The 72089-nt window shown below is 37.5% G+C and overlaps 5 protein-coding genes and 2 long non-coding RNA genes across 8 annotated transcripts; 3 read left to right on the forward strand and 4 right to left on the reverse strand.

The window, feature by feature from the left end:
• Positions 1-7481: 7481 nt before the first annotated feature.
• On the forward strand, positions 7482-9362 carry LOC139191328 (uncharacterized). Its single transcript, XM_070812016.1, has 4 exons — positions 7482-7751; positions 7968-8753; positions 8892-9019; positions 9140-9362. Exons 1-4 carry the CDS (start codon positions 7482-7484, stop codon positions 9360-9362), a joined length of 1407 nt encoding a protein of 468 aa, XP_070668117.1.
• A 5030-nt stretch (positions 9363-14392) lies between these two features.
• Positions 14393-24843, forward strand: LOC139193441 (uncharacterized). The gene is made up of 3 exons (XR_011577697.1): positions 14393-15711; positions 16237-16838; positions 24441-24843. It is a non-coding gene; the product is annotated as an uncharacterized lncRNA (long non-coding RNA).
• A 12037-nt stretch (positions 24844-36880) lies between these two features.
• Positions 36881-37504, reverse strand: LOC108172312 (secreted RxLR effector protein 161-like). Its single transcript, XM_017329724.1, has one exon. It carries the CDS (start codon positions 37502-37504, stop codon positions 36881-36883), a length of 624 nt encoding a protein of 207 aa, XP_017185213.1.
• Positions 37505-39421: 1917 nt separating this feature from the next.
• On the reverse strand, positions 39422-40728 carry LOC114823093 (uncharacterized). The gene is made up of 3 exons (XM_070812022.1): positions 40626-40728; positions 39539-40526; positions 39422-39482 (listed from the first exon to the last, which is right to left on the reverse strand). Exons 1-3 carry the CDS (start codon positions 40726-40728, stop codon positions 39422-39424), a joined length of 1152 nt encoding a protein of 383 aa, XP_070668123.1.
• A 10463-nt stretch (positions 40729-51191) lies between these two features.
• LOC103419982 (copper-transporting ATPase HMA4-like) lies at positions 51192-53138 on the reverse strand. The gene is made up of 4 exons (XM_070812030.1): positions 52546-53138; positions 52349-52427; positions 52060-52266; positions 51192-51248 (listed from the first exon to the last, which is right to left on the reverse strand). The coding sequence occupies exons 1-4, from the start codon at positions 53136-53138 to the stop codon at positions 51192-51194; spliced, it is 936 nt and encodes a 311-aa protein (XP_070668131.1).
• On the reverse strand, positions 53139-54757 carry LOC103419983 (nuclear transcription factor Y subunit B-9-like). Its single transcript, XM_070812042.1, has 3 exons — positions 54030-54757; positions 53841-53893; positions 53139-53279 (listed from the first exon to the last, which is right to left on the reverse strand). Exons 1-3 carry the CDS (start codon positions 54748-54750, stop codon positions 53139-53141), a joined length of 915 nt encoding a protein of 304 aa, XP_070668143.1. The 5' UTR covers positions 54751-54757.
• A 5069-nt stretch (positions 54758-59826) lies between these two features.
• LOC114823764 (uncharacterized) lies at positions 59827-62269 on the forward strand. 2 transcript variants are annotated; one of them, XR_003771713.2, is made up of 5 exons: positions 59827-60149; positions 60257-60349; positions 60488-60636; positions 61661-61708; positions 61868-62269. It is a non-coding gene; the product is annotated as an uncharacterized lncRNA (long non-coding RNA). The 2 variants fall into 2 exon arrangements; XR_011574684.1 differs by having other exon boundaries at positions 61874-62269.
• Positions 62270-72089: the final 9820 nt, after the last annotated feature.

Raw genomic sequence — 72089 nt, forward strand, 5'->3', positions numbered from 1 at the left:
CATTTGCATCACAAGAGAATAATGGTGAATTATTTGGTCTCAAAGCAAACTTTAATCACAAAGTATAATAGGCTACTACCTATTATGCGTCTGTTCTGTGAAAAAAATGATCAACTAAGATGTTCAGGCAAACTGAGTACATATCACCAACTCTTATTCCCCTTACATAAATATAGCCATTTTTCCCAACAGTAACAACACCATTCCTGAATCTTGTTTCAACACCTTTCTTTTCTAGGACAGAGATAGAGACAAGATTCCTCCTAATATTTGGTGCAAATAGAACATTTTAAGCACAATGATAGATTTACTATTGTTGATCTTGCAATCTCCTTACCCAAAACATCGACATAAGTATTGTTGCCTATGTAGAGACAGTGTTCTCCTAGTGCTTTCTCCTTGAAGTTGATGAAGCAACTTTTGTCTTTGTATACATGACAAGTTGCTCATGAGTCTATCTATCATTGTCCTTGATCTTCAGCAATGAGTGCTTCTGTTTGGACCCAAATTTACACTATCGGCCCGTGCAGTCAAGGCCGTTAGATGAGTAAAGTTCTAGACCGTGGGATGATAAAGTGGTTGAGATAATTTTCAATTATTATTAAGAACCGTGTGGAGAAATTCTACAAGGTTGGAATGGGATGATCAGTATGATGAGATGCTGTGCGTGCGAAAGTCTCTCAGATATCTACTATATATATATATATGTATATATATATATATATATATATATATATTAGGCCTGCATGCCTATGCGGCTATGCCGTGCGTACGAAAAGCTCCCAACTCCTAAAATATCTATTATATATATATATATATATATATATAATAGTGGTTATTACTATTTGGTCAGATGATGTGATAAGTCTTGATAGACTTTTGGTTTGTTTGAGAAGGCACGACAGTTTGAAAGGATAGCCCTCTGATATATCAAATTTCTTTTCACAAGTTTGAGTTACAAATGAACTCTATGAAGTTACCAGGCCGTGCCCAGCAAGAACTGATCACTATAAGTACAAGGCGCTCTGCATCAGAAAAAGACCCACAAAATCAATACAAAATTGCCCTGCGCAAACTCTCACAACTTGAGATCTTTTTCTTTTCCTTTTTCGCTGACACATCTTCCGTTGGCATCAACAGCACTGTGGAAGCAACCGGTGATATCTTAAGTCGGCATAGATAGCTCTGTCACCGTAGAGTCGGTCGGTCTCGCAGTATCTTCCGTTGGCATCAACAGCACTGCGGCGAGAACGGTCGATTACCTATCCAAGTCTCGGTCGAGAAGGGTTTTCGAATCCTTGTTGGTCGAGGTCATCTCATTAGTCTTCTCGGCGAGGTGAGGTGTCACAGTTATTACATTCGGCACATTGCAAGCCGAATTCGGTTCGTGAACTTTGTAAGAAATAGCAGCCTTGTCTTCAGGCTCGAGAACCCAAGAGGCCGAGACGTGTTCCTTTCTCGGCCGCAATCGCAAGACGCAGAAGTCAGTAGCGCGACCCAACGCAGCATCATCAAATTTACTCCTCGGCCGAGCCTCGGCCGACGAGTTGGCACGCCCGCAATCACCGAAGGACGTAGTTAGCTTAGAATATACTTGGCCTGCGCGCCACGTAGGCTTTGTAATTTCTAGGGTCAACATTTTGGCACGCCCGGTGGGATACAGTGCTATACTACGAAGTTCATATGATATATCAAGATTCCAATCTGGCTCAACGTAGCCGATTGTACGAGCTCCTGGAGGAATTGAAAAAACATAATGAGGAATGTAAAAAATCTTTGGAAGCAGAAAAAGTTCTTCGTGGCCATAGAGAGATGCAAAAGTCATTCGCTTGCATGTTGAAAATAAAAGCTCATGTTATCCTACAAGGGCAATGGGTAAATGAAGACAGGGCTCGATTTAATGCCTGGCTAGATGAAGAAAATTTTCCTTACGTTTCTGACTACAGATCAATTCCATTTGAAAAATGGTTAGGCCCAAAGGCCGGGGGGCAATTTTTCGCTTCGGCCGTAATCAGACATCGGCCTAAGAAAATTGTTAATTTGGCCGAAGAACAAAAGCCACCTATTTTTTCGGTCGAGATTGAAAGTGTGGTAGGCCTAGAAGAAAAAATTCAAGTTCTTGAGCTAGATACAAAAATTGACTTGGAAAATGATTCGTCAGAGGAATGCTCCAATGACGAACGAGGCCAAGATATTGGCCTAGCCCAAGAAACTACGCCAATTGATATGATTATTGGCAATAAAGCCGATATGGAGAAATCATGTTCGGCTAAGTTGTTTGAATTAAAAGTTGAAATTATGCCTGGGGGGCATAATAATTGTTCAACACATTCGGCGGCCGAGAATGAAAAATATTTCACCAAGTCAAAAATATTTTGGAAAAATTCTTTATTCGGCCTAAAGCGAAATCAATTTGAAAATTTTGATGTGAAAAGATTTCGGCTCGGAATAAAACATCGTTGGCCTCCTCCTGTTGATAGCTCGGCCACTTTTGTTTTCTGTTATTAAAAAATATTGAATAAATTATTTTCTCAACCCATTCGGCTTTTTAGGCCGATGCATAAGAAAATAAGGGGGCAACACAGATATAATCGGCGGTTTAAAGGTTTAAATTTTTTTTAAAAAATCTCGCCGAGGATGAGCCTATATAAAGAGGCTGACAAAAGAAAGCATTTCGGCCGTCTAGGCCGAGGCCGAATAAAAATTTGGTCAAATACACTCGTTTGATTATTTTGGCCGAATACATTTATTTGTGGACTTTGCTTACAAAAGCCTCGGCCTCGGTCAAAACATATATATATATATATATTATATATGTAACTACTTTTTGGCCGAATTGTCATGAATATATATACAAGTATGGGGCTTTGAAAGGTCCAAACTGAAGACAGGCTTTAAGCCTAAAGCCTAGACCTAAGGGTGGCAGGTATTTTGGCAAAAGTGGTTGACTAAAAGAGAGAGAAGAAAAGATGTGATGGAGCTTTACAGCTTGCTTTGGGGTGCTATTATCAAGAAGGAAAGATATATATATATATATATATATATATATATATATATGCCAACTACATGGCTGGCCGATCACATCAGACATCAGGCTACTTATATATATATATATATATATATACGCGGTATCCTTTTCTTCTCGGTAGTGAAAGCTGTGGTAATTTTCTCTTATTTTCTGCTAATCTGGTGCTCTCGGCTCTGCTCTCTGCTCTCTGTTGCAGCCTTTCTGCTATCTCATAGATGGTGCACACTTTTTCTCACCTTCGGCTGCTATCCTTCGACGATAAATATATGATTTGATCAGTGGCATTCAGTCAAGGAATGGTGACCGAGGGTTGTTGGTCGAGCGCGACGAAAATTTTCTCGGTCTTATATTTTCCCACTAATAAGTTGGTCGACTAGTCAAAGAAAGGTGGATTTAAAATTTTTATTCCACTTTCCCTGACATGATGTGGTGAAGTAGAAAGATTTGATGTGACTCAAATATGGTGATATTATTCGTTTCAAGCTTCTTGACCTCGGCTCTATATATATATTTATAGGCAGGCCGAGCTGCTATGGAAAATTCTGCTCAACCTCGGCCCCAGTTTTTTAACAGTCGAGAGCTGCGGTAGTTCACGACACTGACAGAGGAAGATCATGACATTGGCAGAACAGAGGTGATGATAAATATTTTAGCTTCTGCCGAGTAAATTTGTATTCGGCGGTGGTTCCTCAATAGTTCTCGGTAATATATTTTTCCTAGTCACTCGGCGGAGTTGTGAGTTTCAAAGCTATCTAGCCGAAGTTGAGTAAGATTTTGATATGCGTTGACAAATAATTTCCATGATCATTCGGCTTACAAGCCGAAGCTCAAGGAAACTGGGGGGCAATGTTTGGACCCAAATTTACACTATCGGCCCGTGCAGTCAAGGCCGTTAGATGAGTAAAGTTCTAGACCGTGGGATGATAAAGTGGTTGAGATAATTTTCAATTATTATTAAGAACCGTGTGGAGAAATTCTACAAGGTTGGAATGGGATGATCAGTATGATGAGATGCTGTGCGTGCGAAAGTCTCTCAGATATCTACTATATATATATATATGTATATATATATATATATATTAGGCCTGCATGCCTATGCGGCTATGCCGTGCGTACGAAAAGCTCCCAACTCCTAAAATATCTATTATATATATATATATATATATATAATAGTGGTTATTACTATTTGGTCAGATGATGTGATAAGTCTTGATAGACTTTTGGTTTGTTTGAGAAGGCACGACAGTTTGAAAGGATAGCCCTCTGATATATCAAATTTCTTTTCACAAGTTTGAGTTACAAATGAACTCTATGAAGTTACCAGGCCGTGCCCAGCAAGAACTGATCACTATAAGTACAAGGCGCTCTGCATCAGAAAAAGACCCACAAAATCAATACAAAATTGCCCTGCGCAAACTCTCACAACTTGAGATCTTTTTCTTTTCCTTTTTCGCTGACACATCTTCCGTTGGCATCAACAGCACTGTGGAAGCAACCGGTGATATCTTAAGTCGGCATAGATAGCTCTGTCACCGTAGAGTCGGTCGGTCTCGCAGTATCTTCCGTTGGCATCAACAGCACTGCGGCGAGAACGGTCGATTACCTATCCAAGTCTCGGTCGAGAAGGGTTTTCGAATCCTTGTTGGTCGAGGTCATCTCATTAGCCTTCTCGGCGAGGTGAGGTGTCACAGTTATTACATTCGGCACATTGCAAGCCGAATTCGGTTCGTGAACTTTGTAAGAAATAGCAGCCTTGTCTTCAGGCTCGAGAACCCAAGAGGCCGAGACGTGTTCCTTTCTCGGCCGCAATCGCAAGACGCAGAAGTCAGTAGCGCGACCCAACGCAGCATCATCAAATTTACTCCTCGGCCGAGCCTCGGCCGACGAGTTGGCACGCCCGCAATCACCGAAGGACGTAGTTAGCTTAGAATATACTTGGCCTGCGCGCCACGTAGGCTTTGTAATTTCTAGGGTCAACAGCTTCAGAGACGGTCAAAATCAGCTCTTTAGGATTTTTGTTGTTCTTGCGTCGTTTTGGGCACTTGCATCTATAGTGACAAGTCTTTCAAGATGATTGTGTCAAAATTTTAGATTTTTCTACTAGCTGTTTGACCGTGGCAATGAAATAAAGACCTAGTGCACAACTTTCCCATATTGACATTTTTGAACGTTTTGGACATTTTGGAGGTCAAGATGGTATATTTTGAGGAAGATTCCTTTTGAGGATTAGTTGGGGACGACTTCAGCTTTCAAAAGTGACATTTTGGGACCAAATCAAAGTTGATTTGGTCAGTCAAAAGTCTGATTTTCTGAGAAGTCCGAATTTTAGTTGAAATAGGAAACCTTTTATTTCCTAGTTATCTTATTCTATTATGTTTTCTAGTTTTTAGAAGACATTTTCTACGTAGGATTTTATTTTGTAGTAGTATTAATAAGGCTATTTAGCCATTGGGGAGGGGAGAACGAAGGCATCAATTTGAAGAACTTAGATAGGCTTTGACGATTTGTATATCAAGGTGTTTTCTATCCTTTTCTATTTCAATAAAATTCCTTTTGTTTTATAGTTGTTCGTAACTAATTTCCGTTTGCCAGGCGATGCCTTGAGCCTTAACATGAATATGTAGTTTTTTTTAATTGCTTATGATATTATGCATGCATACTTTGAATTATTAATCACTATGTTTAAAGTGTCTCTATATCTTAATGCTTAGCTACCATTAGGATGTTTAGATAAGTAATAAGATGCAATTCGGTCAGAATGCCACTGGAGGATTGAGTATTGCTTCTTGTGATTGATAGTTGTAAGTTCATCTAGGGCGAATGCAACGTCTTAGGGGTTGCATGGGTTTTCAAAGAGTTTTCACAAAGCGTAATGAGTCATGCATGTTTATATTTGATCTAAATGTCATAGACGGATTGCATGTTTGATATACGTTCTACCTTGAATGCCACAAGTAGAATATGCATAAGGAAAACCTAACCTTCAAAGTTGCATGTGTAATTCATAAATAATTGGTAAAACTACATAAGATTGTTAAGGTGATGGCGGAGCCCTAGTGTCCTTCCTTATTTTCTAAGATTGTTCCCTTTTAGATTGGTTTCTTTAATTGTTTTAATCTAAAATTCGTTTTTAATATTCTAGGTCATAAAATCAACATTTTCGAAACTTTGTTTTAAATAGTTAATTAAGAATTAGTTTAAATACAAATTATTCAATCAATCCCTGTGGAAACGACCTTGCTTGAATTGCTATACTATGATAACCTTGTACTCTTTCAAGAATTTTAAAATGTTTTTATCCCTACTTTTGCAAGTGGTAAATTCCTATCAACTACTATGTGGCTTGTGCATGTGTTGCTTGTTTTTTCTGAGAATCTTCCGCTATGAGGAGGTTGGCTCTGCCTTGTCCAATTTCCTTTTTCCTATAATTTTAACGAAATTCTTCTATAGCCAACATTGCAGGCAATGTATCCATTGTTAATTCCACTAGACACTAAGTCATGGAAGTACTATATTTTCCCAAGAATTTGGGATGCTACCAAGAAGAATACTAACTTGCATTTTATCGAAAACTGGATGGCCAGCATTGACTAGGTCTTTTTCCATTAACTCTATTTTAGTAATATGATCGACCATAGAATCAGTTTCCTCCCTTTTTTGTCCCATTGTATTTCTCAAGCAATAACTGAATGTATGTTTGGGATTTATGGCCAAACTTCTTTTCAAGTACAACCATGATTTCTTTGGACGAATCATATTCTTCATAGAGAGGTGTTAATTTATCTTCCATGTAATTGAGAATTGTGGCCTTAGCCAACTCAATATCTTCCACCCATTTAATATAAACTTGAGAGGGCCCAAGGGGTCTCTTGTCCTTAATAGTGTACAAAGTCTTGTTATGGGTTAAAAGATAAGTGATCCTACACTTCCATATTCGATGATTAACGTTGTTCAACCTATAAACGTGAGTTATTTAAATAAGTATGTAAATATATTGTAAATACTAGGAGTCCTTTATTAGGAAGGATTTATTGTTGTGTCCTTTATTGATTAGTGTTTCCTTATAGAACAAGGATTGTTTATGTATATATTTCAAGAAAGTAATACATTGGAAAATTACCCCGTGAAATTCTATTTGGTATCAGAGCCTAGGTTACCGTAACCCTAGAATATTTTTCCGCTGCTGTTCACGGCCGACTGTTTCTTTTTTGCAAATTCCCTTACAGAACGTCAGGGTGTGTGTGTGTGTGTGATAGTGCCGTGTGTGAGTAGGAGTATTGTGGTGCTGTTCTGTTGTGCGAGGTCGAGTATTGTTGTGCTGTTCTCAACATATTTTTGCATTCTTGCAGTAATAAGTCAGGCTGCACCGTGTGTGATTTGGCTATGCTACGTGGATTACTACATCCAGAACCATGTGGATTGCTGCATCAAGAGCTGTGCACTGTAAGATAGGATGACCTCTTTGGAAGATAGTGCGGTTTTGAAATTGGAGGGTAGCTCTCGTACACCAACCAATAAACCAATATTGAATCCTGTTATTATTCAGAACGATACGCCTGCTGTACCAAACACAGTGAAGCTGAATGGATCAAATTATCCTCTTTGGTCTAAAGTTTTGGAGAAGCACGCTGGACGCGATATGAAGGGCTTTGTGACAGGGAGTACCAAGGAACCTGCTGAGAATAGTGTTAAGTATGAGATGTGGGAGACAGGGAATGCAATCGTAAAAAGGTGGTTGATCAATTCCATGGAACCTACTATCATGAGATTTTTTATTCACCTACGTACTGCTAAAGAAGTTTGGGAAGAGGTGGCTCAGACCTATTATGATGGTTCGAATATTTCTCAAATTAATGAATTAAAGGTTAAATATTTTAGACTCCGTCAAAAGGGTCGTCCGGTTGGTGTGTACTAGGCTGATCTCAAGTCTATTTGGTAGGAGTTAGATCAAAGGAGACCAATTAAGATGGAGTGTGCAATGGATCTCAAGACCCTTCAAGAAGAGATTCAAATTGATCGTGTGTATGCCTTTTTGGAGGGTTTGGATGATATCTTTCATAAAGTACGTAGTGATATTCTACGTACTCAACCCTTACCATTTGTTGAGGAAGTGTTTTATGTTGTTTGGTGTGAAGCACAAAGACATGCCACCATGATGGATGGGAGTAACAACCAAGAAGGGCTGACGTCCATGGCCATGGTTTCTCGGCCTACTACTGCCTTTCGTTCTTGTAATCGTTCTAATCAATCTTTAAAATCTCGTTCCTTTACCCGAGAAAAGAAAGATGATTTTAAGTGTACTTTTTGTGGACAAACTCATCATACTAAGGATATGTGTTTTGCCAAGCATGGGGTACCTGATTGGTTCCCAAAATTGAAGAAGAAGCTACGTGCAAATGAGCGTGGGAGTGTGGGAAATAATGGAGGTTGTGTCTCCCTGGATACTACTCAACTAAAAGCTAAGGAGGCCGAGACTATCTCCAATGACCCGAGTCAAACTTTGTTGACTCGTTCTACCTATGGTGACCCATCATCCACTGTAGGTATTGTAGGGCATGTTCTTTTGGCCTCCGACCCTGAGCATCATATAGGTTGGATTCTGGATTTTGGTGCAACAGATCATATGACATACGATAAGAATGTGTTTCAATATATGACAACATCTCACAGGGAATATATTACGACTGCTGATGGTACCCATGCATCTGTTGTTGGTGCTGGTACCGTGTATCTCATGACCTCTCTCCTTTTACACTGATGTTTGCTTGTTCCATCTTTATCACATCATTTACTTTCTATACCATATATTACTGAACAATTGGATCGTGTTGTTATAATGTATCCGTCCTTTTGTCTACTTCAGGATATTCAGACCAAGGAGATAATTGAGTGTGGCACTAAGAGAGAAGGGTTGTACTATGTGGATGATGTCTTTCCTGACAGAGCTCATGCAGTCCGAGTGCTCCGTGATAGTAATTTACAAGAAGTATGGTTATTGCATCGTCGATTAGGCCATGCATCCTTTAGCTATTTAAGGCGTATGTTGCCTAGTTTATTTAGTGGAATAAATGAATCAAACTTACATTGTGAAGTATGTATTCTTGTTAAAAGCCATCGTGCTTCGTTTCCTCCTAGTATGAGTAAAAGACCTTTTCCATTTGATCTTGTGCATTCCAATGTTTGGGGGCCTTCTCCAGTTGTTACTTCTTCTGGACTTTGGTGGTTTGTTACATTTGTTGATGATTGCACTCGTATAACATGGCTTTATATGTTGAAAAATAAAAGTGATGTTGGTGCTATATTTCGGTCCTTTGCTCAGATGGTTCAGGCGTAATATTCTTTCGTTATTAAAGTTCTACGTTCTAATAATGGAGGAGAATACATTAATTTTGAGTTGTCAGAGTTTCTCTGTGGTCAAGAAATTCTCCATGAAACCATGTGTCCACATACCCCACAACAAAATAGGGTTGCGGAGCGTAAAAATAACCACATTTTAGAGACAGCTTGTGTCTTGCTCCTTAGGGCCTCGGTTCCTCAGCGTTTTTGGCTTGAAGATGTTACTTATGTCGTGTATGTCATTAATCGTATGCCCTCTCGGGTGGTTGGATTTCAAACAACTCTTCAGGTCTTCACTCAACATGCTTCCGTGGTGTCAAGTAATAGTCTTACTCCTCGAGTGTTTGGTTGTGTGGCTTGTGTTCATATTCAGAAAATACATCGTAGTAAATTGGATCCGTGTGCACTACGGTGTGTCTTTGTGGGTTTCTTGTGTCACCAAAAAGGGTATAAGTGTTACCATCCTCAGACCCGGCATATGTATGTAACTATGGATGTGACCTTATCTGAAACGGAATATTTCTACACTTATGTACCTTCAACTTCAGATCACCAAGGGGATACCACTGATGGTAATTTGAGTTGGTTGGATCTAGAGGGAGATGTGGCTGTTGAACAGCGTGTAGAACTTGGAACTGTTGATGTCGTAGCTGATATTGATCATGTTCGACAAGTTTTGACCGAGCCCATACTAGGAGAGTTTCGACCAGCTACTGTAGAGGATAACCCTGTTGTTGAATAGCCTTGTGCCGAGCCCAATACACCCCTCATTGCCGAGCCTAATACACCTTCTCTCTCTAGTTCCGAAGTGCCGCCCAATACATCATCTCTGAATATGCCTGAGGCAAGTATCGTAATTGATTGTGTAACTAATCCAAGTAATATAGTGAGTACTTATAAATTGCCACCAAGACAAAATCGATGTGTGCCTCCTGATAGGTTTTCTCCTGAAGGAAATGTGAAGTATCCGATAGCCAACCATGTATCATGTAATAATCTTGCACTATAGCGTCATACGTTGGTAAGTAATATGGACTCTATCCAGGTACCAACTCGAGTGGAAGAAGCTCTAAAAGATCCAAAGTGGGCAAACGCAATGGATGAGGAAATGTTGGCATTGTAGAGAAATAATACTTGGGAGGTGATGATGCTACCCGCAGGGAAGAAGACAGTGGGATGCCGGTGGGTATTTACAGTTAAATATAAAGTTGATGGAACAGTAGACAGATACAAAGAAAGGTTGGTGGCTAAAGGATATACTCAAACATATGGGGTAGATTACCGGGAGACTTTCTCCCCAGTTGCCAAGATGAATACGGTACGTGTTCTTATCTCTTTAGCTGCAAACATGGACTGGCCATTAAAACAATTTGATGTGAAGCATGCATTTCTCCATGGGAATTTGGAAGAAAAAGTGTATATGGATTTTCCTCCTGGATATAGCAATGGTGGGAACACCGAAGTATGTCGGTGTGTAAGTCACTCTATGGACTTAAGCAATCGCCTCGTGCATGGCTCGGTAGATTTACTCAAGTCATGAGAAAGAATAGATATTGTCAGAGTCATTCTGATCATACTTTATTTGTGAAGCGTAGACAAAATAAAGTAACAGCCTTGATTATCTATGTAGACGACATGATTATAATAGGAGACGATGTTGATGAGATGTCCAAGTTGCAAGGAAATCTGCAGCCGAATTCGACATGAAGGACTTAGGGCATTTGAAGTATTTTTTGGGAGCTGAAGTTGCTCGCTCGTCGAAAGGTATCTTCTTGTCTCAACGTAAGTATGTACTGAATTTATTAAAAGAAACTGGTATGTTACACCGGTAGAGACTCCTATTGTTGGGAAACATCATTTGTGTTTGGATCCGAAGCAGAAACAGGTTGATAAGGGTAGATATCAGAGACTTGTAGGGAGACTGATTTATTTGGCTCATACTCGTCCTAATATTGCCTATGCTGTGAGTGTTGTGAGTCACTTCATGCATTCACCGAGTGTGGATCATATGGCTACTGTTATTCATATCTTAGCATACTTAAAGTCAGCACCTGGAAAATGAGTCTTGTATAGAAAAAATGGGCATTTAAGGATTGAAGGGTTTACTGATGCAGATTGGGCAGGTGATGTAACTGATAGATGGTCTACTTCTGGGTATTTTACCTTCATTAGAGGGAATTTGGTGACATGGTGAAGTAAAAAACAAAAAGTGGTGTCACGATCTTCAGCTAAGGCCGAATATAGAGGTATGGCTCAAGGAATCTGTAAAATCCTTTGGCTACGAAAACTTCTTTGGGGACTTGGGTTTAAACCGAAAGATGCCATGAAGTTGTTTTGTGATAACAAGTCAACAAGAGACATAGATGATACTCGAGTACAACATGATAGAACGAAGCATGTAGAGGTTGATCGTAATTTTATCAAAGAGAAGCTTGAAAAGAAGATTGTATCAATACCGTTTGTGGATTCAGAAGAGCAACTTGCAGATGTTCTTACTCATGTAGTATGTAGTCGAAAGTTTGGTAACTCACTTGGCAAGTTGGGCATGTGTGATATATATGCACCAACTTGAGGGGGAGTGTAAACGTGAGTTGTTTAAATAAGTATGTAAATATATTGTAAATACTAGGAGTCCTTTATTAGGAAGGATTTATTGTTGTGTCCTTTATTGATTAGTGTTTCCTTATAGAACAAGGATTGTATATGTATATATTTCAAGAAAGTAATACAATGGAAAATTACCCCGTAAAATTCTATTCAACCTCTCTATTTTAAAAACTTCGGATTTGGAAGATTTAGTTGCCATTGCTCAGAAAATTACAAAGCAAACACAATACTTAATACAAACTTAAATACAAATACTACTAGTGAACTTTTAATTATTACAAGCCATAAATACTAAATGTTCTTAATAAATTAAAGACTAAAAAAAAATTACAAGATAGATACTTATTTATTTTTAGTAGCAGATACCACACGCACTCACAAAGGCTTTGTCCAATCAGTGAAAGAAGATTATTTGTTCAATCAATCACGTCGATAGAAGGCTTGTGGATTTCTTGCTTGTTTACTTGACTAGGCTCAATTCTTTCTCTATTTTCTTGCACAAAAGCAGTATCTTCCTATCTAGTGGATTTTCTTTCAATTCTTAGTGGCCTTGGTCCCCTTAAATTTCTTGCAGTTGAGATTTCTCTTTGTGCCAAATTAGGATATATAAAATCGTAACGGGTATTATACTGATCCAAATGATTAAGCACTGTAACTCTTGGATCTCTAAAATCAAACCTTTACTTCCACTTTTGATCTTTGTTAATGTGTTTGAACTGAACGAAGCAGCCAAGGTTGTAGGAAAAGGTGCTGAGGGCTTCTCAAATTGGGCCTGCTAGAAGAGGAGCCCACTTCAAAAGACGTAGGGATTGAACTTGCTGGACTTCTTGCTAGATTGGCCCTTTTATTCACACTTTGCCTCACGTGCAAAGTCCCTAAATCCAAGAAATTCTACTTCTTTTCTTCTGGGAAAAGATGCTCGTTGGAAAATTTCACAAAAATGACTTCTTCTTTTTTATCACTTTTATCCTTTTAAAAGGAATTTGGTCCACACCTTGGTCAATATCCACGAATGGCGGAGACAATTCTCCTTGGAGGACAACGATGTTGCTTGCGATATGTGTCATAGCGAGGTCGTGAGAGCACGGCTGGAGAATGAGACCGGACTTGGATTGTCTGCCCTCCCATTTCGGTGTCCTTCCCGTGCCCTTCTGTTTTGTGTGGTCACAGTTAAGCCACGTTAATATTTTATATTATTTTTTTATAAAAATAATAAAACAAAAAGAAATAGTAATATAAAATGTTGACGTGGTTTAACCGTGACCACAAAAACAGGAGGGCACGGGAAGGGCACCACAATTAGAGGGCAGACAATCCAAGTCCAATGAGACCACAGTGGTGCAGTTTCCAAGGGATCTGGCTATCTGCGATGGTGCAGTTTCTGGGTGTTTTTTCCATGAGGCTGCCTGGCTAAAGCGAAAGGCCTAGACCATGGAGCAAGGTGTGACCATGGCGGAAGGCGAGACTACGGCAAAGGCAGGCATGAAAATCACAGGTTCAATCTCGGATTTGCAATAGTTAGTGAAGGACTAAGAATCAATTGTGGTGGTGCATGTAAGTCGTATGGGCTTGTTGATCAAATCTCTTCAGCACGGGTAAGTTCAATAGGATGTTTTTGTGGGTCTGAATTTTCTTGTGCAAATTCGGCTTTGTAGCCATCAATGCCGACTGCAATGGTTTTCAAAGGTTCTAATAGGACTGAATAAACACTCTAGATGTAATTTGTTCATATCCTGATAATGGTAATTATATTCTGGTAGTAAACTTGATGAATTTGAATGCTGAAATTTTTTATTGTTTCTGTTCTCTGTCAAACGAAGGTGGGTGAGTGTAGTTCGAATTGTTGGGTTGACTTAGGCCTGGATTCAAATAGGTTGTAGGATGGGATTTCAAATAGGTTATAATGTTTGAATGTTTAGGTATTTTTGTGAGTTTTGGGTTCTGTAAGAAAATTCTTAGATGTCGATTCTGAACTTTCGATCAAAATCGGTTCAATACTTTCCTTGTCCACCAACATCCTCTTCCCTAATTTCTTCTCAAGTTGAAACTTAGTAAGAAAGTTGTTGGATTCGTTACTTGGCGAAGAGGAAGTCTCAAATGTAGTTTGAGATCTCCTCAGATAAAACTGGGCAAATTGGAGTAGTTCAAAGGATCGGAAATGGATGTTGCTTAGATTATCGATCACAATATGGTGTGAAAGTATGAACAAAGAGTGAGTATAGAATTGAATGAATTTGACATAAATGGACTCGACAAATATATAGAGATAGAAATAACATTTCTGGAGGAGTTATATTCTTCAGGGGAAGTTACAACTTTTCACGTCGAAATACAACTATTCATATCCTTTATAAATAAATAATTATATTATTTTCTTTATTAATTAATTAACTTATTTCACTATAATCATATGTATATGGTGTACCTTCACATATGATTACCTATATTGTGAAACCATGCTATCATATAATTATATTCCAACAAGACCGAATAATTTGTTGAATCGCCGTAGAGTCACTGCCAGTGGTGATGATGATACCATTGCGAAATAGCTATATGCGGAATCCAACCAGTCTGCAAGATCATCTGTCTTCTTTAACTCCCTGAAAATTGTTTTGATCAGCGGAAACTCACTGGCCAGTTAAGAAGAGTTCAAGTATAAACAAGACCATCTCTCCTCTCCACTAAGCTGACAAAAGCTAACGTAGCGAATGTTCCTTACCGACACAAGCGAAATGCTTTGTCAATTGTAAAGGGCCATGATCCTGATGGCCCTCAGTTACTAGTGCATCCCATGACACTTTAATAGTGTTAAAGCAACTACTACTTTCGCGCTAGGATTACAGACAAAGATAACATTCCGTCAATATCATAGCACAACACAGAAAACAACATACAGAATGAAAAATAGGGCCTATTATTATTATTACATGATTGTGAGGTTCAAGTAAAGAATGGTAAAATTTGTGTTCATGTAATTACTAAATTGCTATAACTTTTATTTCCATTCAATTTTGATAAGAGGATTAGAATGGTAATTTTCTGGAGTTTTAGTTGACAACCAGGTTCTATATAATATGTAGTTTATATTTGAACATTTAGTAGAATAGGAAAAAATCAAATTGAAAATCAATTGACCAATTAATAATAATAGAAGGTATTCCACGACACTTTTTTAACAAATTAATTTTTCTCTTCGTGTAATCTATTTACCACTTGAGGCTGCGGCATATTTTTAGCTTTCATGTCAAAGAGTACACTAAAATAGTGTCGATAAACCAAACAAACATATGTGTAGGAGTTGAAATTCAGATTAAAATTCCAAATGTTTGTTCACTTTCCAATAAATTAACCCCTTGAGTTGACGAATTTAATATGTAATGCGAACCAATTGGCTTAATACTTCTTGAGAAATGTTAAGGAGACAATCTCTCATAAGTGAGACTTTCCATAGACTCTCTACAACACTGCTCTTAGAGATGGTTATGGTCCTGTTGCTTCAATTTTGTCTCGTCATAAAGCTGCTTTGCATGTTTCGTAAGATTCTAAGTTTTAAGGTTCTGACTGGAATTTTGTTCTGTCCAACCTGATAATTAGGGTTTCTTAGACATTCACTTGATTTCAAATATATCTAATCTACCATGCTCACATACTATATATCTTATTGCAGTTGCTTAGAAATGACGGATGGTGATAACCCGACATCCTATCTTTGCAGCCCATAAGGATTACTCCAACAGGTACGGGGCCTGTTGATTAATAATACTTCCTTAGCTTGTTGCTTTGTTGGTACTTTTTCTTAACTTACTTTAGAGATTTTATTTTGCATAATTCAAGCTTTAAAGTTAGGTAGGACTAGGGTCTGCAGGTTCAACATGGACTTGGAACGGGCCATATGAGCATTTTTAGTATTACAGATATTGGGCATTATTAATCAGTTTTTGAGGTTTCTTTTAGTATTTTATAGTTCATTATGAGGTAAATCTTTAGTTTTAATTTGGTTGTTTTGTGCGGATATTAAAAATGAAACATATGACAAGTTCACCAATAATCATTTTATGTTTTGTTTAAATTTGGAATACAATTGATATTGCATCACCATACTGTATATCAGTATCTTACTGTAGATTGGCCTGTCCATTTACGGAAGTAGGTGGTGGTAGTGGTGGCTTGCTGCTATCTTTATTCTATATAGTCAATTGGTTTCTTCTGTTAAATGTTTATCGAATATTAGTCTAACATGATTCTGTTTACACCATATACAGTGGCGGAGCCAGAATTTTAGCTCAGGAGGGGTCTAAAAATCTCACCCTAAAATGCTCTCCTACCATAAGAAATATAAAGGTCCGTCGTGTCCTAAGCTATGACCACCGTTATTTTGGTTTGGTGTGACGTCTTTCTTGTCATCATTTTCCTCAACTCAATACCCATGCCCAGTATCATGACTTAGATACAATTTAAAGTCCTTGTAAGTGGGGAGCGGAGGAAGGAAGGAGGAGGAGAATAAAGCAAATATAAAAGTAAAAATTAGTTATCTCGCCTACTTTCTCTCTCTCCCTCTTCTGATCACCTAAGTCCCACAAAACTCACAGTGATGCTGGTTAATTGCGTGGGAGTCACAACATCAAATCGAACCCCATGAAAGAAATAAGGAAAATATTCTAGTTGGAGCCCTAATTCCGTGAAAAATCTTTGAAAATCAAAGGAATAACTCTAGTTTTTTGTGAGAAAAAAAAATAAAAATAAATTCAGGGTAGGCCCAGGACCATTCTGGTCTCTTCATAGCTCCGCCCATGACCATATATGGACTGTTTCAAAGACAAGGGTACATTTGATCGGGAGAAATAACAATGAACGATTTGACAGGGTAAATTCATCTTTTGCTCAAGAACAAAAGCAAATTTCAGCTACCATTTATTTCTATTGGAAATATTTTGGATATTGCAAATGTCTTATAACTAGATAGAAACACAACTTCTGATAGCTTTTAATGGTTAACCAATTTTTTTTTTTTTGCACATTCTGTCCTGTGTATTAACTCTGCCTGTGTAAGTTTATCTTACATTGCCCGTCCCAAGCCCGGGTAAAGGAGGAGGGGGAGGGCGTCAGGTAATCGACAGCCGGCACTCCATGGTTACGTCGAATCCTTATGAAAATGAATTCAGAACGAAATCGTGCTAAAGTTAGGGCGTCACCTGTAAGTGGCGTGCTGTGTGGCCCGAGCACAGTGATAAGTGAGCAAGGGTCGCTGTATCTCCATCGGCACCCGGATGCAGTGTTAAATGAGCAAGGGGGCCATAGAAACTTCTTTTCGAACGACTCCACTCAAAGTTGTTTGGGAGCATATGCTCCTATCAACTTTACATAGGACACACAAAAGAAGTATTTTAATCCTATTGGACGGGGGAGGGTGAAGAAGTTAGGACAGAAGGGTAGAGTTCAAGAGAGTAGAATGCGTTTAGGAACATGGAATATAGGAACCTTAACGGGAAAATCTATGGAAGTAGTGGAAGTTATGGTGAGGAGAAGGATAAATATTATGTGCCTATAAGAAAGTAAGTGGGTTGGTCTTAAGGCAAAGGATCTAGAAAACTCAAGGTTTAAACTTTGGTATTCGGGCACAAATAGAACAAGAAACGGTGTTGACATCATCGTGGACAAGACCTTGACACAAGATGTTGTAGATGTCAAGAGGGTAGGAGATAGAATCATGGCAATCAAGATTGTAATAGGACAAGAACTCATCAATGTGATTAGTGCGTACGCACCTCAAGTAGGGTTGGATACGAGTTCGAAGGAGAAATTTTGGGAAGACCTTGGAGACTTGGTGCAAGGAATTACCCAGACGGAGAAGTTATTTATAGGAGGAGATTTAAATGGACACGTGGGCAGAGAGACAGGCAACTATGGAGGTTTTCATGGTGGCCATGGTTTTGGGGAGAGAAATGAGGATGGGGAAGCTATCTTGGATTTTGCAATGGCATATGATCTCTTCTTAGCCAACACCTTCTTTAAGAAGAGAGAAGAACATGTGATCACCTACAAGAGTGGGTCGTCAAAAACATAAATAGATTTTCTTCTAATGAGGAAAGGGGATCATATAACTTGTAAGGATTGCAAAGTTATACCGGGAGAGAGCTTGGCTAATCAACATCGCTTGTTGGTTATGGATGTACATATCAAAAGAGTGAGAAAAAAGAACAAGACTTGGAAGTGCCCAAGGACTAGATGGTGGAATCTAAAAGGAGAAAAACAAGCCATTTTCAAAGAGAAAGTAATCACCCAGTGTGGGTGGGATAGAGAGGGGGAAGCTAGCCAAAGGTGGGATTCCATGGCTAGTTGTATCCGAAAAGTAGCAAAAGAGGTATTAGGAGAGTCCAAGGGCTTTGCTGCACACCAAAAGGAATCTTAGTGGTGGAATGAGGAGGTACAAACAAAGGTAAAGGCTAAGAAGGAATGTTGTAAAGCCTTATACAAGGATAGGACCGATGAAAATGGTGAAAGGTATAGAAGAGCGAAGCAAGAGGCGAAGAAAGCTGTGAGAGAAACTAAGTTAGCAGCTTATGACGATATGTATAAGCGACTAGATACCAAAGAAGGAGAGTTTGATATCTATAAACTAGCTAGAGCAAGGGACAAGAAGACAAGGGACCTAAACCAAGTGAGGTGCATCAAGGATGAGGATGGAAATGCTCTTGCTACAGAGAACGCGGTCAAAGACAGATGGAGAGGTTATTTTCATAATCTTTTCAATGAAGGACATGAAATGAGTACTTCTTTAAGAGAGTTGAGTAACTCAGAAGAGTGTAGAAACTACTTCTTTTATCGTCGAATCAGGAAGGAAGAAGTGGTTGTAGCTTTGAAGAAGATGAAGCATAGAAAAGCAGTGGGCCCAGACGATATACCGATCGAAGTGTGGAAAGTCTTGGGAGAGACAGGTATAGCATGGCTCACTGACCTTTTCAATAGGATTTTGAAAACGAAGAAGATGCAAAATGAGTGGCGAAAAAGCACTTTGGTGCCTATCTACAAGAATAAAGGCGACGTACAAAATTGCATGAACTATAGGGGTATTAAGCTAATGAGTCATACAATGAAGCTCTGGGAGAGAGTCATTGAGCATAGATTGAGGCAAGAGACACGGGTTTCGGACAACCAATTCGGGTTCATGCCAGGGCGCTCAACCATGGAGGCAATCTATCTCTTACGAAGATTGATGGAAAGATATAGAGATGGGAAAAAGGATTTACACATGGTCTTTATAGATTTGGAAAAAGCGTATGATAGGGTCCCAAGAGACATTCTTTGGAGGATTTTAAAGAAGAAAGGAGTACGAGTATTATATATCCAAGCTATAAAGGATATGTATTTAGGAGCAAAAACTGTCGTAAGAACTCATGAAGGACAAACTGAAAGCTTCCCCATAACTGTAGGTTTACAACAAGGCTCATCTTTAAGTCCTTACCTTTTTGCGTTGGTAATGGATGAGTTAACAGGACATATTCAAGATGATATTCCTTGATGTATGCTTTTCGCGGACGATATAGTGTTGATAGATGAAACTCAGGAAGGGGTAAATGCGAAGCTTAACCTTTGGAGAGAAGTGTTGGAATCTAAAGGTCTTCGCCTAAGCCGATAAAAGACAGAATATATGGAGTGCAAGTTCAGTGCAAATGGAGGTCAAAATGAGTTAGGGGTGAGGATCGGAGATCAGGAAATACCAAAGAGCAATCGTTTTCGCTACTTAGGATCTATCTTGCAAAAGAACGGAGAATTAGATGGAGATCTCAACCATAGAATACAAGTTGGATGGATGAAGTGGAAGAGTGCATCCGGCGTGTTGTGTGACCGCCGTATGCCACTGAAGCTCAAGGGAAAATTTTATAGGACGACAATAAGGTCGGCGATGCTGTATGGCACAGAATGTTGGGCAGTGAAACATCAACACGTACACAAAATGGGTGTAGAGAGGTGAGGATGCTCCGTTGGATGTGTGGGCACACGAGAAAGGATAAGATTAGGAATGAGGATATCCGAGGTAAAGTAGGAGTAGCCGAAATTGTAGGAAAGTTGAGAGAAAATCGGTTACGGTGGTTTGGACATGTGCAAAGAAGGCCTACTGACGCTCCGGTTAGAAGATGCGACTACGGGATAGAGGTTCAGGGCCGAAGGGGTAGAGGAAGACCTAGGAAAACTTTGGAAGAGACTCTACGAAAAGACTTAGAGTATTTGGATCTAACGGAGGACATGACATAAGACCGAGCGCAATGGCGTTCTAAGATTCATATAGCCGACCCCACTCAGTGAAGAAGACTTTGGTGTATTTAACACAATACGTTGGAAATGAAGCAAAACTTATTTATTGATATCTCCAATAAGTTACAAATATGTACATATACATGAGTCAAAATAAACAAACAAGAGGGAGCCTTCACAAAGGTTGCTTAGGAAAAGTCTCAGTAGTCGGTAGAGCCCTAGAAAGAGAAGGCACTGGAGGGGGATCATTCGGAGCCTCAGTACTGGACAGAACCCTAGAAGGAGAAGATATCAGAGGTTGATCATTTGGAGCTTCATTATGCGGTACATCCCCAGAAGGCGAAGGCAATAAATGCCTTTGAAACAATCCCACAAACCGCAAGTAAAACCTGACCATCAGATTCATTCATCTGGTCAAGCTTCCTCTTCATGTTTGTAGCATAGTTATGTGCGAGCTGGTGCAACTGTTTATTCTCATGCTTGAGCCCTCTAATCTCCTGTTTGAGACTTATCACTTCAGCCGCCAATGATTCAACTTGGCGGGTTCGAGCAAATAGGCGTTGGGCCATATTAGACACAGAACCTGCACACTGAACACTCAGAGCTAGAGAATCCTTAACAGCCAACTCATTAGACCGTTTGGAAAGTAGTTTGTTATATTTGGGAGTGAGAAGGTTCCTGGCCACCACCGCAGCAGTCATATCATTCTTCATCACGGAATCCCCAATGGTAAGAAGACCAGTAGGGGATAAAAAGGATGGGCGCCATATGTTGTCTAGAGAAGGCGTGGCTACCTCTTCAATAAGATTCAAGTCAAAACGATAGTCGGAGGGGCCAGACATTTTCAAAGGTGTTGAAGAGAGAAGAGGTCGGACAAATCAAGATCTTAGAAGTGCAAGAAGGGAGCTTCTATTGGTGAAGATTCAAGTGTGCTTTGGAACTTAATGCCAGCCTCTATAAAAATCTGCACTCGACGGAGCTTCAGAAATTGAAGAGGCGTTTGCTTTCTCAAAAGCTGGGCTGCTTAGAGACCACGAGGGCCGATCTCAGAAATCGAAGAGGCGTTTGCTTTCTCAAAAGCTGGGCTGCTCAAAGACCACGAAGGCCGATCTCAGAAATCGAAGAGGCGCTTGCTTTCTCAAAAGCTGGGCTGCTCAGAGACCACGAGGGCCGATCTCAGAAATCGAAGAGGCACCTGTTTTTTTCAGCCTTGTCAGCACCTGTCACATGCACACTCAGCTTTGCTGAAATTACGGGCATTCTGTTGAAGATTTATGGTGAAGTAGAAGCACGTGAATTTTACTGTTCAATCATCCACTTTTCACACGCACCATCAGCTTATGGGTACCACAGATAACTTTGCCAAAGATCTCTGACAAAGTTTAGACATGTGAAGCTTGCAGCTCCCACTACATCGCTATGACCAAGAAGGGTAAAAGAACAACAAAGAAACAGCACTAACAAAGTTTAGACACATAAATTTTGAAGGTCTAGCTATCATATTATTACCCATAAGGGTAAAGGAACAGCACCACTGCTGGATAATTGGAAAGTCCCTGTGTGTCAACCTCTGTGCTCCGTGGCAAGGTAGACTAGCAAACATGCCCAACCTTTACTCACATTCGAGAAAACACTCCCAACAAGATTGCTTGCTCCAAAATCGAAAAGGCATCGTCCTCCGAATCTTGAAAGCTAGACTCCCAACATGATTACTTTCTCAAAAGTTGAAGAGACACCGCTCTCCGTATCTCGAGAACCAGACTCCCAGCAGGATTGCTCTCTAAAAAATCAAAGAAGCACCGTTCTCCTAATCTCGATAGCCAGATCCCCGACAGGATTGCTTGTTCGAAAGACGAAGAGACACCGTTTTCTCAACTTCGAGAGCCAGATCTCCTTGGATAAAGCTTGTCTGTAATCTTCACACGCAACATCAGCTTTCTAGATACCACAGACCACTTTTTCAAAGTGCTCTGACACACGTGAAGCTGGCAGCTCCCACTACCGTGCTATGACCAAGCAGGGTAAAGGAATAGCATTACTACTTGTTGTTAGGGAAACTCCTATATATGTCAACCTCTATCCTCAACGGACAGGCAGACCTGCAAAAATGCTCAACCCTTCCTCATATCTGAGAGGGCACTCCCAACGACGCCTCTCGAAATACTCAGCTTTTTTCCCCCCCGATAATACCTCTGCAAACAAGCTACACCAGAGCAAGAATATCTCATATCATCAGGGTTAAAAGCAAGAGTATCCCATATCATGCTTTTTCCCTGTCTTTTCCTTTGGCCTTGTTCTTACCTGCAAGACAAGGAGAAAGAGAGCAATCAGTCAGCACTTGGAATCAAGCTTCCAGTCAGGAACAGACTGCCTGGAACCCCTTACATGATTACTTACCTGGCATTGCTCTCGAGTACTCATCTTCAACATCTTATGCTTCCAGAGAAGATACCACATCTGCCTGAGGAACCGATAGGGAAAGTGAGAAGGATACAAGGAAGCATGTGGGGACAAGCGTAACAGAACACGTGCCAATACATCCACTACTTTTTCAACAGCAAAAGTATCCCATATCAGCAGGGTCGAACGTACTATAGATTTGATGGACTTGTTTTAACCCTCAAATTCTTCAGTCGGCCTTATACTCTGGAGGAAACCAGAAAACCCTCCAGCCCAGTTCAAGAATAAGCCTGTGGAAAGTTACTTCTTCAAAGCAAAAGTATCTCATATCATCTATTCTCCTTTTCTTCTCTTTATCCTTCATGCTGCCTGCAAGATAGGGAGAATGAGAACAATTAACCGGAACTCGAAATCAAATTTCTGATCTGGGACTGTTTGCTTGGAGCTCTGATTGCTTACCTTGTCTGTCACCTCTTTCAGCAGATCCCCAAGCTCGGCGACTTGGAGGACTCCTACTACATGGTTTGTATCGCGCTTGACCAAGCCTGAAACTACAAGTAAGCTTCAAGTGAAATTGATACATTACCTTGTGCATCTCCACCAATTAAAGATACCACCCCTGGATAGAGGAAGAGTACTTCCAGAGAAGATGCCACATCTACCTATGAGACAGATAATGCAAGTGAAGACGATACTACACTTCGGTATTTAGAAGTTTCGTGATTACGAGATCATTCTCCCACAATATTTCCTAATGTCTTTTGTACTAAATCATTCACTTGTACTCACTAAAGGAAAGCTTGAACCTATGTACTTGTGTAAACCCTTCACAATTAATGAGAACTCCTCTACTCCGTGGACATAGCCAATCTGGGTGAACCACGTATATCTTATGTTTGCTTTCCTGTCTCTATCCATTTACATACTTATCCACACTAATGACCAGAGCAATCTAGCGAAGCTCACAAACTTAATACTTTCTGTTGTACCAAAGTCCTCACTAATTTTGTGCATCAACAATCCTTAAGTCCTTACCTTTTTGTGTTGGTAATGGATGAGTTAACAGGACATATTCAAGATGATATTCCTTGGTGTATGCTTTTCACAAATGATATAGTGTTGATAGATGAAACTCATGAGGGGTAAATGCGAAGCTTAACCTTTGAAGAGAAGTGTTGGAATCTAAAGGTCTTCGCCTAAGCCGATCAAAGACAGAATATATGGAGTGCAAGTTCAGTGCAAATGGAGGCCAAAATGAGTTAGAAGCGAGGATCGGAGATCAGGTAATACCAAAGAGCGACCGTTTTCGCTACCTAGGATCTATCTTGCAAAAGAACGGAGAATTAGATGGAGATCTCAACCATAGAATACAAGCTGGATGGATGAAGTGGAAGAGTGCATCCGGCGTATTGTGTGACCGTTGTAGGCCAATGAACCTCAAGGGAAAATTTTATAGGACTGCAATAAGGCCGGCGATGCTGTATGGCACAGAATGTTGGGCGATGAAGCATCAACACGTACACAAAATGGGTTTGGACATGTGCAAAGAAGGCCTACTGACGCTCCGGTTCAAAGATGTGAATACGGGATAGAGGTTCAGGGCCGAAAGGGTAGAGGAAGACCTAGGAAAACTTTGGAAGAGACCATAGGAAAAGACTTAGAGTACTTGGATCTAACGGAGGACATGACACAAAACTGAGCGCAATGGTGTTCTAGGATTCATATAGCCGACCCCACTTTGTGGGAAAAGGCTTTGTTGTTGTTGTTGTTGTATTCTGTCCTGTGTATTCACGCATTTGCTTTTCTCTTGCAGGTTAGTTTATGGCAAATACATGCTAATTGTTACCATTCCCAAGCCGAAGTTGTAAGATCATTTACGTATTTCAGAATGAATGATAAGATCTTTAGGGCCGAAAGTTGGATTAACTTCGTTCCTTTTGTTAGAAAGATGAGCACAAATTGGCGAAGCACTTGAAAAACCCAACTTAACCAGTAAATTTTACTGAACAATATCAATGTCCTAGAATTTTTTGTCAAGGGCATGTGTAGAAGTTTGCAACTTCCTGATATATTGACTAAAATAACTTTGTATTCCCATGGCCTGTGTTCTAGACTTGTAAGTGTAAATTTTTGAAATGGATTTGGTTGGCAGTAAAAACTGAATGCTTTACTACCAAAAGATGGGAAGAATAATTGGAATTGCAATTTTGGTACAACTGGTCTTATTTCCTTGACAAATCCAGGTACACCATTTCGATTTTAGGAACGTTGTCACATTCATCACTAAGAAATTAATGCAGTCTTTGCAGATTGAAAACAACAATAAGAAAGTGAATCCAAAGATAAAGAGAAGAACAAAAAGAACTAAGGACTTGTTTGAGGTTATTGTGATGTGAAAAAAAACAAAAAAAACGTTGTTTTCATAAGCAGTGGTAGGGTTGCTTCTGCTTTCTGCTGTTTTGAACCCATGATTTTGACCAAAAAAAACGCTTTTTTCATTTACCAAACACAATTTTAGCCCCTTATGGCAGAAAAGGCTAAAGCTAATCTCATAACAATGAAAAGCAATCCCTCCTGCTCGTGAAATCGCGATCTTCCTCCATCCCAAGGATTTCGGCATCCACAACTTCATCTATTGCAATATTTGGAAACAATGAATCTACAATCCGTTGCTTTAAATTCATTACCCCAACAAACATCTCATCTGTTGGCTTCTTTTGTGTGAATGTCTCCATCTGTACAATACCAAAACTGTACGCATCCCCTCTCGTCAAAACAATTCCTTCCAGCCCAAACTCTGCAAAATTCGTATTTGAATATAGTTATATATGATAAAAAGAAAATTATAAGTCATAATTAAGAGCATATGCAAAATTGAAAACTACATCACCTGGAGCCATATACCCAATCGTGCCTAGGGTCATGGTTTCCGTCATCGAATCTCCATCGCCAATGAGTATTGCAATGCCAAAATCAGCAACATATGCAACCATATCATCATCTAGTAGTATATTGCTCGGTTTTACATCACAATGTCCAGCTCCGTGAGCTTGGAAGCATAGGATAGGTTAGGGAGTACTCCGGCCACGAGGTTATTTCTGGCTACATAAAGGAGTTCTAGGTTAGGAACCTTAAGACCTATGTTTGCAGGGAGGCTACCTGAGACTAAGAGTTGATTAAAACAAAGCCCTATTTCTCTGATCAAGGAGTTATTGAAGAGTTTGGATGGGATGACACCATTGTGTTTATTATACTCCAATACCAATGTCTCTAACTTTGGAAGATCACTAATCTCATCCGGTATTGTACCTATCACAGTTTCAACGTGTTTGCATTACCTTTGTAACTTCAATAGAACTAAAAAATAAAAAAAGAAAGCCTAATGAGAATTGACGAAGGTCTTTGCATTGCCACAGTTTGGAGGGAATCAGACGGTCAAGCTGGTTTCGAGTCAATGAAATCATCAAATACTTGAAAGATGCTCACATATATTGTCCGGAAGACTACCACTCATGCTGCACAAACTACTCCTCCAGCTGACCTAAACAACTTATCTCATTCGGAAGTTCTATAAAATGAACCCGTATATATATATTGTTAAAATCATGTATACATATATATAGGAGCAGCTTCTTGGTACGAATGCCATTGAACTGTGGCAAAAATGGAATAACATTATAAAGACCATGTACTCACTAAACAGGGCCTCTTTTTTCTCTAGAATACGAGGGTCTTTCACGGTAAATATACAATCCCTACGATAGTCCTCTCATCTCAATTTTGTGAAAGTAAAACAAGATCCCTGCTAAAAAGAGGCTCGTATAAATAAAGTAACAAAACCTAAGTCATATAGTATGCCTTCGAAATTGTTGTAGTCAAGGTATATCCCCTTCACCATTGTTAAGTTGCCTATTTCTCTGGGTATGCTACCTGTTAGATACCCTAGGTGAGGAGGAATGATGACACCAGTGGCAGTGAGACCGATGTAAGAAGGATTCAAGGGCACGACTTTTAGGCGCTGTACGCCGTAAGTAACGCCAACCCAGTTGAAAGTGAGAAATCAGTGATCATGATGTTTTGTCTTATGGTGGTGGTATTGGTAACTTGTGCTGCTAGCGCGGACGAGTTCTATCCATTTTGTTCACAAGATGCGCAAATGTGGAGTTGTGGTCTTCAGTTCACACATTCCATCAAAATAAAGAGCGTAGAATTGTGATCTCTGCAATGCACTTACTCTACTAAAATTTCTTATATTCTTGGTAACTAAGGGGTCGTTTGATAACTATTAACTATTTAGTTTTTATTTTTTATTTTTCAGTTTCATTTTAGAAAACATGAAAACTTGTTTTGCAACTGCTTTCAATTTTCAAAAAAAAAATTAAAAAAAAAAAAAAATTAAAGGCTAAATTTTGGAAACTAAAAAAATGTAGTTACCAAACATGGTTTCAAATTTCAAATTTTATAAAAAGTGAAAAAAAAAAAAAACTGAAATTTTTACTTCTTACACACATCTGTTAATTTCTATCTTTGATTTTCTTCAATTCATCCGGTCGGAAAACCAAAATTAAAAGGTTGTGTGCGAAGTAAAAAAAGATGTGTGAATATCACACCCCAAACTAAATTGTTATCAAATGGCGAGTAGCATATCAAGTGTCAGTGATGAGGAGCTAAGAGCACCTTGGTGATGTAACCCCTTTCCATATTATTTTGCACATAATTTTTTTTTTATACAATCTTGTATTTTTCGATCTTCTTGTAGATCAAAATTGGCCTTTTTACTTGTACACTTCAATCATCCTACTTCTACAGATTCTACTATAAATAAAAAGGTAAAAATATCTCTTTTTTTCTTTTTGGGAATTGTATTTTAACAATGAACTAAGTAATCCACGAAAAAGTTTATTACAGTCTAGTGACTTTTCTTTCCACCTGTAGGTAGGAGGCCTTAAGTTTGACTCACTTGAATAACAAATTTGATACCTAATTATTATGGCTAGCTCGGCTAACCCACGCTCCACCCCCTTAAAATAGAGTATCATTAAAATTAAGAGGAATGTGCTGATTTAATCCCTAAACGTGGGAAAATTAAGTACGTAAAATATGATATTCAGTAAAATAAGTCATCATATTCATTATAAACTGCTAGTTTCATCCATATTTTTTTAAAACAAACGATATTATCTACAAAAGGGGGAGGGGGTGGGCTTAGACTCATAATGGGCTAGCAATGCTGTGATCCAAATTCGCTTTTGGCGAGAATCGAACGTAAGACCTCTTCCTTACAAGTGAAGAGAAATACCACTAGACCGTAGTACTAAATGGTTCATCTATACTTTTAGATTCAAAGTTATTCTTTTTAATTTTCTTTCAATTTAAGTCATGTGAATTGCACATGGTACACTTTAGGGGATAGATTTTCAGTTTTCAATGAGTTTAAGGACTTATCTTTCTTAAAAAACTAGTATATGGGCACACACAAAATGTGTGAGAAATTTTTTTTATTTTGTTTTTGAAATAGAAGGAGAGAGGAAGAGAGTGAGAGAATGTGGGAGTGGAAAGTATTTTTTAATTTTTTACTTTTTTTAAATTAGAGATATGTTAGGATTACATGTATGAGAGGTTTTGAAAACAAAAAAGCAAAATTTGGTTGTGTGAAATTACATTTCTGCCCTATATTTCTTATTCATGTTCTGTTTTAATTAGAGGGTTAAATTGGTAATTATATAGGGTTTTGGTTAACAATGAGTGTTTTATTAATTAGTAGAGATAATGTATGAAGTTACATTTGGAGGGTAAATTGGTTTTTTTTCCTTTTTTAATTTTTGAACAATATCTACACTAAGGGGGAGGGATGGAGATGGGCTTAGCCTCACAATAGACTAGCAATAATGTAGTTCAAATTCGCTTTTGAAGAGAATCAAACCTCAGGCCTCTCATTTATAAATGAAGAAGAATACCACTAGACTGTAATACTAAGTAGCAAATTGGCAGTTAGATCCGCAACCTAGAGGTAATGTTAAGAGCTTACGATGAGAAAATGACGATATTTTTTCTAGATATCTGTGTACGACTTAAATTGACAAATATATATATATATATATATATATATATATATAATTGTGTTGTAAATATTATGTGGATGGTCCACATGAATAGTTTGTTACTATTTATGCACAGTATTTTCACTATTCATTTGTGGAAAATTTGTAAAGTGAATAGTGCTTTCTTTTGTTTATATAAAGGAAGAAGATGAATGAAGTGAGTGAAGTTCACGGGAAAGAAAGAGAGGAAGGAAGGAAGAGGAAGAGAGAGAAGGAAGAGGAAGAGAGAGAATAGAGGAAGATGAGAGGAGATAATAGAGAGAATTATCTTTGTACTCCTATTATTTCAGATTATAATGAAAGCATCACAGCTGCCTCGAGGACGTACTCCAGTCACACTGACTGTAGAGGAACCTCGTAAATTTTGTGTCTTGTTTCATTTATTCCACTGCACCCACCGTCGATTTTACAACACGTTATCAGCACGAGAAGCTCTCATGTCAGTGGAAAGCACAACGCCACAAATCCTGTTCACCTCCTCCAGCTGGAATCTCATAGATAAGAAAAAAATTTCATTTCATCTTCAAATCTCAGTACAATTGATTTTCTTGAAGCAACTATATATATTGTTATATGACTGTATATCATCCTTTGCAGAAGCAAAAGAGTAAAAGACTCAAAATTTGTAAGAGAATTTGACAGCCATGTAAATAGCCTCGGAACTCCAACTTGCGGACCTCGGATTGAAATACTTTCTTCTTGAAAGTTGTTCGTCTGCTCAGTATCTACAACATATCAAAATTTCAGAACATGTTAACGGTGCGATCGTCGCAGATGTCTGAAATACCAAACCCGTTTCCAATTTCCGCAGAAAACTGAGCAGCCACCTTATGAGTACCAAAACTCCATTTCGGTAGTTCAAATAGAAATTGTTTCTTCACGAAAGTTGTTTGGTATCCTCTTATCCATATCATACTAAATTGTGAACTAAATCTAACGGTTTGATCTTCTCATAAGTTGCAGACACTCTTGACTCCAAAACTTATGGGAATCGTTTCGACTTTTTCGAAACTCATCGGAAGAGGAACACCAATTGGAACTTATTGTTACTATTATTTACTGAGTAACCAAAATGACTTCGAACTGTGAAATAATAATAAAAATAAAAGGGATGAAACAAAAGAAGTGGCAGACCAAGAAAATGAAAAAGCAAAACATGAGGACTTAATCATTGCATTTTCTGTTTTGGCATATTTATGTGCATGGTGTTGGTTTAAAGCCCATGTCACAAGTTCTATTTATTTAAAGCAATTTATTTATAGTGGGTAGAATTATTACCCTTTGCTTTAAAGCTTTGATATTTATGTGAATGGTGCTGAATCAAAGCCCTTGTCACATGCTTTATTTACTTTAAAGCAATTTATTTACCATGGACGGTTTTACCGCCTATTGCTTTAAGTTTTGATGGTGCTGAATTAAAGCCCTTGTCACAAGCTTTATTTACTTAAATGCAATTTATTCATTATGGCTGAAATTACCGCCTATTGCTTTAATTTATTTATTGTACTTATCTTTTGTTACTATGAGTATATACAGGACCTGAAGTTCCTTGATCAGATCAGAACCTGCAGTTTCTTGATCCTCATCATATAAAATGATTGGACCCGAAGTTCCATCATACAAAAGGATCTGGCATGAAGTCCCTTGATCCTGAAGATCAGGACATGAAGTTCCTAGATGAGTACCGTAAGTTTGAAGTGCCGCAGTGCCTTAACTTAATTGTAATAAAAGCCATAAGAGTCTCAGTTTACAGACTATTAAATAAGGACCAGAAGTTTCTTATGTCCATACTCAAAATGGTTTAGCAGAAGCCTTTATTAAGCGAATGAAATTGATTTCCCGCGCTCTGCTCATGAAAACGAAATTGCCAATTTTCTACATGGGGACATGTAAACTTTACATGATGCATTATTAATTCGGTTGAGACATGTTACCGACCATCAATACTTCTCAGTACAACTCGGGTTTGGAACCAACCAAACATTATACATTTACGAGTTTTTGGTTGTGTTGTCTATGTGCCTGTAAGACTGCCACAACGTACTGAAATGAGGCATCATTGCAGATTAGGCATTGATGTTGAACACCATCTATCATTCAATATTTGGAATTCTTGATTGGGGATATGTTTACCGCATGGTTTGCGGACTGTCATTTTGATAAGACAATTTTCCTGCCATTAGGGGGAGAAAATAATATCGTTCCAGAAGAACGATGAGAAAATATCATTCCAAAAGAATGATGAGAAAAGACCGTTCCAGAAGAACGAAGAGAATTTGTCTTATTTTGATTCACGAAGCAATCAATAAGAAAATGAAATATGAATAATTGAATGATGCAACGAAAGTGATGAAATCATATATACTTACTGCAAATGTGCCTACAAGAATTGATGTCTCTGTTGGATAAAATAATGAGACAATAAATGATTTATCTGTTGCACGCCTGAAGCGTGGCAGATTTTTAGACTCAAAAGGTTCAGTTATTCGAAAGAAGAATAATATGGCACTACTGAACTATTGCATTCCCGAAGCATAACTGTTGCATGACAGAAGCATGACAGTCGCCGCATGGATACACGTCCCAGATAGGACAATCCACAGACATGAGAATGTTGATGTCTCATACATGAAGCATAATAGACATATAGGTTCCAATGACTCAACTCCCGGAAGTGGAGATTAAAATCCAAGCTCTATAACGCTCAAGAGGAGGTTATGATCCACATTCTCTCAATTATGACTATCCTGGAAGAGATAGCGTCATGCCCTTGAAGAGGCAATGGATATCCAAAGAAATGAAAAGCTTTTATGCATGCGCATGCACATGAGAATATGGGATCACGGATTGATGATAACCAATGGTAATTTTGGTATTTACAAGTAGCTACTAAATTCATCAATGAACTGTGTTAATATTGAGTCACGTTCTTTTGTTCGTCGACAAAAGAAAAATTATTGGCCAAAATGGAGAAAGGCAATTCCATTACAATTTTGTAAGAACGTGGGCAAATGAACCTATATATATTTGAATACAATACAAATAGCCAAAAGATGTTGAACCAAGGAGGTTATATATGGGCATTTGTAATACAGTGTAATACACTTACATGATATGACACAAGGTTGTAAACGAGTTCATATAAATGGAGAATTATATACGAAGGGTTGTGAGTCGCCCACATCATATCTCCATAAGTAAATCCCTCAAATATACATGGGAGCAAATTGCTCTGTATAAATTCCAAAGGAAAATGTGTCATGAAGTGTAGAAATCCCTGAAGGATTCAAATTGCTTGAAGTAAGCCCCCGAAGGGTAAAGCATAAATTATGAACTCAATATCAATGGATGATATAAATTGCCTTAGTGAGTACTATCATTATAATATTGTTGCAACATACTAAAATCTCTTGCAAGAGTCAATGACATTAAATTAGAACTCTTGAAGAGTTGATGATATTAAATTGGGACTCCTGAAGAGTCTAAAAAAAAAAAAAAAATTATAAAGTGTTGAAGGAATTATTGTCTCGAGCTGCAGATCGAACAATCTACCAACACGAATCTTATCCATGATATTTATGATATTAAAAGAACCATATGGATTGAAGATTATGAGTTGAATACTCATATGATGAAGACACTAAGAATAATCATTTATCTTCGTGAGGGTAAAGATAAATTAATATTTGGTCCAGAAGTACCACATCTTAGTGAAGTATATGCTTTATTGTATTTGGCACAATACATTGAATGAAATAAAGCTTATTTATTAATATCTCCAAGAAATTACAGATATATACATACACATGAGTTAAAACAAACAAACAGGATGGAGCCTTCACAAAGGTTGCTCATGTGAAGCCTCAGTACTCGGAAGTACCCCAGAAGGGGGAGGCACTGGAGATTGATCATGTGGCACCCCAGTACTTAGCAAAACACCAGAAGGGGAAGGCATCAGTTGCTTTCGGAATCTAGCAACGAACCTCTGGTGATCACTTTGAATCCGACTTTCGGATTCCTGCAGTTGGACGAGCTTTCTTTTCATGCTCGTAGAGTAACTATTTGCAAGCACATGTAACACCCTATTCTCGTGCTTGAGCCCTCTGATCTCTTGTTTAAGACTTGCCACCTCCGCCATTAATGATTCAACTTGGCGAGTTTGAGCAAGTAGGCGTTGACCCATATTGGAAACAGAGCCAGCACACTGAACACTGAGAGCCAATGAGTCTTGAACGGCCGACTCTTCAGACCGTTCTGAAAGGATCTTGTTATCCCTTGGAGTGAGAAGATTCCTAGCTACCACAGTAGCAGTTATGTTATTCTTCATCACAGAGTCCCCAACCGTAAGAGGACCATTAGAAGATAAGAAGGACGGGCGCCATATATTATCATGACGCTGCTCGTCTGTATCACTCCTAAGACTCAAATCTAAGCAAATGTTAGATGGGCAAGTCATTTTCAGAAATGATGAAGGAAAAACAGAGGTCAAATAAAATTTCAGAAATGCAAGAAGGGGGAAATTTCTCAGGCAGCAACTTTCTGAGCATACCCTTGAACACAATTGATGTCTCTATAAAAGAAGAGGCAGCAGAGCCACTTGTTCAAAGATCGAAGAGGCACCGCTCTCCGAATTTCAAAAGCCAGATTTTCCTGAATAAAGTTCGTTGGCATTTTTCAGACGTAATCCCAACTTTTTCAGATGTCGCGTGCAATTTTGTCAAAGATCTCTGACAAAGTTGAAACCGCGTAAATCTTACTGTTCTATTTACACCACAGTTGCTGACAAGAGTAAAAGCACAGCACCACCACTTGCTATTGGGAAATCTCTATATATGTCGACCTCTGTTCTTCATAACAAGGCAGACCTGCAACTCTGCAAGAATACCTAACTCTTCCTCATCTCCGAGAATGCATCTTCAACATAGCATCTCGAAATACTCAGTTTTCTTCCTCTCCGAGAATACCTCTTCAAACATGTCACACCAGGGCAAGATTATCACATATCTTCAGGGACCAGAGCAAGATTATCTCATATCATGCAATCTCCCTGTCCTTTCCTTTGTCCATGTTCTTGCCTGCGAAGACAAGGATAAAGAAAGCAATATGTCGAAACCTCCACTCAAACTCCCGGTAAGGAACCGACTGCCTGGAACCTTTCCTGATTGCTTACCTAATGTTGCTCTCGAGTAGTCATCTTCAACGGTTGGAGCTGGGTCTCCAGTCACCAAGAAGTGATGAACCATCCAAATGCAAGGGTTGCACTCCACTCCGGCATCAGAGGGCAAATACTGCCGGAGAAGATGCCACACATGCATGGGGGAAAAGCAGGGAAAATACTACTTAAGCAAGGGGAGCAAGTAAGGAAAGTGAAAATGATACATTGAAGCATGTGGAGACAAGCGCAACAAACGCGTGCTGATTCATCCCTGACAAAACTGAAGATCACTTGCCACATGAAGCTCCTCATGGTCCAATTTCATTCAAGATCAAGCCTCGAAGGTCCTTGAAGAAATCACAAGTCCGATTCAAGATCAAGTGTTCATTACTCTTGAATCAAATTCCGCTCCAGATAAAAGGAGTAAATTCCGATCTTCAATGCTAGTCTAGCAGAAAGTCCTACAACCCAGTTCAAGAAAAAGGCTGTGGAAAGTTAACAATAAGTAAAGCAACTCTTTTAGCAATTCTTCTTACTAAGAGACTAAAGCAGAACAATCAACGATCAACCTAAATGATTTGAGATCAGGGGGAGATACTCATCAGGGGGAGCATCCAAGACAGATCAAGATTTTAACGAGTCAATCGAAGACTTGTGGCCATCCAAGGGGGAGTGTTGTAAATATTATGTGGATGGTCCACATGAATAGTTTGTTACTATTTATGCACAGTATTTTCACTATTCATTTGTGGAAAATTTGTAAAGTGAATAGTGCTTTCTTTTGTTTATATAAAGGAAGAAGATGAATGAAGTGAGTGAAGTTCACGGGAAAGAAAGAGAGGAAGGAAGGAAGAGGAAGAGAGAGAAGGAAGAGGAAGAGAGAGAATAGAGGAAGATGAGAGGAGATAATAGAGAGAGTTATCTTTGTACTCCTATTATTTCAGATTATAATGAAAGCATCACAGCTGCCCCGAGGACGTACTCCAGTCACACTGACTGTAGAGGAACCTCGTAAATTTTGTGTCTTGTTTCATTTATTCCACTGCACCCACCGTCGATTTTACAACAAATTGCTTCAAATATAAAAGTAGAGAGATGAAATTGGCAACTTTTAAAGTGTTTAAGAAAAATAGTTTAACGATAATTTTTACTTTGAATAATTTGGGGACTAAAACAACAATTTATTTGAGAAACTAGACCGTAGTACAAAGTAGTAAATTGCCAGTTAAATCCACAACCTAGAGGTAATGTTAAGAGCTTATGGATGAGAAACTGATGATATTTCCTCTAAAGGGTGTCCTGTGTATGACTTAAATTGACAAATATATATAATTGCTTCAAATATTAAAGTATAGATGAAATTGACATCTTTTAAAGTGTTTAAGATAACTAATCGACCTAATATTTACTTTTGAATAATTCAAGGACTAAATCGACGTTTATTACAGCGTTTACATACAACCAAGCTCTAGTTGAACTTTCTTCGGATTCACAAATCATCTAAACTTAGCTAATTAGTTTTTCTGAACAGAAAAAATGAAAGATGATATGCAAAACTTCAATCGAAGAATCAGGGTCTTATGCTTCTAAATTATTAATCACGATCGCATGTACAAATTCATTGCTTCAACAACGAAGAAGGGAAGCAACAACCAGAGGTTGAAAACTAGTCAGACGTGCGTACACCGTCACGTAAACTTGCCGTTGGAGACGCTCTGAATATACAAAGGCTTCTTATATGACTGCAACAAAAGAGAAGAATATACCACGCTGAGAGATGAAGCAGCCATACATGCACCGGCAAGCCACGGTTGTAGTCGAATTCCAGTGAAAGGGAACAAGACTCCAGCTACGACTGGCATGCCGAGGATATTGTAGCCCAGGGCCCAGACATAATTCAATCAAATTCGTGACATTCCTTTCATCTGCAGCCAATTTCAGTTAACTGTTAGAAATGGCTAAACAAACTTAATATAGAAATAATGTTTGAAAATTTCTTTAAAACATCGGTTTAATTTAGATAAGTCATTTGAATCTGCATCAAAACCAGAATAAAACAGCATGTGTAGCTGGGTATTGTAATTTATATTCACACCACCCTCGTAACTATTTCATAATCGTACCTGCAATTCTTTGATTCTATCAGCTTTTCCCAGTGGATCCGTCTCAGCGTACACCTTATCAATGCCAACCTCCTTTGCGATGGCTGCTGCTGTAGCCCAGTTATCACCAGCAACCATGATGATAGTAATGTTCATTGAGTGAAGATAATGTTTGAAATGGTACCAGGCATGTTGGTTGAGGTTGATAAAGATTGAAACTTTGAATAAAAGGTTTGAAGAAATCTGTGTTTTTCTAGAGAGAAAAGGAAGAGCAAGAGTCTGTATTTTTTCATATTAAGAAGAAAAGAAAAATTACAAGGACTATATTTATCACAGCTGGTCTAAAAACAGATCCTACATATAGGGACCTAGAACTCCTCTCCGGTCATTAATGGTCATCGGAGGATATCATCCATCCACTTGGAAGAAGATGGGAAAGCTCAGTACAATTAAAAAGACAAAAACACCAGCTGTAATCTTTCTAAAACTAGAAAAAGAAACTAGCCGTTGAATTTTAATGGCTCCTTCTAATTTAGTAAGGTCTTCATTTCTTCACATTTCTCAGCTCCCTTTCGATTTCATCTGCAGGTTTAGCTTTTGCAGGATAACTCTAAAGCTAGGAGGCAGCTTAATTCTCAACAGCCTCTCCTAAGCTGCTTACTGGCTTCACTCCTAACTTCATCCTCAAGTAATTGAATCGATCTTTAGGCAAAGCTTTTGTAAATATATCTGCCAACTGTTCTTCACTCCTGCAATATTCCACATTAATGGATCCTTGCTGCAATGCTTCCCGAATAAAATGATATTTCCTGTTTATATGTCTGGTTCTCTGATGAAAGACTGGATTTTTGACCATCGATATTGCTGACATGTTGTCACAAAACAATGGTGTTGCTTAAGTTTGCATTTCACCAAAATCATCCAACACAAATCTTAGCCAGATAGCTTGAGTTGTTGCCTCAGCTGCTGAGACATACTCTGCTTCTGCAGTTGACAATGCAACTGTGTTTTGCTTGACTGAGGCCCATGAAAATGTACCACTACCAAAACTGAATGCATACCCAAATGTGCTCCTACTGTCATCTTCACTGCCAGCCCAATCTGAGTCACAAAATCCAATCAAAACAGCATCCTTGTCCCTTGTAAATTCAATGCCATAGCTGAGAGTACCTTGAATGTATTTGAGAACTCTTTTAGCTATTCCCATGTGCTTCTTCGTGGGACCATGCATGAATCTTGATAACAAACTGGCTGCATACATTATGTCAGGCCTAGTTGCAGTTAAATATAACAGACTGCCAACTATTTTCCTGAACAAACCTTCATCAGCCAACTCACTTCCATCAACTTTCTTCAGTTTCTCACCCGTGGGTAGAGGAATTGTCACTGACTTACAATCCTCCAGACCAAACTTTACAAGTAAAGACTTTGCATATTTGCTTTGATGAATAAATACCCCTTTATCAGTTTGTAGAACTCCCATTCCCAAGAAATGATGTAAGAGTCCTAAATCAGTCATCTCTTACTTCTGCATCATGTCTCTTTTAAACTCACTGAGCAATGTATTGCTGCTTCCAGTGTACACTATATCATCAACATATATAGAGACAATGATCAGTTTTCCTTCTTCATCAGTTCTGGTATATAAGGTAGCCTCACTGGTGCTTCTTTTGAAATTGCAACTAGTGAGATATGTGTCAATCTCACTGTACCAGGCTCTAGGAGCCTGCTTCAAACCATAGAGAGCCTTCTTTAACTTATAGACCTTGTGACTTGCATTTTCAACTTCAAAACCCTCTGGTTGCTCAGTGTAAACCTCCTCCTCAAGTACTCCATTCAAGAAGGCTGACTTAACATCTAATTGGAACAACTTCCAACACTTTTGTGCTGCAAGTGCAATCAAGGTTCTAATTGTATCTAACCTTGCCACTGGGGTAAAGGTTTCATTATAGTCAATACCAGGTTTCTGAGCATACCCTTTTGCCACAAGCCTAGCCTTGTGTTTTTGAACTGTTCCATCCAGATTCAACTTGGTTTTGAACACCCATTTGACTCCTATGACTGGTTTGTTTGCAGGTCTTTCCACCAGCTCCCAAGTTCCATTCTTTTCAATAGTTTCAATTTCAGCATTCATTGCTTCCTTCCATGCTTTGTCTTCAATAGCTTCATGATAGGTTTCAGGTTCAATAATGGTCATATGACATCTTGCATAGATGTCCTCCAAGCTTCTCAGCTTTACTGGTGTATTGCTTGGTGTTGAACCTTGACTGGTACTGACTATGTTGTTTCCAGGGACATGTTCATCATCTGAGACTAATTGAGTGAGATTTGGAGAGTCAATGCTGTGAGTTTCATGAGGGGATTCTTCAGTTTCGATTATCTCAGAATTTTCATTTCCAATGGTGAGAGGCATGTAGACAGTTTCATCTTGCTTGCTTTCCCAATTCCAGGACTTGTTCTCATCGAATACAACACTTCTTGAGAGTATGATCTTCTTAGTTTGAAGATTATAGATCCTGTAGCCTTTCTCACAGCTGCCATACCCCATAAAAATTCCCTTGCTTGCTTTGTCATCAAATTTCTGTCTAAGATTTGATGGAATGTGACTGTAACAAATACTTCCAAACACTCTCAGATGTTTTACACCTGGTTTTCTCCCTGTGAAGGCTTCAAATGGTGTTTTGTCTGAGACTGCAGTGGTATAACACCTATTTTGCAGATACACTGCAGTGCCAACTGCTTCAGCCCAAAACTTGACAGGAATTTTCTTCTCAGACATCATTGATCTTGCCATTTCTCCAATGGTTCTATTTCTTCTCTCAGCAACCCCATTTTGCTGAGGTGAGTAGGCAATAGTCAGCTGCCTCTCCATGCCAAGATCACTGCAATACTCAAGGAATTCATGTGAGGTGTATTCTCCACCTCTGTCACTTCTTAGTTTCTTCAATTTGAATCCACTTTGAAGTTCAACAAATGCTTTGAATTTTTTGAACACATTTATCACATCTGACTTGTTTCTGAGGAAATATACCCAACACATCCTTGAGAAATCATCAATGAATGTGATGAAGTATTTGTTCCCTCCAATGGACACATTTTGCATTGGACCACATACATCCGTGTGCACCAATTCAAGTGGATTGTTTGCTCTCCAAGGTTTCTCATTCTCAAATGGTTCTCTGTGACTTTTACCATACACACAGCTTTCACATACTCCTTCTTTTTCTGAGAAATCAGGTAAACCCAACACTATTTGTGTTTGCTGCATTTTCTTCATGCTAGTAAAGTTCAAATGGCCCAATCTTCTATGCCAAACCCATGGATCTTCTTGTATTGCTGCTTTCCTTGCCACTAAGTTGACAGATTCCATGGACAATGGGAAACATCTATTTCCAGTCATTGCACTTTAGCAACAACATTATCAAGACTACTATCATCACATATTAATGCATAGTTTCCTCCAAATAGAATGTAGTACCCATGCTCCATCATTTGCCCTATGCTCAGCAGATTTTCATCTAATCCAGGAACTAACAGCACTTCATTTATGCACCTTCTCCCTTTCCGTGTCTCAACTACAAGTGTCCCTTTTCCTGTGGCTTGAACAAGGTCTCCAGTGCCCATTTTTACTTTGCAGGTCACTGACTTATCAAGATTAATCAATAAAGACTCTTGAGAGGTCATGTGGTTGCTGCATGCACTGTCCACAAACCACACAGACTTGCTTGATGCAATTGTACTTGCATGACAAGCATAGAACATGGTTGTTGTGACTGCATCTTCTTCCTTTGCACAATTTGCAACTTGTTTACCATTGTCACAATCCTTAGTTAAGTGATCAAATCGATTGCACCTTCCACACTTGGGTTTTCCTTTATATCTGCGTATACCAAAATGGTAATTGTCACATACTTGACATAGCGATTTCACATTTCCTTGGCTGCCACTTGGTTGTTTGTTGTGTGCAGTAAATTTGTTGTTCCAGCCACTACCACTGCCATTATTCCAGTTGTTATGAGACCAATTCTTACCCTTCTTATACTGACCCCATTTTGGATTTGTCTTATACTGAGACCCTTTGACACTTTCAGTGCCATTTCCATTTTCTCCAACTTTAAGGCTACTGAAAGCCCTCTCAGTACCTGTGTATTTCTCTCTTTCATCATGCAAGTCTTCTCTTTTATCATAGACTTTCACTGAAGCTAAGACTTCCTCAACTCTAATAGTGTCTAGATCTCTGGTTTCTTCAATGATTGACACTATGGACTTATATCTCCTACTTAGACTCATCAACAACTTTTGAACAATTCTTTTCTCTGTTACATATTCTCCTAGAGATTTCAAGTTGTTGACTATCTCAAAAAACCGAGCCAAGTAGTCATCCAGAGATTCAACATCATTCATCCTTAAATATTCAAAATCAGCTCTAATGGCTTGTAATTTCACAGCTCTTACCTTTTTATCTCCTCTGAACTCTCTTCTCAGGATTTCCCAAGCTCCTTTAGCAATCTTTTCATTTCTGATGCGAGGGAAGAGCTCATCTGTTATGGCTCCCTGAATGAGACTTAGCGCCTTAGCGTTTTTTATTTTGTCTTATCTGGAGATGGTGGGTGCTTCCACTGGAGTTTGCTCAACCTCACCTTCTTCATCTCCAGAGCCTTCTTCCTCCTCGGGAATCTGCTGCGGTCGTACTCCGAGTTCTACCACATCCCATAGATAGTAGGCTATGAGAATGGTTTCCATTTTCACGCCCAAAAATCGTAGTTTGAGCCATTAAATTGTGGTGTTCGTAAATCACCATCGGAGGAGCTTGATCCAACCATCTTCTCAGGTAACACAGCTCAAATGGTTATAAAGGTACCACCTTTAAGGTTTTCTGAATTTTTTTTTAATGGATCTCTCTCACAGTATCACGCCCTCTCTTCGGAATCAGACCTAGTGCTCTGATACCATGTTTGAAATGGTACCAGGCATGTTGGTTGAGGTTGATAAAGATTGAAACTTTGAATAAAAGGTTTGAAGAAATCTGTGTTTTTCTAGAGAGAAAAGGAAGAGCAAGAGTCTGTGTATTTTTTCATATTAAGAAGAAAAGAAAAATTACAAGGACTATATTTATCACAGCTGGTCTAAAAACAGATCCTACATATAGGGACCTAGAACTCCTCTCCGGTCATTAATGGTCATCGGAGGATATCATTCATCCACTTGGAAGAAGATGGGAAAGCTCAGTACAATTAAAAAGACAAAAACACCAGCTGTAATCTTTCTAAAACTAGGAAAAGAAACTAGCCGTTGAATTTTAATGGCTCCTTCTAATTTAGTAAGGTCTTCATTTCTTCACATTTCTCAGCTCCCTTTCGATTTCATCTGCAGGTTTAGCTTCTGCAGGATAACTCTAAAGCTAGGAGGCAGCTTAATTCTCAACAGGGCAATCTTTCCATCAATGGCAACCAACACACATGTTCGAGCCAGATTCTCATGTTCCGAAACATATTTCTCAACCTCAGGAACAACCTGGACATTATTATGCGCATGACTCTCTTGTTCCTAACCAAAACCATTTTGTCACCAACTCTTCCACTAACCCCAGCTCCTGTGTGCACCTCAAAATCCTTAGCCTCCATCACATGTTCAGTTGATCAAACGTCTTTAGCAGCCTCTTAACATGCTCCACCACCGATTTCGCTATTGGGTGTTCACTATTTGCCTACATATTTCTCAGATAGAGGCATGTTAGCATGATTGACAAAACAATTTTACGATAGCATAAACAGTGATTTATCTCATCCTAACTACTCTACAAACACTAACATTTTTAATGCAACTACACAAATGAAGCTGTTAATGAACAAATTTGAAATATAAGCACCAACCTCTGTGGCAATAGAGACAGCACAGAACTCCTTCATTGAGCAATTGGAGAAGAGCACTGCATTACTGCATGGACTACCACGGGTTTGTTGGGGCTTAAAAAGACTTCACCACTTTGGAGATGTTTATCTCATAAAGAAGAATGTAATGCAGCGGAATTGATAGGCAAGAGAGAGAAAGAATACTTATAGTATTACACAAGATTTTTATTCACTCACAAACTTAGAACAAGAGGAAACACTCAAACACTCTTAGAACACTACTACAATATTAGCTTTAGGTGTCGGACGATCCTGGCGATTAATAAGTCATTCTGACGGATAAAAGATATCCGACACATAATTTATTTACTGTCGGATTAAAATTACTTTCTGTCGGATATATCCGACATAAATTCCTGACGGATTTTTCCTGACGGATTTAACCGCTATAAAATTATTATAACCCTCAGTATTTTTGAATTTTTTTTAATATTTTTAACATATTCTGGCGGTTTCTAAGTTAATGGTGGCGGTTATAACCGATAGCAATTGACTATTTTATTATTTTAAAATGTTACATTGATTATAAATAAATAAATAAACAAATGGTTTAATTTTTTTTTTCACTCACAGTCCCGTTACTTAATCTCTAAATGTTTTTTTTATTGCAATTGTTTACACATGCTATCTCGGAGTATATACAAACATATTTGACGGTTGGATCGTTGAAACTAGTTTCGTAGAATGCATATCCTATCAAATTGATAGATTTAACAAACACTTAAGAGTTAATGTTATACCTCCATTAAGTATAAAAAATTATCCACTAGTGTAATTATTTTAAATCGAAGATCAAATTCGTTCAATGCATTCTTATAGGGTCGAGGAGTGTAGCTGTAAAAAATCATCAAAATATGAGCTAAAATAACCGTTAAATTGTGATTTTTTATTTATAACCATCGAATTTTTTTGTTTCTTTACCTAATCTCTGAATGTTTGTTTTTTATGATTTTTTACGTATACAATCTCGGAGTGTGTAAAAATAAGTTTGACGGTTGGATCGTTGAAAAAAGTTTCATAGAATGCATATTGCATCAAAATTGTAGATTACACAAACACTTGAGTTAATATTATACTTCAATTAAGTATAAAATAAGATTTTGTGGTATCCACTAGTGTAAATATTTTAAATTGAAGATCAAATTTAATAATTACATTCTTATAGGGTTGATGAGTGTAGCTGTAAAAAATCATCAAAATCGGAGCTAAAATAACCGTTAAATTATGATTTTTCTGTTATAACCATCGAAAACTTTTGTTCCGTTACCTAATCTCTGAATGCTTGTTTTTTACGATTTTTTACGTAAGCAATCTCGGAGTGTGTACAAATAAGTTTGAAAGTTGGATCGTTGAAAAAAGTTTTGTAGAATGCATATTACGTCAAAACGGTAGATTAAACAAACACTTGGAGTTAATATTATACTTCTATTAAGTATAAAATAAGATTTTGTGGTATCCACTAGTGTAAATATTTTAAATTAAAGATCGAAATTATTCAATACATTCTTATAGGGTCGAGGAGTGTAACTCTAAAAAATCATCAAAATCGGAGCTAAAATAACCGTTAAATTGTGATTTTTTGTTTATAACCATCGAAATGTTTTGTTCCGTTACGTAATCTCTGAATGTTTGTTTTTTACGATTTTTTACGTATAAAATCTCGGAGTGTGTAAAAATAAGTTTGACGGTTGGATCGTTGAAAAAAGTTTCGTAAAATGCATGTTGCGTCAAAACAGTAGATTAAACAAACACTTGAGTTAATATTATACTTCAGTTAAGAATAAAATAAGATTTTGTGGTATCCACTAGTGTAAATATTTTAAATTAAAGGTCGAATTTATTCATTACATTCTTATAGGGTCGAGGATTGTAGCTGTAAAAAATCATCAAAATCGGAGCTAAAATAACTGTTAAATTGTGATTTTTCGTTTATAACCATTGAATGTTTTTGTTCCGTTACATAATCTTTGAATGTTTGTTTTTTACAATTTTTTACATATGCGATCTTGTAGTACCTACAAATAAGTTTAACGGTTGGATCGTTAAAAAATGCTTCGTAGAATGCGTATCGCGTCAAAACTGTAGATTAAACAAACACTTAGAGTTAATGTTATACTTCCATTAAGTATAAAATAAGATTTTGTGGTAACCACTTGTGTAAATATTTTAAATTGAAAATCAAATTTATTCATTACATTCTTATAGGGTCGAGGAGTGTAACTGTAAAAACTCATTAAAATCGAAGCTAAAATAACCATTAAATTGTGAATTTTCATTTATAACCGTCGAAAACTTTTGTTCTTTACGATTTTTGTTTTTTTACGTAATCTCTGAATGTTTGTTTTTTACGATTTTTTACGTATGCGATCTTGTAGTATCTACAAACAATTTTTTACGTATGCATATCTCTATTAAATTTGCCTAAATTTTGAAGTGGGAAAAGAATTTGTGCTAAATTTTTATTTATATTTTTCAAGTATTGATTAGAAAATATTTAGTTTGTGTGATGACATTTTTATTCTCTTTTTGTTTCTTTATCGCATATTTTACTTGGATTACTATCTATTAAACCAAAAGTGTAAAAATTATCTATTAAACCAAACAATTATTTATTTAATTTTTAAAAACATATTATATTTAAATACATATTATTTCTTTATTTATCAAACCAAACAATTATTATTTTAATTTTTAAAATCGTAACAAAATTTTGACGGGAATTTAAAATTTTGGGGGAAAATTTAAAATTTTCAGAGGGAATTTTGGGGGGATTTTTGCCGCCATTGGTTTTCTGTCGGTTATAACCGACAAAAATGAAAATTTTTCTGTCGGATTTTATTTTAAAAAATGTTACTGTCGGTTTTAACCGACAGTAATAAAAAAATTTCCAAAATAAATCCCCTCTCTCTTTCCTTACGCCGGTGCTTCTCCCTTCCCCCTTTTCTCCTCTCCTCATTTCCTTCTCCTTTTCTTCTCTTCTCTCCTCATTTCCTTATGCCATTACTGAATCCCTCTCTGCATGTCTTCCAGGTTATCCAAAACCAAGCTTTTAATGTGTCACCGGTCTTTTAAAGATTGGGCCGATTGCCCAACGAGCCTCCGCCGGAAACTATGATTAATTTTCCTAAACGACAGGTCGTTTAAACATTTATGGGCTGGGATGTCACCAAATAAAACCCAAAACGAAGCTCTCTCTCTCTCTCTCTCTCTCTCTCTCTCTCTCTCTCTCTCTCTCTCCTCCTCCTCCTCCTATCTGAAAAACGCTCTTGCTTCTTTTCTCTCTCCATCTCTGTAATCGCGCCATCGTGCGGGCAGAGGGCCTCCGAATCAGATCGCGACCTCCGGATTTTCCATTTCCCAGGCAAGCATATATATATATATATATATATATGTACATATTTTTCATTTCGATAGTTTTAATTGGAAATTCAGTTCGGCGAATTTTGTTTGAGGTGTGCATACGTTTTTAATTTTGCGGCAATTTTGATAATTTTACTAATTTATTGAACGTGTTCATGTATTTCGAATTGATTTGTGTGATTTTTTTTGAAGCTTTGGCACTCCATTTTTAGCCACAACCTAGTTCTTACCCTCTCTCACTCTTTCAGTTCGCTGGAAATTTTACGAAGTTACAAAAGGAGTTTCAATGGGTTCGCAGCAAAACTCACTGACAAGGAAAGGGAAAAACTTGCTGGTGAGCACTCTGATATAATTTATTATGTTACTACAAAGGAGTAAAATGGTGTGTCTGCGTATACTAAGATTATATGAAGAGTGAAATGCATATTTTGCAACAAGTTCATCGGAGCTCGATATTACATATCTGAATCTGCAAGGGATGACATCGATCATGGAAATCAGACAGCCTTTATCGCAGCAGGAAACACTGTTAAGGACTTGAGCTTTTATGGACTAGCACAGAAAACACATGCAGAATCAAGCTGGATATGGAAAATGCAGAAAGTGATTTATATATTTTTTTATTATTAATATATTTTCTGTCGGTTTTAGCCGACAATAATGTTTTTATTTATTCTTAATAATAAATTTTCGGTCGGTTATAACCGATCGAAGTTGTGACGGTTTTAGTAGTTTCTGTCGGTTTTATCCGACAGAAATACTCTTATTTATTTATTATAAATATATATCCTGTCGGTTATATCCGACACAATTTCTGTCGATTTTAGAGTATTTTTTGTCGGAAAATTCATTTCCTGACGCTGGCAATTCTGTCGCTTATTATATCCGCCACTGAATCCATTTTCTGTTGGATTTTGCTTAAAATCCGACAGTAAGATACGTTTTTTGTCGGTTTTTGGACCGCCAATTATAGAGAATTTTGTAGTAATGGAAGCTTTGTTTCTTCTTCTCATTTCTCACTACTTGCTTTCTTAGTTATTTCAAATGGTGTGGATGCCTTCTCCTTTTATAGGCATGGATGGAACCTTAGAGAAACATGGAAACATCATGCTAGAGATATCTAGATAATTCCACTACCTTCCTAAGTTAGAATTATCTACACTAATCTTGTATGTTGGTGGAATCCTCACCATTCTTCTAGACTTTCCACCAACCTGAACCTTGCTAGAATTCTCTAGCATTTGCATGAATCATCCATTATGCTTGTGTTGCCTTTTTCAACATGGGCTAGATCCATTGTCTTGGGCCAAGACAAGATTACAATTCAACATCCCCCCTTAATCTTGTCTTGTCACGTTGATTGTGTTCCTCAATCTAACAAAGTCTTCTTGCCTGAGTGGTTTGGTGAATATGTCGGCGACTTGGTCTTGTGACTTCACGTATTCCACTTGCACATCCTTTCTTGCAATACACTCTCTTATGTAATGATAGCGGGTATCTATGTGTTTGCTCCTGTCATGGAATACTGGATTCTTTGCTAGAGCTATTGCAGACTTGTTGTCGACATAGATCTCTGTTGGCTCTTCTTGTGGCATGCTTAATTCTTTTAGCAAGTTTCTCAGCCAGTTTGTATGATAGACACATGAGGTAGCAGCTACGTATTCAGCTTCGCAGGTAGAAAGAGTGACAATCGGTAGCTTCTTCGACATCCATGTGAATGCAATGTCTCCAATGAAGAACACAAATCCAGTAGTGCTTTTTCTATCATCGGAATCTCTTGCCCAATCACTATAGCTATACCCAACAAGTTTGTAGTTATCAAAACTTGAATAGAACAAGCCAAAGTTAATAGTACCTTTAAGGTACCGAAGAATTCTTTTGGCGGTCTTCAAGTGTGTAGTTGTGGGATTCTCCATGTAGCGACTGATTAATCCGACGGCATAGAGAATGTCTGGTCTTGTGCATGTCAAGTAGCGTAAACTTCCAACTAAACTCTTGAAAAATGTTGGATCTACACTTTTTCTTTCGTCATGCTTGGTTAGTTTGACTCCGCACTCCACTGGCGTGCTTATGGGCTTGCAGTCGTCCATTTTGAACTTTTTCAGTATCTCCTTTGTGTAGCTTTCTTGGGAGATGAAAATGCCTTCTTTGTTCTGCTTGACTTCAATGCCTAGGTAGTATGCCATCAGCCCGATGTCGGTCATCTCGAATTCTTTGGTCATCACTCTCTTGAACTCTTCAAACATGCTTGGAATACTTCCGGTGAAGATTAGATCATCCACATATAAGCACACAATTAAAATATCTCCATCTTTGACTTTGACGTAGAGAGCATGTTCATGAGGGCACTTGATGAAGTTGTTCTCCTGAAAGTACTTGTCGATGTGACTATTCCATGCTCATGGCGCTTGTTTTAACCCATAGAGGGCTTTCTTCAGCTTCAGAACTTTATCTTCATGCGCTTTGATTTCATAGCCTGACGATTGCTGAATGTAGACTTCTTCTTCAAGGACTCCATTTAGGAAAGCGAACTTCACATCCATTTGTTGAATCTTCCATTTATTTTGAGCTGCCAAAGAAATTAGTAATCGTATAGTTTCCAACCGAGCAACGGGTGCAAATACCTCATCATAGTCGATTATGGCTCTTTGACTATAGCCATTCGCCACTAATCTCGCCTTGTATCTTTCGACCTCTCCGTTGGCATTCTTCTTTGTCTTATACACCCACTTGACTCTGATGGCTTTGTGTCCTTTCAGAAGAATAGCGAGTTCCCATGTATCGTTCTTCTGGATTGCTTCAATTTCTTCATCCATTGCTTTTCTCCACTTAGTATCTTGCATTGCTTCTTGGAAGTCAACTGGTTCACAATCAGCAAAGAGACAGAAAAGTGTAGGATTATCGAGTCTTTCAGCTACCTCATAGAGATCTCGTAGACTTCTTGTGCGTGGTACTTCTCTTTCATTTAAACTCCCACTTGATGATGCTGATGCTGGTGAATTACCATGATTGATTGATGTTGGTGAAGCAAGTGGAGTAGTGGATTCTTGTTGAACCTCTCTTGCTTGCTCCATCATCCCTTGTTCATTCTCTTCTTCAAACTGAGGAAAGAAGTGAAGATCGCCTGCATGAGAGCAAAAATCCCATTCTCCTTCTTCATCGAATGTCACGTCTCGACTAATCACCAACTTCCCATTGTTTGGATTATACAGCTTATAGCCTTTTGAATTTGAGTCATAGCCGATGAAGATGAACTTCTCACTTTTATCGTCGAGTTTGGTTCTCTTCTCGTCTGGTACATGTACGTGGGCTATGCTTCAAAAAACTCTTAGATGAGAGATACCTGATTTTCTTCTACTCCATGCTTCTTGCGAAGTCTTTCCCCACACACTTCTTGTTGGAGATCGATTGGATAGGTAGACAGCACATGCTACAGCTTCTGCCCACATCTCCTTAGGCAATCTCTTGCTTTTGAGCATACTTCGAGCCATGTCGATGATGGTTTGATTTTTTCTTTCCGCCACACCATTTTGTTGAGGGGATCTTGGAACTGTCAAAGGTCGACGAATTCCATTGGCTTCACAGAATTCTTGAAATTCCTTCGAAGTGAATTCTCCTCCTCGATCAGATCTCATGGCTTTGATCTTGCAACCACTTTCTTTCTCTACAGTAGCTTTGAACTTCTTGAATGCTCCAAAGACTTATGATTTCTGCTTCAAGAAATATACCCAGGTTTTCCTTGAAAAATCATCAATGAAGAGAAGGAAATAATTATTTTTACCTAAAGAGCTTGGTTTTATTGGACCGCACACATCGATGTGAATGAGCTCGAGTGGCTTCTGGGCTCTTGTGATCGACTCCTTTGGAAAGCTTTTCCTGAAATGTTTCCCAAGTAAAAATCATTCGCAAGCTTGATCAGGGCGACTGATGCACGGTAAGCCTCTCACCATCTCCTTCTTGGATAATAACTCCAGTCCCCCACAGTTAAGATGCCTAAAACGAAGATGCCAAAGCCATGATGTGTCTTTGTAACATGTTTTGAGGCACTTTGCAACATCATTTTGAATATTCATAGGAAACATCCTATTCTTTGACATTTTCACCTTGGCAATTAATCTTCCTTTGTCATCTCTAAGAAAAAGGCTATAATTTTTCATGTGAATATCATAACCTTTTTCTAAGAGTTGTCCCAAGCTTAAAATGTTGCTTTTCATATTGGGCACGTAGTAGACATTTGAAATTAATTGGTGACCGCCATTTTTAAGGAGAATTAGGATGTTACCTTTTCCTTTGACGGGTATTTTGGATTCGTCTCCAAAAGAAATGTTGCCACTCACTGATTCATTGAGCTCTACGAACATGCTTCTTCTTCCGCACATGTGGTTGTTGGCGCCGGTGTCAAGGTACCATGTATAGTCTTGGTCTCCATCATTGCTCTTGCATGCTAGTAGCACAACGCCATTATCTTCTTTCTCTTCTTTCACATAATTGACCTTCTCATCAAGCCTGTTGCTTGGAGCTCTACATTCCAAGCATAATGCCCAAGCTTTTGACAGTTGTAGCATTGAACTTGAGATTTTTCAAACCTCAAGTTTGAGCGTCCTCTTCCACGACCTTTTGTTGAGCTTCCTCTTCTTTCGTAGTTGTTATGGTTGTTGAAGTTCCAACCACGTCCACGTCCATGTCCACGTCCGCGTCCTCGACCACCACTTCTTTCGTACTGGCTTCTCTCGTTATCGAAGCTTTCTTCTTTCTTCTTTGGCTGAACATGCGTCTTGAGGAGCTGCTCATCATTCCCTTGCCTCTTTTTATGTTTCTCTTCATATGCTTGTAGCGAACCCATTAATTGCTCTATAATGATTTCTTCCAAGTTTTTAGTTTCTTCAATCGTCACGACAATGTGCTCGAACTTGGGGTCCAACGAGCGTAGTATCTTCTCCATAATTCTAACATCTTCTAACTTTTCTCCGTTTCTTTTTAATTGATTGGAAACGGCTAAGACTCTTGAAAAATAATCAGAGATTGATTCAGACCCTTTCATTTGTAGAGATTCGAACTCACCTCTTAGTACTTAAAGACGAACCTTTTTCACTTGTTCGGCTCCTTTGAAAGAGGTTTGAAGCTTCTCCCATGATTGCTTGGCAGAGGTTGCACTTGAGACCTTCTCAAAGCCATTGTCATCTAATGCTTGGTAGATGAAGTAGAAAGCCTTCTTGTTTCTCTTTCTTGAATCTTTCAAACTCTCCTTCTAGGGTTGGGACAGAGTAGCTTCATCTTCTGGCTCAGTGTAGCCTTTCTCCACGACTTCCCATACATCGTGTGCTCCTAAAAGGGCCTTCATTTTGATTCTCCAATTATCGAAGTTGTTGTTGTCGAGCACTGGAACTTGGAAGGCTGCCATAGCATTGCTAGCCATAGCTCTGGTACCACTTTGTTGGGGCTTAAAAAGACTTCACTACTTTGAAGATGTTTATCTCACAAAGAAGAATGTAATGCAACGGAATTGATAGGCAAGAGAAAGAAAGAATACTCAAAGTATTACACAAAATTTTTATTCACTCACAAACTTAGAACAAGAGGAAACACTCAAACACTCTTAGAAGCTTTGTTGCTTCTTCTCACTTCTCACTACTTGCTTTCTTGGTTATTTTAAATGGTGTGTATGCCTTCTCCTTTTATAGGCATGGATGAAACCTTGGAGAAACATGGAAACATCAGGCTAGAGATATCTAGATAATTCCACTACCTTCCTAAGCTAGAATTATCTACACTAATCTTGTATGTTGGTGGAATCCTCACCATTCTTCTAGACTCTTCCACCAACTTGAACTTTGCTAGAATTCTCTAGCATTTGCATGAATCATCCATTATGCTTGTGTTGCCAATTTCAACATGGGCTAGATCCATTGTCTTGGGCCAAGACAAGATTACAATTCAACAGGGTTTCCCAACTGTTAGAGTCCCTGTTTTATCAAAAACAATCGTTTTCACCTGTAAGGATCAAACACATGTCAGTAAACGTCCAGACATCAATAAAGTGTCAAATGCTAAAAAATGTATCAACCTTCATGACTTAGGTACCATTTGTTCAACTTTTCATTTTAGAAAGGAAAAAAAAAACAAAAAAACGAAACAATTATTAACCTTGTTATCAGAAAAGGAGTTGGGGAGAACTCTCCCTCAGTGAGAGCTGTTATCTACAAGAAACGGGGATCTAAAACTTGGCGAGTATGGCTTGCTGACATGGACAAGGTGCATACAGCCACCAATCGTCCAGAACCAAAGAGTCATATGAGACAGATTCCAACTATGAAATGATAGTTGCATGTTCAATCCCAATACATACAGAGAGAAAATCCTTCATACCCAATGACATAGATTGCATTTAGTTTTATGTCAAGAGCCTAAACGTTGACAGAACGGAGGCAGAGCATTTCACTGGTCAGAAATGAAGTGCATAACTTGTTATATTACGGAACATCAACATAAACTACGTTGGTAGCATAGGTCATAATACAAAATGACCAGACCAATACGAGGAGAGCAACTTCATAACAAAGGAAAGACGAGTAAACGGACTACACTTGCACCCTCAGACATATGGATAGTGTCTAATAAGTAATTGTCTTTTCCTAATACCAAAACAAACAGGTTTTCGACGTCCTCAGAAGGAAAAGTAAGTAGGAACAAGTATAATGATGCTACACTAGAAAAAAAAACATGAAAATAAAATGCATGAAAAGTTGAAAACCCAGATTCTGAATTGAAAAGCAATTTGTTTCCCAAGATAAGGTGGTCTTACCTTATGAGCCTTTTGGTGTGCATTTCCACCCTTGATAAGAACACCTTGCAAAGCACCCTTCCCTGTTGCAACCATTACTGCCGTAGGGGCTGCTAGTCCCAAGGCACAAGGGCAAGCAACCACTAATACTGAGATACCGAATTGTAATGCCAGCTCAAATTTATCCATGCCTTTTGGTATCCAGTTTTCCGGAAAAAAGACCAAATTCTACAGGGATGAACCATCCAAGCCATGTCAAAAATGCGACAATGACAACCTGATGTAGGAAAGAAAAAAAGAATAATCATGCAATTGAAAAATTGTCATAATACATGGTGTCCATATTAGCTGATCTACGTCTCAACACATGATATGATCCAACATAGAACCTGACAGGACATCCAAAATCAATATTTAGTATTTGCTCCTTTAAGTAATTTATTCACAAGTTGTTGCTACAAAACTCATGACAAGAACAAGAAGAATAGAAATATACAAATTAAATACCTCCGGCCAACAATGAACTGCACTGGTGTGCAAAGAATCCGTCTTAAAAGCATCCCTACAGTGAGCATATTGTGAACCTTGTTTCCATAAGGAGGAAGCATCGGAAGCACCATTGAGAATAAAAATATAGGAACCGAAAATAGGCAGCTAAGGAAAAACTGGTTCCTGTACATCTGAATCTCATGTTTCCGCTCAGCTTTTCTTGGTCTTGGAGGAACATACAAGTTTGCCTGGTACACCTTGGATTCACGGCCAGCTTCTTCAATACAACGTATAAGAGATGTTGGACCTATGAGGTCTGAATCATAGGTAATAGTCACCTTCTTCCCTGCCAAGTCCACTTCAACATTACTTACTCCTTCAACTGATTCAACGAAGGATTGGACAATAGTCATATCCTCTGGAGAATCAACTCCTTCAAGTTTTAGATGAAGTTTGTTGACATCATTCCCCGAACTAACCAGTTCAGCCCCAAGGCCAGCATCTTCAATTGCTTGAATAATGCAACTAGTATCAGTGAGGTTGGGATCAAAGTGAACCTTTGTTTCTTCAAGGGCTAGACCAACAACTGCATTTTTCACTCCATCGACCATTCAAAGAGCGCACTCAACTGACTCGGAGCAGCTGGTGCATGCCATTTCTTTTATCCTCAGTCGGCATACAGCTACATCTTGTTGTGGATATTCAGAAACAGGGAAACCAGCATCTTCTACAGCTTCCTTAATTTTTCTTGCCTAACATAAAAAACATCATATGCTAAGTGCCCACAAGGCATACCAATGCACTATTGAAAAACTTTGGTTTGGTAATCGCGTCTAAAAAATGTTATTGAAATTTTTTTAAAAGATGAGTTTTTTGAAGAAAGGCGGAAAAATAGCATCTTAGAGAAGTCCTAAAACTTCACTCATATTAATGAGCTCTGGTATATAATTGACTGCAGCTTGGCCTTCAATGGGCGACACTGTTGCACTCTTGATCCCATCAAGCTTTCCCAACACAGATTCAATCATTAATGCAATTATTTATTCATTAAGTCTGTTAATTAAACAGCTGAGACCTTTCTTTAAACTGTGGTGATCATTTGAAGTGAACAAACGGGTCAAATCCCCCCAACGAGTTCTCACCCTACACCCCAGAAGCCGAATCAGCTATTTGCTCCTTGTATCCAAAATAGGAAAGCTCCATTAACGATTGAACATATCATACACGGAATGAACATCCAGAGGATGAAGTTAACGATTGAACATGTAATACAAGGAATGAACATTCAGGGATGAAGTTATTCATTACATTACTGGAACCAACTTGTCCTTGAACTCAAAGGAAGCAAACTCAGTTTGCAACCATGCTAAAACATAGAGATAAACTACAATAACTTATGTAACTACTAATTAATTGCAAACTAATGCAATTATTTATTAATTACGTCTCTTAATTAAACGGCTGAGACCTTTCTTTAAACTGTGGTGATCATTTGAAGTCACCAAACGGGTCAAATCCCCCCAACGAGTTCTCACCCTGCACCCCAGAAGCCGACGATGACCCGCCTCCACCAGCACCAGAGGAGGAACCATCCCTAAACATTCCCATCATCGAGGGGTCATACATGGGAAGACCATGCTGGGGCCCGAAATAATATCCCGGTCCATAAGATGGTGGCGGGGGAGGCATCATTGCAACCTGGGGCCCAGCATGCCCAGGAGGGCAATAGTCCATCAGCTGGCGCTCCTCCCTCTTCACAAACTGAGAGCGGTCGGAACTCTCGGACTCCCGGTAGCGTTGCAGGTAAATGGTGAGGGGTTCGACGTAGTTGTCAAACCCGAGCTTTCCCATGGCCCAGAGGACATCCTCAGCAGTGACAGTCTTGCGCTGCTCGGGCTGGCAGCGCTCGTTGGCCTCGCCGGTTATGAAGGCGATGTACTCGGACACACACTCCTGCATGGTCTCCTTGGCGTCGTCAGATATTTTTGCATGCGGGGGTAATATCCTCCGCATTATGCGTATCACGTTGGCTATCGGCATGTATCGATCCTGCTCGCGAACGAGGCACTGCGGGGCCCTCTGTTCAGTGTTGTTGTCGCTATTGCCGGGGAACGGATCCATTACAGGACCTGGGTGGTACCCTCCGGAAGATTGGAGAAGCATCTGTGAAGATCGTTGAGGACCACCCGACTGCCTGGTTCCGTGCTGGTTTTGGTACTCCATGAATTTGCAGCGCAACACCCAACAGAATTTAGCGAAGAAGAAGAAAGTTTAATATTGTTTTTAATGGCCTTGCCTCAAGAAATTTTTAGTTGTGATGGAAACACAAGTGATACACCACGTGTTTTAATAGGAATGGTGGGAAATTTTATTTTTTATGTTATTAGCTTTTTAGCACACATATCTCACTATTTGTTTAGTGACATGTGATATACCACCCCCGTGTACCACCCCGGATCACACATAGCCCTGGTTTGATACTGAGGTGATTTTGAAAAAAGTGGCTATCAAAAAAGCTGAGAGCTTTTTTATGTTTGGTAAACATTTAGCTTCAGCTTTTTTTTTACAATTTTATGTAAAAAAAGCCAAAAACACAAAGCTGCAAAACCCAGCTTTGAAAAACCAGTTTTTTTTCACATCCGTTTTACATAAAAGTTTTCAAACACTATAATACTGCTTTTTTTTTTCAAAAGCACTTTTACAGAAAAAGTTTACCAAACACTCTACTGCTTTATTTTACAACTGCTTATTCTCACAGCACAACAAAAATAAATTTTTTTCAAAGTACAGTAATATCAAACCAGCTCATAGCACCCCGTGTACCACCCCGTGATATAGCACACATAGCACACATATCACACATATCACACTAAAAAATCTCTCCTGGCCTAGACGGTGCCGTTTTGAACCAGGCCATTCAAAAAATTAAAACTCATTTTTGTCTACAAACCCGAGGCCCAACTAGTTCTCATGCAATTCCCTCTTTTAATTAGCACAAAGTCCCAAATCTACCCATCCAATACAAACCTTACCCCGGAACCCCAAAACAATTATTCCACCTCTATCTTTCCATCAACACCTCATTACAATATTGAATTTCAAATAAATTTTATGATTTTGGTCTTATGTGTATTAGATGAAAATATTCATATGATTATTGTGATGTAGTTTATGATTTTTTTATAACAATTTGATCATTGTTGAGTAATTTACTGAGAACTTTTATCTATACTTTAAAAATCATATTTTTAGAGTGCAAATAATAATTTCTAATATATATATATTATGTCTTTGTTGGTTCATATGATTTTTTATTTTAAGTCTTGTTGAAATCCTGGATCTGCTACTGTTGCTGGTGGAGTTTGGCAGGGATGCTGGTGTTTGCGATGGCATTGCCGCCGTCGGAACTGTTGGCGTTGGCTGCTTCCAAGGTGGGAAGAAAAGAATTAATGTAAGTCAACTAATTATTCAATGTACAGATGCGCTCATAAATGCGAAACTTAAATTAGAAAAAAAAAAAAAAAAAAAAAGAAAAACTTATTTGTGGAAACGAGGGCCATGCAAAACTTACCCGAGAAACGTTGAAAGTAACAATTTGTGGTCATTAAATTATGGGAACTATAACGAAAAGCTCCCGGTACTGTTCAATTTAACGAAAAACCACATTTTTACACTAAAAAGTCAATTCTGGTACTATTCACTTTACTCTTTATTTTGTCCTTATCATTAAAACTCAAAGTTTTCAAACCCTTTTCATTAGTTTTCCTTTAAATTAATGGGTAAGGAAGACATGTTTTATGGTTATATTAATCAGGGTGGGGGTGTATATTAATGGGGTTTGAATCATTAATTGTCTGTGCTGATATTGTAAATGGCATGGCCAATCAAAGAGGTTTTTGCCACTACTTACCATAAACTGTATACTAATATAACGATTGGTGATGCTGAGAATGGCTCACATATTCTTCTATTAGTAATTTAGGAAACCACAATAACGTTGAATCTAGTATATTTTTTTTTCTTATCTCGTAGACTTACTCCTAATCCTATTTGGTTTGTAAGCTTACCACTAGGAACACTTAATACACAGTTATGGATGTGTCCACTCTTGAATCTAAAAATTCATTGAATGCAATGTGTGCGAGAAATGTCGAATTCAGTGAATAATTAACTGGAAAGGGATACTTTCTGGATTCCTTCCACCTAATCCACCAATGCCACAAATTCAGGCACTTGAAATTTGATCTAACGGCTAAAGTTATTATAACTTTTAATGGAGTCTCATGTTTTTAGCCGTTTAATCAAATTTCAAGGACCTATATTTGTGGCTTTGGTTGATTAGGTGGAAGGGATCTGAAGATGATCCCTTTCCTAATTAACTTACTTGAAATTTACTATAAAATTAGCAACAATCAACGAATATCAACTATTTACATAAATACGAATGATTGACCATCCATAAAATTACATGAACTGTTAGTCTTTGACATTTGTTGTCTTTTGCTATATAGACTATTGATAATCTAAATAATCGGGATGAATAGTGATTGACCAGAGAACGATGTGCCGACCATAAACCCTAACATGCCCGTAAACTTCATGAGCTCACCTGCCCGTGATTATGTTTCCAAATTAAGCTAAAAAATCAAAGAATAAATTGACACCTCACGCGCTTGCATGTCCACGTATCACCGTGACTGTGTAAACGGCTCTTTTAAGAACCAAAAAATTGGGTCCCACACAGGAAACGGCCCCCCCTTATGGGTCCTACCTAATCCCTCTACCATTGTTCAAAATAGGGGTGGGCAAACGGGTATAGGAACCGCGGGTCGGGGTGGGTAATGCAGGTTCGGGGCGGGTAATAGGCGGTTCCAAATTTTTTGAATACTAAACGGGGCGGGGCGGGGCGGGGACGATGGTATGTAAGGGGCGGGCCGGGTCCTAATATTTAGAACAACGGGGCCCCGAAGGCCCGTTTCTAATTTAAGTCATCAACACCTTTTCCACGTCCTCCCACTTGTCCGATCTTATCCACTGCCTTTACCGAACCCCATCCCCTACTATCATATTCCACATGTACCCTTCCAAATACGCATGTCAAATTGCACCTTTCTTTCCATCATACCCTTACCCATTTTCCGTAAAGAGCAAAGTACCCATCTGTACAAACACTGAAAACAGAGCTCCACATGCAGTGAAGCTGTATGCCGCAGCAGCAGATATCCCTCCGTCTCTCTCAAATGTTTAAAGTCTCGCCTCGAGACCCAACCCAGCCTCAGGATTAAATGGTACTGTCCAGAAGACTCCAGTCCCACTGTTGTCCCGCTCGCCTTGAGACTCCCTCCCACCCACTCTTCTCCTCCTCGACGAAACCACTCTCACAGAAGTCACCGAGACCATCGCTGCCGTCGACGAAACCACTCTCACTTTCCCTGACTCGTCCTCTCATCTCTCTCAAACCCAGCTCTATCTGCCGTTCATCCTTCATCATCACCGAACTTCCAGAAGCTTCTGGTTTGAAGATTAAGCCTAGCCGACATAGATTTGCCGATTTTGGGTTTTTATGATATGGATTGGGATTTTGCGATTTTGGGTTTTCTGGGTTTTTTTTTCCGGAGGTTATGGCGGTCATTCGAAATTGGGAAGAGAAAGGGTGGATTTGGATGAATTTTTATTGTTGTAGAAGAGGTGGTCCATTCGAAATTGGGAGGAAGAAAAAAGGTGGATTTGTAATGGATTTGCAGAAGAAACAAAGACGTCCGTCTTGGACCCGTGAACCCGTCCCGAACCGGCCCGTTTCAAACGGGTCGGGTTAGGTCCGGTTCCTAATCTTAGAATCCTTCTACCCGGCTCGGCCCGCCCCGGTGTATTTTAAAACGGGTCCGGTCCGGTCTCTTCAAATTTGAGCCCGGCCCGGCCCGTGCCCACCCCTAGTTCAAAACTCGTTTCCCAGCCCGAAACGCTATCAGCTCCTCAAGGTTTTTCATGTGATGGTATATTGCCGTATAGCTACTCGAATTCTTCTGTAAAATATCAGATTTGAATATATATATATATATATATATATATATGTATGTATATTTCCTCTAATATGTAAAGAACAATACAGATTTTTGAGTGACTAAAACCCTTCTAATTTCTAATAATCAAAGTAAAGGCAGAGCTAATAAAGTTTTTCATATTAATAAGAAACAATTATAATCAGACAAAAATTAAGCCAATAGGTATATATATGTGTGTGTGTATTACAGATCATCACAACGCCACTCAGTGGCGGATCCAGGAAATAATGTTTGGGGGGTCAACAAGGATAGCGCGCGCAGCGCGAAATTTTTTTTTAACAGAAACGGCATGCATATCGTCATTTCATCGGATCTTAGTAGGATAGCGTGATCAGCCTCTCGCCGATAGTTACCATACTAAAAGGTGCCTTCACTTTCCCAGACAACCAAAAATAAACATAAAATTGGGTTGGATGGTTCATAATAAACATAAAATTCTGATGTCAATATGGTGGTTCATAATAATATTTTTTAGACATCATATTAATTTATGTTGAATATAAAGAGAAATAAAGTTGTTAAATATGTGGATGTGGAAAGGGCACACACATCATTACCATTAATTTATGTCAAATATGTGGATGTGGACGCATGGGAACTTTGCAATCTGCACCAAGACTTAATGGTGACATCTTCAACTTGACACACGAACCGAACTGATAGCCTATGGCTTTTTACACAAAGCAAGCAATTTGATGCTAGCTGTACAAATTTGATTGGAGAGAAACTAAGAAAAAAAATTAAATAAGAAGAGTGTGTGGTCACGTGGTGTGAAAGGAAGAGAGAGAACGTCTTCGTCTTCGTCTTCCTCTTCCGCCAAACCGAACGAAAACCAGAAGAAACCCAGAAAAATGCAGCAGCTCCAAGAGGTCGCACCAGCAGCTTTAAGGGGTCGCACCAGCAGCTCCAAGGGACCTCTAAGGTTATTTCCATGGCTTCCAAGGGGTCGTGCGACCCCATTAACCCCACTGTGGCTCCTCCTCTAACGCCACTGCAAGCATAGAACCAGATATCCATGAGTGGTTACATAAAAATACAACCAATATTTGAGAAAGCGTTACTTTGAAACGAACTAGCTAGACGAGCTGTAACAAAAATTCGGCCAAAAACTAATAAATAAAAGGGGCATTTAGATCTGGATAAAAAATAAAAATAAACCTAACCAAAAGAACTTTAAAACATTAAGTTTTAACTAAAAATCATGTTACAAGTTTATTTAATGGTTAGTACAAAGTTCAAGTTTAAATCAGCCCAATAAGAATGGCCAAGCAATAACATTCGACTTTTGTCCCTGACGGCAAGCTTTATCTCTCCCTCCCTATTTCGATCTCTCTGTCTAATATATGTTACCGTTTATTCCAAGTTTGATTCCAATTCCTCCATTTTTCAATCGAATCGATCGTATCTCTTTCTCCCTCTCTCTCGATCTCTCCACCCAATATGTATTTTTGTTTTCAATTCAATTTGAGTTCCACCATTTTTCAAATCAATCGAATCGATCGAATCCGATAAGCATGGGCGACCTTCTCAACATCGATTCTCTGGAGCTCGAGTTCCCCTGTCAGTATAACACATTACCTTTCTTTTTCGATCTGGTTTTTGTTTTAAAAAATTTGCATGTTGTTGTTTCATCCCTGTTTTCAATTTATGATTTTGAATCTTTGCAGTTGAATTTCTTTTGCATACATCATTAGTTCTTGAACGCTTGAGATTTCTACGAATCCAATGATCTATTGCAACACCAACTGCACAAGTTCTTGGTATTAACAAGCCCTTTCTCCTTTATCTTTAAATTGTGGCTTTTACATATTTTTCCCTAAAATAACAGAAAAATAGGAAAATAGATTAGAATTGTTGTTTTCACGTTTGGTTCATTTTGGTTGTTGGCTTTTTCGTAGTTGATGTATCGAGCGTTCGAAAATCAAAAGCGAGTTGTGTTTGCCAGTTTCTTCAGGTGCTGAATGATTCCGTTAAGGCGAAGTTCATCGAAGAGCATCCAGAGAGGTCAACCCATCCTTCTTTTCTCAGTTTACATGTAGTCACTCAGGTATGGATTCTACTGATAGCCAAATTATGCTTACATATTTCCATATGACAATTTCAGAACAAGTTTTCTCCTTACATTCCTGCATTCTCATTACATTGTTTTTTTTGTTTTATAATGAGCATGTGATTTTGGTACATTCGTAAAGAAAATAGATCAGGAAAATAAAAGAGGAAAAGAGCAAATTGTTGGGTTGTGCAACTTGGATTGCTCTTCCTTCTTTTTGAATAATCCTCATAATGATGTTTTTCTGGTTTTGACATACTGAAATTAGCAGAGGAAAAGAGCAAATTCTTGCTTTATTTGGTGTGGCTTTGCTTGTTTTGTTTGAGAAGGTTTAGTTTCATACCTCTAGTACAAATCAAATTCGGGATAAGGTTTGGTTTGCTTGGGTATTTCTGGTTTGGGATTTGATAAGGCCTTATTATCTCAATACCAATATGTTGGTATTCCAACCTCCTACCTGATTTGGATGCCTTTTAACATTACATGTTGAGTCGTTTATCAAGTTTCAAGTTACTAAATAGCTAGTCCACTTTTAGAATGTTTTTCTTCGAGTATTTATGTGAACGTACATGGACATGTTTTTGTGGGTGAGAGTGGCTAATTGCCTTATCTTTTCCTAGACTATTTATTGTCTTGTAGTCCTGGTTTTTCATGCATTTGGTGTTAGGATATATAATTAATAACAATTACAGACCGACAGAGAGAGAGGAGAGAGAGGGAAGAGAGAGAGAGAGAGAGAGAGAGAGAGAGAGAGAGAGAGAAAGAGAGAGAGAGAGAGATGGTTAACCAACGATATAGGAGGGAGGATGGATGGGAGGGTGATTGTTCTTGTTTGTAGGGAGTCTCAGTGAATTGCGTCACAATTTTAAGTTTAGTTGGAAGGAAGGAATTGGATCTTGGGTTATAATATTTTCTTGTCATGTCACAGATCTTGTTTACAAAAAATCCAATTTTCTGGATTTTCATGATTTTTGTGTGATCTGAGCTTGATTCATTGATCTAGCTCTTCCTTTTTTTGTAGTGAGAATGAGAAGAACGAATTCACCAACCTCTTCTCTTGCTACGTAAGGTAAATTGAATTGAATCGAATCGAATTTTCTTGTTTTTATTATATTTCTCTGTTTGGTTGATGAGAAAATGATGAAAAAATTGGTACTGAAATCTGTGTGAATTTGTGTATCTTGGATTGGCACTTTGATGGAATTTGATATGACAATGCATGTTGTAGTGGAAGAGAAGCACATGCTCAAAGAGGAAGGGGAAGGAATCGCATGTCCGTTGGATGGTAGTAGGTTGCTTTGCAATTTCAAAGACTAACTGTGTTCTTTTGTGCATCACGTGGAGTTTCATGTTCAAGTACACACTTGTGTATATCATTGAGCCATTTAGGCAATTCATTAGGTTTTAAGAGAGAAATCAATCTCTTGGAGGGCGAATTATGAAAACCCATTTTATACATTTCTGTAAAACATGTTTTAGTCTGACCTTGATTCAGGTAGCAGGTCGACTGAAGAGTCATCAACCATTCATGTGGGTGAAATTTTGATTGGGTTGAAGCCCTTGTACACAATCCTATATTAATAGGGAACATAATATCGATAAACATTGAAAGTTAATCGATTTTTTTTAATGTCAAGTTCTTTGTCTCTCTTCATATTTCATCTTGAATATGCAGACTCTCTTGTATCTTCCTCTTTTTTATGTAACATGTGTATTGATGCATTGATGCATTGATGAGATTGTTCTTATTTCGTCGAGTGTTTGAGAGGTTTTGCTAAACCATTGTGCATTCTTGAAAATTACGATGGCGCAAATGTGTTATTGGTGGAAAATTTTAGAGAAATTTATGTCTAGTTCCCGAAGTTTCTTGTAATTATATCAAATGATATTTGAGCTTGTGAGCAATTAAGCTAAAAACCCCAAAATAACTCATACTATTTCTGGAACTACAAAAAAAAAAAAAAAAAAAAACTCACACTATTTATGAAATCTAATCAAAACAACTCATATTGTTTATGGAAGGGACCAAAATAAACACTATTTCTTGAACTATCACAAAATAACCCACACTATTGTTGAAAGTGAACCACTATTTCTTGAACTTCAAAAAATAACTCACATTATTTTTTAAAGTGAGCCAAAATAACTAACATTATTTTTGAAACTATTGTATAATAACGTACAATATTTTTGAAAGTGAATCAAAATAACCTACATTATTTCTGGAACTACATCATAATAACTCATACTATTTATGGATCTACAAGATAATAACTCACACTATTTCTAAAATGTAAACCAAAATAACTACTATTTCTGAAACTACATCATAATAACCTATATTATTTCAGGAACTACAACATAATAACCCACACAATTTGTAAAAGTGAACCAAAATAACTCACATTATTTCTGGAACTACAAAATTCATATTATTTTTAGAACTACTTCATAATAACCCACACTATTTCTGAAAGTGAACCAAAATAACTCACACTATTTCTGGAATTAAAAAATTATAAACCACACTTTTTTTTTTAACTGAACCAAAATAACTCACACTATTTCTAAAACTACAGTAAAATTACCCATACTAATTCTGAAAATAAACCAAAATAACTGACCCTATTTCTGAAACTACAACATAATAACCCATATTATTTCTGGAACTATAATATAATAACCGACACTATTTCTGAAAGTAAACCAAAATAACTCACACTATTTCTGATATTACAGAATTATAACCCACACTATTTCTGAAACTGAACAAAAATAACCTATACTATTTCTGGAGCAATTGTTAAATTACTCACTAATTCTAAAAATGAACCAAAACAACACACTATTTATGGAATAGAAAAAAAATAAATATTATTGTTATAACAATAGCAAAATAACCGACACTTTCTGGAACTACAGCAAAATAGCACATTATTTCTGAAATTGAACTAAAATAACTCACACTATTTAAGGAAACAAAATAAACACTATTTCTGAAATTACAACAAAATAACAAAATAATTTTTAAAATTGAACTAAAATAAATTACACTATTTATGGAAGGGAATAAAGTATTTCTAGAACTAAAACAAAATAACAAATACTATTTCTGAAACTAAACCAAAATAGCCTACATTATTTCTGGAAGAGAACAAAATTACACACTATTTCTGAAAGTCATCAAAATAACTCACACTATTTCTGAAACTGAATTAAAATAACTCACAATATTTTTTAAACTGAACTAAAATAATCCGTATTATTTCTGGAAGTGAACGAAAAACACTATTTTTTAAAATACAACAACATAACCTGCACTATTTCTAAAATTGAACCAAATAACTAACACTATTTATGGAACTACTGCAAAATTACACACTATTTACGAAACAGAACCAAAATAATCCCCACTATTTCTGAAAGAGAAGAAAACACGCAGTTAACGAACCAGGTTTTTATAGAGAAGTAGTGCAAAAACTAAGTTTTCTAGAACCGAACTATTTCTTGATCTGAAAAAAAAAACCACTAATGATCACTCTAAAAGACCAATTATATCATACAATTTACCTCAAAAAATTCATGATACTTCCAATCAGAGCATATTTATAGATTTCTTTCGAAATAGATTATCTTTTATAAAATTTTGGTGTTTTGTTATGGTTTTAGATTTGAATTTGAGTACAAAAAGCATCTAAGGGATGTTTTTTAGATTTCCTCTACCTAATTTTTACAAAAACACAAAGCGTCTATTCGATTGTTTATTTACTGTGCATTAATTTACTGGAGCATACCAACGAAAAGTTTGTTTCATGATAACAAAAGCTAAAAAATTTGTTGAACAGATAGCAGTGTACTTCACATTTGGTGTGACATATATACATGCTGCTTATATTTGTTGAAAGCAAGATTTTCAAAGATTTTGCTTTCAAATTGGTGGGGCTTTGACACGTGGATTTGCAGCATGTATGCTAATGGCTTTCGTATCCTCCATCATCACTTTCATGTTTAATGGGTAAGGTAGTGGCATTAACTGATGGAATGGGGCTTCCGTCAGGGGTAGCGCCTGGAAAAAAAAAATTTGGTTTTGCACATGAGCTTGTTTTTTCATTAGTATTTAGTTTTTGTCCATTTTGATTAAATTTCAAGCCCTTTACATTAAATAAAATTGTTATATGGATTTTTATTAAAATAAACTTAACTCAAACTCTTTTCTTTAAAGTTCTAAAAAAAAAAAAAATAATGGTAGCAATAGAGCAAAATAATGTAAAAAATAACAGAAAATTTAATTTCAGTATGACAGGGAAGAAATACATTTGACTTCCTCCAAAAATCGAACACACAAATAAATAAAAAAACACGAACACACACAAACTGTATCAAGCATGGAAAATTGTCCACGAAAAAAATTGTGTTAAAATCTTGACAAAACAATGAAAATCTTAGAAAGATTAGAGATATGTCTATGATATCAATAGTTCAGCACATAAGGAGTTGAGACAAACACAAAATTAAATGCAAAAGACCACCAAATGCAGGGTCGAATGCAAAAACTTTGAGATCGGCCTTGGAAAAAACTATATTTGGGAAAAATGGGAGAGAGGAAGAGAATAAATTTGGGTCACTAAATTTTGAAGAGAAATAGACATGCATGCAATAAAATTCCATAAACAAATAAGAAAATGAAAAAAAAAAATCAGAAAACCAACTCTTATTTTATATAGGGACACTTTGGATGCAGTCCCTATCTATCAATATTCTTTGATTGAAACCTTGTTAGTTTTTAGTTTTTGATTGAGGTCCCTGATATTAATGTAATAATGTAAGTTACTATATTTTTTTAATTAAAAATTAAAAATTGAAAATTTTAATTGTTTATATTAATGAGATTTTAAATAAAACCCATAATTTATGGGATTAAAAATAATAAAATATAAATTATTCTCTCTATTATATTGTGTGTGTGTGTGTGTGTATATATATACACATATGTATGGGTACATTAACCAAAATTAACAAAAAAAATTATTGTACCAAAACATGGATACATTCTCAAATCAACGAAAAAGAATGTACCCATATAAGTTTAAACATGGATTAAAAAATGAGTACATTTAGCAAAATAAAAAATGAGTACAAATAAATAAAAAATATATGGGTACAAATACAAATAAAACTTTTTAAAATATGGGCACAAAAGGAAATTAATATATAGGTACAAATTAAAATTAAAAAGAAAATTGGTATAAATTAAAAAATGGTTGCAAATTAAAAATGGGTATAAACTAAAAATAAAAATATATGATATAAATTTAGCCATAAATATAAATATACTAATTATAACATAACACTAAATGAATATATTTAGAAATAAAAAATATTTTATTATTAAAATAATTAATTATGTTATTAATATCCAAGGACCTTGATCAAAAATTGAAAAAAAAATAAGGTTTTAATCAATGAAGTAGCAAAAAGAGGGATGAGAACCTAATTTCTCCTATTTTTTTTTTATCTATGTCCGTTGATTGAAAGGACAGGAGTCTAGTCAAGTGAATTTATAGCTAGAGCCAGCAGGGGTGGAGTCCAAGTGGCGAACCAGCGTTGTAAACGAGAAACCCAGAAATGCCGGTCATAACACACGTCTGTGAGTTATGATTGGACAAAAGGGATGATTTTACCGGGAGTAATAGGTTGTCCAGTCAATTGCCCTTGAATTTTTTTTAATTTTATTACCTAGGGAGCAATGTAATGAGCTTTTAACTACTAAGTTCATCTTTAAAGGAGATTTCAAATTTTGAATCTAAAATTTAAATTTGACAACTTATGTGGCATTTTGACATATTTTCATGTTTTGCTCTCCACTCGATATGTGAAATTAAACTATTATTTTATTACATTTTTTTTTTCTTAATTTCTATCTTATACTTTAAATTTTACAGATAAATAATTCATAATAAAAGTCATATTAATTAATACTAATACAAATAATCCAATAAAATACAACCCCTTAATTGAAAATAGAAGAAATAAAAATCCAACTCAATAATCATCACCTCTGCAGCAACTTTATAAGCAAGCATCCTCATAGCAGCAGTGACCTTTTGTAGACGTGATAAACCAAAACGACCCGATCGATCCTTGTTTGAGCAAAGCATGAGTCATAGGCTTCTACCGCACTTAAAATTCGAAGGAAAAGAGGTCGACGCATCTGAAATCTCCTTCAAAATTGAGTTGAAGAGTACATTGGATGTTCATCAAAATAATCATTATAGAGTCTTTGGTGCCCATCGAGTCATCTTCTATTGATATATGCATGACCTTTTATGGAACCACGATGTTTTCTCATTCCTGTCTCTATGTTTTCTTATTCATTTTGTAAAGCAACCAATTCTAAACTTTCCAGTTCTTCATCAGACTCAGAATTAACAATACTCCAAAAATGATCCTCTGCTAAATCAGAAGATGAGTTTGAAAAAATTTGGGGCATGTTCACAAAATAACGAAGGATACCTGTTGAAGAACGAATCATTGTATTTTACAAAGCAGCAACGCTATCTAAATTGAAACAAATTTGCTGATTAAAAAAAGAAGAAATAGGTAGTGTTTTAAACGAACTCTATCGTTCAACAATCAATTGCTTAAATTGAAACAAATTTGCTGATTAAAAAAGAAGAAATAGGTAGCGTTTTAAACCAACTCTACAGTTCAACAATCAAATAATAAATGACATTTAATAATAAATGATATTAAAATATTAATAAAAGACATTTAATAATTAGTAAAACATATTTGAAGTTGCTGTCAAATTTGACAGAAAGCACCTTTGCTGCCATTCCATGTCATGCCACATAAGATTTGGCATTTCGGTTGGAAACAATTAGTGGTTGCCTTTTTTTATTGTTATAGCTTATGTAGACAATTTGGCATCTCCTTTGGAGATGCTCTAAGGTTGTTTTCAACGGACACGATTGGAGGATCCCTGGGATCCTCACAAAGAGGATCCGGAGGGTATCCTCATTCAATGAATTGCTATTTATTTTCGTTTATGCAACTATTTGCAATGAGTACAGATCCTCTCTGGATCTAAAAAAACTAAGCCTAAGGATCAAATGATCCGGGCCGTTGAAATTTGATCCAACAGCTACAAACAGGGGCCCTCTAAAAGTTATAATAATTGTAGCTGTTAGATCAAATCTCAACGGCCTGGATCATTTGATTGTTAGGCTTAGTTTTTTTTAGATCCGGAGAGGATCTGTACTCGTTTGCAATTGCAATATACTCTCTAAAAATGTAATTTTCTTAAGTCAAAGCATCCTATCATTTTATCATTGATGGTCACTTAGTCTAACACTCTTCTTTTTTATTTTATTTTTTCTTAAATAAAAAATAAAATGTGTAAGTTGATACAATCAGTGAATTGATTAACTAGTGCATTGTTGTATGTCAAATTACCGTATGAGGTAAATTATTTACGTCTTTTACAAAATTAGGAGATTCCATATTCATCAATCTTATTATGGAAGGTGTAAATTATTTTCTTTTTGCTCTCGAAGGTCCCAATATAGCCAACTCCATTTAGTGGAAAAAAGCTTTGTTGTTGTTGTTGTTGCTCTCGAAGGTCCCAAATTTAAGAATACAACACTGAGAATTTGGGCTTGTCTTAGCACAAGTGGTTTTTATTTTCTACATCAGAATAAATTTCTATAAATTATTTACAATAGTTGGAGGTTAATGACCAATTATCACCTTCTATAGTCCAGTATGCTGGATATTTCATATATATATATGGCCTTTTATGCAAAGGGATCCACATTTTTTTTTCAAAAAATGACGATTAGGTGTGGGGCCCACTTCAAATAAAATTTCAATAATCTGAATCATTTATTTTGTAAGTCTCGATTCATAGATCATTCTTACAAAAAAATTAATTTAATCAGAAACCATTTGCCTATTTAATTACCAAGATAAAATTTTATTGTTTATTATATAACAAAGTATTCGTTAATTTTTTTGAACCCAATTAGATGTCTTAAATGTTTTTGATTTGGCTAATATTTTGCAAGGATGATCTATGAGGTGCAACTTAAAAAATAGACGATTGAGATCGTTAAAGTTTGATGTGGTGTGGACCTCACAACTAATCTCCATTTTTATAAAAAAAAAAAAAATGGGGATCTTTTCCCTTAAAGGCTTCATATATACATAATGAAGGGAACTATGGAGATTTCTATGGAATTTCTAATGACTTGCATGCATATAAAATTCAGAATTTATATACCAAAGCAACGGAAGTAAAACAATCAATAATTATGGAAATCCCGTTTAAGAAGCATAGGTTCATAGTTGAAGTATCAAAGAAACATATTGAAGAACAAAGAGAGGGATTTGTGAGTTGTACCTTTGGACCTAGACTTAATTCCAATGATTGACCACCTCCAAGATCTCTTATGTGGAACCATGTTTTTCTAGGGTCGGATTAACATGGATCGGAATACGCATACTTTAGAAGTTTGGTCATAAACATAACATCTTCCGATGCCGAGTAGATCAGCGATGCCACCATCATCCTGTTCCGAAATTAGTGGCCGAAGTTCGTCGACTTCGCTGAAATAGACCATGCTTGTTTCGCAAGATTCATGAACCTAGTCTAACAAGAAATCAACATGTTTCCTATAGTCTTGAAGTCCTTACAATCTAAAGACTAGTGTGCGTTGCAAGTAATCATACTCCTAAGAGAATGTCATATCTACTTCCTAGATATCATCATGGATTTTCCTGGTTCAATAAGGATTTTACTATCCTATCAGGTCTCTTCCACGATTGGTATAAATACACACTTCTAAGATTCATATCTGATAACCCAATCTCTGCATACATATTCCCTTGCATACTGCTTGAGTCTTAATATTTCTTACTAACTTGATCTTTAGAAAGCCTTTGAAAGGCGCACCTCCCCCCCCTTCCCCAGTCTTTAGCTTACTTATGGTTGCTCGTTCTTTTCGAGTTAACGAGTTTAGGCATCTCCACCATAAGCGGCAAAGCAAAATTTGGTTCCGACAATTGGTGCTTTCATTGAGAGTTGAACTCAAAAACCTTTTAACCAAATCACTTAACCAATCATGTCCTTTTATCGTACATCGTGCAGTCAGAAATCGTTATAAATTTTTTTATTTAAAATTAAATATAAACCGTACCAGACGAAAACTGCCCACAAGATGTACAATGAACATACACGATTGGAGGATCCCCGGGATCCTCATTCAATAAACTACTATTTATTTTCGTTTATGAAGTTGTTTGCAATGAGTACATATCCTCTTCGGGTCTAAAATAAACTAAGCCTAATGATCAAATGATCCGGGCCGTTGAAATTTGATCTAACAGCTACAAACAAGGGGCCCTCTAAAAGTTATAATAATTGTAGTTGTTGGATCAAATTTCATCAGCCTGGATCATTTGATCCTTATGCTCAGTTTTTTTAGATCCGGAGAGGATCTGTACTCATTTGCAATTGCAATGTACTCTCTAAAAATGTAATTTTCTTAAGTCCAAGCATCCCATCATTTTATCATTGATGGTCACGTAGTCTAACACTCTTCTTTTTTATTTTTTTTTCTTAAATAAAAAATAAAATGTGTAAGTTGATACAATTAGTGAATTCATTAACTAGTGCATTGTTGTACGTAAAATTACCGTATGAGGTAAATTATTTACGTCTTTTACAAAATTAGGAGATTCCATATTCATCAATCTCATTATGGAAGGGGTAAATTATTTTCTTTTTGCTCTTGAAGGTCTCAAATTTAAGAATACGACACAGAGAATTTAGGCTTTTCTTAGCACGAGCGGTTTTGATTTTCTACATCAAAATCTATAAATTATTTACGGTAGTTGGATAATGACCAATTATCACCTTCTGTAGTCCAATATGTTGGAGATTTCATATATATGGCCTTTTATGCAAAGGGATCCATATTTTTTTTTTCAAAAAATGAGGATTAGGTGTGGGGCCCACTCCACATAAAATTTCAATGATTTGAATCGTTTATTTTGTAAGTCTTGATCCATAGATCATCCTTAGAAAATTCAATTCAATCCAAAACCATTTGCCTATTTAATTATCAAGATAAAATTTTATTGTTTATTACATAACGAAATATTCGTTAATTTTTTTGAACCCAATTAGTTGTGGAACCATGTTTATGTGGAACCATGTTTTTTTTTATAACCGGACTTCTAAAGTATGCATATTTTTTATAACGGTGTTTATGACCGGACTTCTAAAGTATGCGTATTCCTATATATATAATGAAGGGAACTATGTAGATTTCTATGGAAGTTCTAATGACTTGCATGCATATACAATTCATAATTTATATACATAAGCAACGGAAGTAAAACAATCAATAGTTATGGAAATCCCGTTTAAGAAGTATAGGTTCATAGTTGAAGCATCAAAGAAGCATATTGAAGAACAAAGAGAGCGATTTGTGAGTTATATCTTTGGACCTAGACATAATTCCAATGATTGACCACCTCCAAGATCTCTTATGTGGAACCATGTTTTTCTAGGGTCGGATTAACATGGATCGGAATACGCATACTTTAGAAGTCCGGTCATAAACATAACAGCTTCCGATGCGGAGTAGATTAGCGAGGCCACCATCATCTTGTTTTGAAATCAGTGGCCGAAGTTTGTTGACTTTGCTAAGATAGACCATGCTTGTTTCGCAAGATTTAGGAACCTAATCTAGTAAGAAATCAATAGGTTTCCTATAGTCTTGTAGTCCTAACAATCTGAAGACTAGCATGCGCTACAAGTAATCATACTCCTAAGAGAATGCCATATCTACTTCCTAGATATCCTCATGAATTTTCCTGGTTCAATATGGATTTTACTATCCTAACAGGTCTCCTCCACGACTGGTATAAATACACACTTCTAGGATTCATATCTGATAACCCAATCTCTACATACTTCTTCCCTTGCATACTGCTTAAATCTTAATATTTCTTACTAACTTGATCTTCAGAAAGCCTTTGACTGGCACGCCTCCTGGTCTTTAGCTTACTTATGGTTGTTCGTTCTTTTACAAGTTAACGAGTTTAGGCATCTCCACCACAAGCAGCGGAGCAAAATTTGGTTCCGATAATCGGTGCTTTCATTGAGTGTAGAACTCAAGAACCTCTTGACCAAATCACTTTACCACAAACATAAGTGTTAAAGATAACTTTGTTAACGCTGGCGGTAATACCTAACAACTCTTCACCTTTAGTCTTATCGGTGCAAAAAAAAAAAAAAAAAAAAAGTCTAGGGCAAGAAGGATTTCCATGGGCCAAAGACTTGGTATCGGAGAAAGGTGGTACTCCAACCATTATGATGAAAATATTTTTAAACACTAAGTTTGGGAGGTAGCGTTTTCTCGAATCAACGCTACCTAGATGTG

Source organism: Malus domestica, chromosome 02 (assembly GCF_042453785.1).
Source record: "Malus domestica chromosome 02, GDT2T_hap1".
NCBI classification, from domain to species: domain Eukaryota; kingdom Viridiplantae; phylum Streptophyta; class Magnoliopsida; order Rosales; family Rosaceae; genus Malus; species Malus domestica.

Excerpts from the sequence above, each read along its gene's own strand:
- LOC139191328 (XM_070812016.1), top strand. The coding sequence starts at position 7,482 with ATGACCTCTTTGGAAGATAGTGCGGTTTTGAAATTGGAGGGTAGCTCT. Across the intron at positions 7,752-7,967 it reads GGGAGACAGGGAATGCAATC|GAGTTAGATCAAAGGAGACC; the intron begins GTAAAAAGGTGG and ends TCTATTTGGTAG. Across the intron at positions 9,020-9,139 it reads AGTAATTTACAAGAAGTATG|CCATCGTGCTTCGTTTCCTC; the intron begins GTTATTGCATCG and ends TCTTGTTAAAAG.
- LOC108172312 (XM_017329724.1), bottom strand. The coding sequence starts at position 37,504 with ATGACTGATTTAGGACTCTTACATCATTTCTTGGGAATGGGAGTTCTA.
- LOC114823093 (XM_070812022.1), bottom strand. The coding sequence starts at position 40,728 with ATGGAAACCATTCTCATAGCCTACTATCTATGGGATGTGGTAGAACTC. Across the intron at positions 40,527-40,625 it reads AGGCTCTGGAGATGAAGAAG|ATGAGCTCTTCCCTCGCATC; the intron begins GTGAGGTTGAGC and ends GAGCCATAACAG. Across the intron at positions 39,483-39,538 it reads GAGACACGGAAAGGGAGAAG|GGCAAATGATGGAGCATGGG; the intron begins GTGCATAAATGA and ends TGCTGAGCATAG.
- LOC103419982 (XM_070812030.1), bottom strand. The coding sequence starts at position 53,138 with ATGGTCGATGGAGTGAAAAATGCAGTTGTTGGTCTAGCCCTTGAAGAA. Across the intron at positions 52,428-52,545 it reads CAGTTCATTGTTGGCCGGAG|GTTCTATGTTGGATCATATC; the intron begins GTATTTAATTTG and ends ATGTCCTGTCAG. Across the intron at positions 51,249-52,059 it reads CACACCAAAAGGCTCATAAG|GTGAAAACGATTGTTTTTGA; the intron begins GTAAGACCACCT and ends TGATCCTTACAG.
- LOC103419983 (XM_070812042.1), bottom strand. The coding sequence starts at position 54,750 with ATGGAGTACCAAAACCAGCACGGAACCAGGCAGTCGGGTGGTCCTCAA. Across the intron at positions 53,894-54,029 it reads GGGGGGATTTGACCCGTTTG|CATGGTTGCAAACTGAGTTT; the intron begins GTGACTTCAAAT and ends TCTATGTTTTAG. Across the intron at positions 53,280-53,840 it reads TCAAGGACAAGTTGGTTCCA|GCAAGAAAAATTAAGGAAGC; the intron begins GTAATGTAATGA and ends TTTTTATGTTAG.